This window comes from Ptiloglossa arizonensis, unplaced genomic scaffold, assembly GCF_051014685.1.
Source record: "Ptiloglossa arizonensis isolate GNS036 unplaced genomic scaffold, iyPtiAriz1_principal scaffold0111, whole genome shotgun sequence".
Taxonomy (NCBI): Eukaryota; Metazoa; Arthropoda; class Insecta; order Hymenoptera; family Colletidae; genus Ptiloglossa; species Ptiloglossa arizonensis.
Window position 1 is genome coordinate 695,996 of NW_027478481.1, and position 72,089 is coordinate 768,084.

The window sequence follows — 72,089 nt, forward strand, 5'->3', positions numbered from 1 at the left end:
ATAACGTATAACGCATAACGTATAACGTATAACGTATAACGTATAACGTATAACGTATAACGTATAAAGTATAACGTATAACGTATAACGTATAACGTATAACGTATAACGTATAACGTATAACGTATAACGTAAAACATATGACGTATTACATATTACGTATAACGTATAACGTATAACGTATAACGTATAACGTATAACGTATAACGTATAACGTGTAACGAAGAACGTATAACGGATAACGTAAAACGTATAACATATATCCTATAACGCATAACGTATATCGTATAACGCATAACGTATAGCGAATAACGCATAACGTATAACGTATAACGTATAACGTATAACGTATAACGTATAACGTATAACGTATAACGTATAACGTATAACGTATAACGTATAACGTATAACGTATAACGTATAACGTATAACGTATAACGTATAACGTATAACGTATAACGTATAACGTATAACGTATAACGTATAACGTATAACGATTAACGTGTAACGTATAACGTATAACGTATAACGTATAACGTATAACGTATAACGTATAACGTATAACGTATAACGTTTAACGTATAACGTATAACGTATAACGTATAACGTATAACGTATAACGTATAACGTATAACGTATAACGTATAACGTATAACGTATAACGATTAACGTGTAACGTATAACGTATAACGTATAACGTATAACGTATAACGTATAACGTATAACGTATAACGTATAACGTTTAACGTATAACGTATAACGTATAACGTATAACGTATAACGTATAACGTATAACGTATAACGTATAACGTATAACGTATAACGTAAAACGTATAGCGTATAATGTATAACGTATAACGTAAAACGTATGACGTATTACATATTACGTATATCGTATAACGTATAACGTATAACGTATAACGTATAGCGTATAACGTATAACGTATAACGCATAACGTCTAACGTATGACATATCACGTATAAGGTATGACCTATAACGTATAACGTATAACGTATAACGTATAACGTATAACGTATAACGTATAACGTATAACGTATAACGTATAACGTATAACGTATAACGTATAACGTATAACGTATAACGTATAACGTATAACGTATAACGTATAACGTATAACGATTAACGTGTAACGTATAACGTATAACGTATAACGTATAACGTATAACGTATAACGTATAACGTATAACGTATAACGTTTAACGTATAACGTATAACGTATAACGTATAACGTATAACGTATAACGTATAACGTATAACGTATAACGTATAACGTATAACGTAAAACGTATAGCGTATAATGTATAACGTATAACGTAAAACGTATGACGTATTACATATTACGTATATCGTATAACGTATAACGTATAACGTATAACGTATAGCGTATAACGTATAACGTATAACGCATAACGTCTAACGTATGACATATCACGTATAAGGTATGACCTATAACGTATAACGTATAACGTATAACGTATAACGTATAACGTATAACGTATAACCTATAACGTATAACGTATAACGTATAACGTATAACGTATAACGTATAACGTATAACGTATAACGTATGACGTGTAACGTATAACGTATAACGTATAACGTATAACCTATAACGTATAACGTATAACGTATAACGTATAACGAATAACGTATAACGTATAACGTATAACGTATGACGTATAACGTATAACGTATAACGTATAACGTATAACGTATAACGTATAACGTATAACGTATAACGTATAACGTATAACGTCTAACGTATAACGTATGACGTATAACGTATAACGTATAACGTATAACGTATAACGTATAACGCATAACGTATAACGTATAACGTATAACGTATAACGTATAACGTATAACGTATAAAGTATAACGTATAACGTATAACGTATAACGTATAACGTATAACGTATAACGTATAACGTATAACGTAAAACATATGACGTATTACATATTACGTATAACGTATAACGTATAACGTATAACGTATAACGTATAACGTATAACGTATAACGTGTAACGAAGAACGTATAACGGATAACGTAAAACGTATAACATATATCCTATAACGCATAACGTATATCGTATAACGCATAACGTATAGCGAATAACGCATAACGTATAACGTATAACGTATAACGTATAACGTATAACGTATAACGTATAACGTATAACGTATAACGTATAACGTATAACGTATAACGTATAACGTATAACGTATAACGTATAACGTATAACGTATAACGTATAACGTATAACGTATAACGTATAACGTATAACGTATAACGTATAACGTATAACGATTAACGTGTAACGTATAACGTATAACGTATAACGTATAACGTATAACGTATAACGTATAACGTATAACGTATAACGTTTAACGTATAACGTATAACGTATAACGTATAACGTATAACGTATAACGTATAACGTATAACGTATAACGTATAACGTATAACGATTAACGTGTAACGTATAACGTATAACGTATAACGTATAACGTATAACGTATAACGTATAACGTATAACGTATAACGTTTAACGTATAACGTATAACGTATAACGTATAACGTATAACGTATAACGTATAACGTATAACGTATAACGTATAACGTATAACGTAAAACGTATAGCGTATAATGTATAACGTATAACGTAAAACGTATGACGTATTACATATTACGTATATCGTATAACGTATAACGTATAACGTATAACGTATAGCGTATAACGTATAACGTATAACGCATAACGTCTAACGTATGACATATCACGTATAAGGTATGACCTATAACGTATAACGTATAACGTATAACGTATAACGTATAACGTATAACGTATAACCTATAACGTATAACGTATAACGTATAACGTATAACGTATAACGTATAACGTATAACGTATAACGTATGACGTGTAACGTATAACGTATAACGTATAACGTATAACCTATAACGTATAACGTATAACGTATAACGAATAACGTATAACGTATAACGTATAACGTATGACGTATAACGTATAACGTATAACGTATAACGTATAACGTATAACGTATAACGTATAACGTATAACGTATAACGTATAACGTATAACGTATAACGTATGACGTATAACGTATAACGTATAACGTATAACGTATAACGTATAACGCATAACGTATAACGTATAACGTATAACGTATAACGTATAACGTATAACGTATAAAGTATAACGTATAACGTATAACGTATAACGTATAACGTATAACGTATAACGTATAACGTATAACGTAAAACATATGACGTATTACATATTACGTATAACGTATAACGTATAACGTATAACGTATAACGTATAACGTATAACGTATAACGTGTAACGAAGAACGTATAACGGATAACGTAAAACGTATAACATATATCCTATAACGCATAACGTATATCGTATAACGCATAACGTATAGCGAATAACGCATAACGTATAACGTATAACGTATAACGTATAACGTATAACGTATAACGTATAACGTATAACGTATAACGTATAACGTATAACGTATAACGTATAACGTATAACGTATAACGTATAACGTATAACGTATAACGTATAACGTATAACGTATAACGTATAACGTATAACGTATAACGATTAACGTGTAACGTATAACGTATAACGTATAACGTATAACGTATAACGTATAACGTATAACGTATAACGTATAACGTTTAACGTATAACGTATAACGTATAACGTATAACGTATAACGTATAACGTATAACGTATAACGTATAACGTATAACGTATAACGTAAAACGTATAGCGTATAATGTATAACGTATAACGTAAAACGTATGACGTATTACATATTACGTATATCGTATAACGTATAACGTATAACGTATAACGTATAGCGTATAACGTATAACGTATAACGCATAACGTCTAACGTATGACATATCACGTATAAGGTATGACCTATAACGTATAACGTATAACGTATAACGTATAACGTATAACGTATAACGTATAACCTATAACGTATAACGTATAACGTATAACGTATAACGTATAACGTATAACGTATAACGTATAACGTATGACGTGTAACGTATAACGTATAACGTATAACGTATAACCTATAACGTATAACGTATAACGTATAACGAATAACGTATAACGTATAACGTATAACGTATGACGTATAACGTATAACGTATAACGTATAACGTATAACGTATAACGTATAACGTATAACGTATAACGTATAACGTATAACGTATAACGTATAACGTATGACGTATAACGTATAACGTATAACGTATAACGTATAACGTATAACGCATAACGTATAACGTATAACGTATAACGTATAACGTATAACGTATAACGTATAAAGTATAACGTATAACGTATAACGTATAACGTATAACGTATAACGTATATCGTATAACGTATAACGTATAACGTGTAACGTATAACGTATAACGTATAACGTATAACGTATAACGTATAAGGTAAAACGTATAACGTATAACGTATAACGTATAACGTATAACGTATAACGTATAACGTATAACGTATAACGTATAACGTATAACGTATAACGTATAACGTATGACTTATCACGTATAACGTATAACCTATAACGTATAACGTATAACGTATAACGTATAACGTATAACGTATAACGTATAACGTATAACGTATAACGTATAACGTATAACCAATAACGTATAACGTATAACGTATAACGTATAACGTATAACGTATAACGTATAACGTATAACGTATAACGTATAACGCATAAAGTATAACGTATAACGTATAACGTATAACGTATAACGTATAACGTGTAACGTATAACGTATAACGTATAACGTATAACGTATAACGTATAACGTATAACGTATAACGTATAACGTATAACGTATAACGTATAACGTATAACGTATAACGTATAACGTATAACGTATAACGTATAACGTATAACGTATAACGTATAACGTATAACGTATAACGTAAAATGTATAGCGTATAATGTATAACGTATAACGTAAAACGTATGACGTATTACATATTACGTATATCGTATAACGTATAACGTATAACGTATAACGTATAACGTATAACGTATAACGTATAACGTATAACGTATAACGTATAACGTATAACGTAGAACGTATAACGCATAGCGTCTAACGTATGACATATCACGTATAAGGTATGACCTATAACGTATAACGTATAACGTATAACGTATAACGTATAACGTATAGGGTATAACGTATAACGTATAACGTATAACGTATAACGTATAACGTATAACGTATAACGTATAACGTATAACGTATAACGTATAACGTATAACGTGTAACGAAGAACGTATAACGTATAACGTATAACGTATAAGGTATAACGTATAACGTATAACGTATAACGTATGACATATCACGTATAAGGTATGACCTATAACGTATAACGTATAACGTATAACGTATAACGTATAACGTATAAGGTATAACGTATAACGTATAACGTATAACGTATAACGTGTAACGAAGAACGTATAACGAAGAACGTAAAACGTATAACGTATATCGAATAACGCATAACGTATAGCGAATAACGCATAAAGTATAACGTATAACGTATAACGTATAACGTATAACGTATAACGTATAACGTATAACGTATAACGTATAACGTATAACGTATAACGTATAACGTATAACGTATAACGTATAACGTATAACGTATAACGTATAACGTATATCGTATAACGCATAACGTATAACGCATAACGTATAACGTATAACGTATAACGTATAACGTATAACGTATAACGTATAACGTATAACGTATAACGTATAACGTATAACGTATAACGTATAACGTGTAACGTATAACGTGTAACGTATAACGTGTAACGTATAACGTATAACGTATAACGCATAACGTATAACGTATAAGGTAAAACGTATAACGTATAACGTATAACGTACAACGTATAACGTAGAACGTATAACGTATAACGTATAACGTATAACGTATAACGTATAACGTATAACGTATAACGTATAACGTATAAAGTATAACGTATAACCAATAACGTATAACGTATAACGTATAACGTATAACGTATAACGTATAACGTATAACGTATAACGCATAAAGTATAACGCATAAAGTATAACGCATAACGTATAACGTATAACGTATAACGTATAACGTATAACGTATAACGTATAACGTATAACGTATAACGTATAACGTATAACGTATAAGGTATAAGGTATAACGTATAACGTATAACGTATAACGTATAACGTATAACGTATAACGTATAACGTATAACGTATAACGTATAACGTATAACGTATAACGTATAACGTATAACGTATAACGTATAACGTATAACGTATAACGTATAACGTATAACGTATAACGTATAACGTATAACGTATAACGTATAACGTATAACGTATAACGTATAACGTATAACGTATAACGTATAACGTATAACGTATAACGTAAAACGTATAGCGTATAATGTATAACGTATAACGTAAAACGTATGACGTATTACATATTACGTATATCGTATAACGTATAACGTATAACGTATAACGTATAGCGTATAACGTATAACGTATAACGCATAACGTCTAACGTATGATATATCACGTATAAGGTATGACCTATAACGTATAACGTATAACGTATAACGTATAACGTATAACGTATAACCTATAACGTATAACGTATAACGTATAACGTATAACGTATAACGTATAACGCATAAAGTATAACGCATAAAGTATAACGCATAACGTATAACGTATAACGTATAACGTATAACGTATAACGTATAACGTATAACGTATAACGTATAACGTATAACGTATAACGTATAAGGTATAACGTATAACGTATAACGTATAACGTATAACGTATAACGTATAACGTATAACGTATAACGTATAACGTATAACGTATAACGTATAACGTATAACGTATAACGTATAACGTATAACGTATAACGTATAACGTATAACGTATAACGTATAACGTATAACGTATAACGTATAACGTATAACGTATAACGTATAACGTATAACGTATAACGTATAACGTATAACGTATAACGTAAAACGTATAGCGTATAATGTATAACGTATAACGTAAAACGTATGACGTATTACATATTACGTATATCGTATAACGTATAACGTATAACGTATAACGTATAGCGTATAACGTATAACGTATAACGCATAACGTCTAACGTATGATATATCACGTATAAGGTATGACCTATAACGTATAACGTATAACGTATAACGTATAACGTATAACGTATAACGTATAACCTATAACGTATAACGTATAACGTATAACGTATAACGTATAACGTATAACGTATAACGTATAACGTATAACGTATGACGTGTAACGTATAACGTATAACGTATAACGTATAACCTATAACGTATAACGTATAACGTATAACGAATAACGTATAACGTATAACGTATAACGTATGACGTATAACGTATAACGTATAACGTATAACGTATAACGTATAACGTATAACGCATAACGTCTAACGTATGATATATCACGTATAAGGTATGACCTATAACGTATAACGTATAACGTATAACGTATAACGTATAACGTATAACGTATATCGTATAACGTATAACGTATAACGTGTAACGTATAACGTATAACGTATAACGTATAACGTATAACGTATAAGGTAAAACGTATAACGTATAACGTATAACGTATAACGTATAACGTATAACGTATAACGTATAACGTATAACGTATAACGTATAACGTATAACGTATAACGTATAACGTATAACGTATAACGTATAACGTATAACGTATAACGTATAACGTATAACGTATAACGTATAACGTATAACGTATAACGTATAACGTATAACGTATAACGTATAACGTATAACGTATAACGTATAACGTATAACGTATAACGTAAAACGTATAGCGTATAATGTATAACGTATAACGTAAAACGTATGACGTATTACATATTACGTATATCGTATAACGTATAACGTATAACGTATAACGTATAGCGTATAACGTATAACGTATAACGCATAACGTCTAACGTATGATATATCACGTATAAGGTATGACCTATAACGTATAACGTATAACGTATAACGTATAACGTATAACGTATAACGTATAACCTATAACGTATAACGTATAACGTATAACGTATAACGTATAACGTATAACGTATAACGTATAACGTATAACGTATGACGTGTAACGTATAACGTATAACGTATAACGTATAACCTATAACGTATAACGTATAACGTATAACGAATAACGTATAACGTATAACGTATAACGTATGACGTATAACGTATAACGTATAACGTATAACGTATAACGTATAACGTATAACGCATAACGTCTAACGTATGATATATCACGTATAAGGTATGACCTATAACGTATAACGTATAACGTATAACGTATAACGTATAACGTATAACGTATATCGTATAACGTATAACGTATAACGTGTAACGTATAACGTATAACGTATAACGTATAACGTATAACGTATAAGGTAAAACGTATAACGTATAACGTATAACGTATAACGTATAACGTATAACGTATAACGTATAACGTATAACGTATAACGTATAACGTATAACGTATAACGTATAACGTATGACTTATCACGTATAACGTATAACCTATAACGTATAACGTATAACGTATAACGTATAACGTATAACGTATAACGTATAACGTATAACGTATAACGTATAACGTATAACGTATAACCAATAACGTATAACGTATAACGTATAACGTATAACGTATAACGTATAACGTATAACGTATAACGTATAACGTATAACGCATAAAGTATAACGTATAACGTATAACGTATAACGTATAACGTATAACGTATAACGTATAACGTATAACGTATAACGTATAACGTATAACGTATAACGTATAACGTATAACGTATAACGTATAACGTATAACGTATAACGTATAACGTATAACGTATAACGTATAACGTATAACGTATAACGTATAACGTATAACGTATAACGTATAACGTAAAATGTATAGCGTATAATGTATAACGTATAACGTAAAACGTATGACGTATTACATATTACGTATATCGTATAACGTATAACGTATAACGTATAACGTATAACGTATAACGTATAACGTATAAAGTATAACGTATAACCAATAACGTATAACGTATAACGTATAACGTATAACGTATAACGTATAACGTATAACGTATAACGCATAAAGTATAACGCATAAAGTATAACGCATAACGTATAACGTATAACGTATAACGTATAACGTATAACGTATAACGTATAACGTATAACGTATAACGTATAACGTATAACGTATAAGGTATAACGTATAACGTATAACGTATAACGTATAACGTATAACGTATAACGTATAACGTATAACGTATAACGTATAACGTATAACGTATAACGTATAACGTATAACGTATAACGTATAACGTATAACGTATAACGTATAACGTATAACGTATAACGTATAACGTATAACGTATAACGTATAACGTATAACGTATAACGTATAACGTATAACGTATAACGTATAACGTATAACGTATAACGTAAAACGTATAGCGTATAATGTATAACGTATAACGTAAAACGTATGACGTATAACGTATAACGTATAACGTATAACGTATAACGTATAACGTATAACGTATAACGTATAACGTAAAACGTATAGCGTATAATGTATAACGTATAACGTAAAACGTATGACGTATTACATATTACGTATATCGTATAACGTATAACGTATAACGTATAACGTATAGCGTATAACGTATAACGTATAACGCATAACGTCTAACGTATGATATATCACGTATAAGGTATGACCTATAACGTATAACGTATAACGTATAACGTATAAGGTATAACGTATAACGTATAACGTATAACGTATAACGTGTAACGAAGAACGTATAACGAATAACGTAAAACGTATAACGTATATCGTATAACGCATAACGTATAGCGAATAACGCATAAAGTATAACGTATAACGTATAACGTATAACGTATAACGTATAACGTATAACGTATAACGTATAACGTATAACGTATAACGTATAACGTATAACGTATAACGTATAACGTATAACGTATAACGTATAACGTATAACGTATAACGTATAACGTATATCGTATAACGCATAACGTATAACGTATAACGTATAACGTATAACGTATAACGTATAACGTATAACGTGTAACGTATAACGTATAACGTATAACGTATAACGTGTAACGTATAACGTGTAACGTATAACGTGTAACGTATAACGTATAACGTATAACGCATAACGTATAACGTATAAGGTAAAACGTATAACGTATAACGTATAACGTACAACGTATAACGTAGAACGTATAACGTATAACGTATAACGTATAACGTATAACGTATAACGTATAACGTATAACGTATAACGTATAAAGTATAACGTATAACCAATAACGTATAACGTATAACGTATAACGTATAACGAATAACGTATAACGTATAACGTATAACGTATAACGCATAAAGTATAACGCATAAAGTATAACGCATAACGTATAACGTATAACGTATAACGTATAACGTATAACGTATAACGTATAACGTATAACGTATAACGTATAACGTATAACGTATAAGGTATAACGTATAGCGTATAACGTATAACGTATAACCTATAACGTATAACGTATAACGTATAACGTATAACGTATAACGTATAACGTATAACGTATAACGTATAACGTATGACGTGTAACGTATAACGTATAACGTATAACGTATAACCTATAACGTATAACGTATAACGTATAACGAATAACGTATAACGTATAACGTATAACGTATGACGTATAACGTATAACGTATAACGTATAACGTATAACGTATAACGTATAACGTATAACGTATAACGTATAACGTATAACGTATAACGTATAACGTATGACGTATAACGTATAACGTATAACGTATAACGTATAACGTATAACGCATAACGTATAACGTATAACGTATAACGTATAACGTATAACGTATAACGTATAAAGTATAACGTATAACGTATAACGTATAACGTATAACGTATAACGTATATCGTATAACGTATAACGTATAACGTGTAACGTATAACGTATAACGTATAACGTATAACGTATAACGTATAAGGTAAAACGTATAACGTATAACGTATAACGTATAACGTATAACGTATAACGTATAACGTATAACGTATAACGTATAACGTATAACGTATAACGTATAACGTATAACGTATGACTTATCACGTATAACGTATAACCTATAACGTATAACGTATAACGTATAACGTATAACGTATAACGTATAACGTATAACGTATAACGTATAACGTATAACGTATAACGTATAACCAATAACGTATAACGTATAACGTATAACGTATAACGTATAACGTATAACGTATAACGTATAACGTATAACGTATAACGTATAACGCATAAAGTATAACGTATAACGTATAACGTATAACGTATAACGTATAACGTATAACGTATAACGTATAACGTATAACGTATAACGTATAACGTATAACGTATAACGTATAACGTATAACGTATAACGTATAACGTATAACGTATAACGTATAACGTATAACGTATAACGTATAACGTATAACGTATAACGTATAACGTATAACGTATAACGTATAACGTATAACGTAAAATGTATAGCGTATAATGTATAACGTATAACGTAAAACGTATGACGTATTACATATTACGTATATCGTATAACGTATAACGTATAACGTATAACGTATAACGTATAACGTATAACGTATAACGTATAACGTATAACGTATAACGTATAACGCATAGCGTCTAACGTATGACATATCACGTATAAGGTATGACCTATAACGTATAACGTATAACGTATAACGTATAACGTATAACGTATAGGGTATAACGTATAACGTATAACGTATAACCTATAACGTATAACGTATAACGTATAACGTATAACGTATAACGTATAACGTATGACGTGTAACGTATAACGTATAACGTATTACGTATAACCTATAACGTATAACGTATAACGAATAACGTATAACGTATAACGTATAACGTATAACGTATAACGTATAACGTATAACGTATAACGTATAACGTATAACGTATAACGTATAACGTATAACGTATAACGTATAACGTATAACGTATAACGTATAACGTATAACGTATAACGTATAACGTATAACGTATAACGTATAACGTATAACGTATAACGTATAACGTATAACGTATAACGTATAACGTATAACGTATAACGTATAACGTATAACGTGTAACGAAGAACGTATAACGTATAACGTATAACGTATAAGGTATAACGTATAACGTATAACGTATAACGTATAACGTGTAACGAAGAACGTATAACGAAGAACGTAAAACGTATAACGTATATCGTATAACGCATAACGTATAGCGAATAACGCATAAAGTATAACGTATAACGTATAACGTATAACGTATAACGTATAACGTATAACGTATAACGTATAACGTATAACGTATAACGTATAACGTATAACGTATAACTTATAACGTATAACGTATAACGTATAACGTATATCGTATAACGCATAACGTATAACGTATAACGTATAACGTATAACGTATAACGTATAACGTATAACGTGTAACGTATAACGTATAACGTATAACGTATAACGTGTAACGTATAACGTGTAACGTATAACGTGTAACGTATAACGTATAACGTATAACGCATAACGTATAACGTATAAGGTAAAACGTATAACGTATAACGTATAACGTACAACGTATAACGTACAACGTATAACGTAGAACGTATAACGTATAACGTATAACGTATAACGTATAACGTATAACGTATAACGTATAAAGTATAACGTATAACCAATAACGTATAACGTATAACGTATAACGTATAACGTATAACGTATAACGTATAACGTATAACGTATAACGCATAAAGTATAACGCATAAAGTATAACGCATAACGTATAACGTATAACGTATAACGTATAACGTATAACGTATAACGTATAACGTATAACGTATAACGTATAACGTATAACGTATAACGTATAACGTATAACGTATAAGGTATAACGTATAGCGTATAACGTATAACGTATAACGTATAACGTATAACGTATAACGTATAACGTATAACGTATAACGTATAACGTATAACGTATAACGTATAACGTATAACGTATAACGTATAACGTATAACGTATAACGTATAACGTATAACGTATAACGTATAACGTATGACGTATCACGTATAACGTATAACGTATAACGTATAAAGTATAACGTATAACCAATAACGTATAACGTATAACGTATAACGTATAACGTATAACGTATAACGTATAACGTATAACGCATAAAGTATAACGCATAAAGTATAACGCATAACGTATAACGTATAACGTATAACGTATAACGTATAACGTATAACGTATAACGTATGACATATCACGTATAAGGTATGACCTATAACGTATAACGTATAACGTATAACGTATAACGTATAACGTATAGGGTATAACGTATAACGTATAACGTATAACCTATAACGTATAACGTATAACGTATAACGTATAACGTATAACGTATGACGTGTAACGTATAACGTATAACGTATTACGTATAACCTATAACGTATAACGTATAACGAATAACGTATAACGTATAACGTATAACGTATGACGTATAACGTATAACGTATAGCGTATAACGTATAACGTATAACGCATAACGTCTAACGTATGACATATCACGTATAAGGTATGACCTATAACGTATAACGTATAACGTATAACGTATAACGTATAACGTATAACGCATAAAGTATAACGTATAACGTATAACGTATAACGTATAACGTATAACGTATAACGTATAACGTATAACGTATAACGTATAACGTATAACGTATAACGTATAACGTATAACGTATAACGTATAACGTATAACGTATAACGTATAACGTATAACGTATAACGTATAACGTATAACGTATAACGTATAACGTATAACGTATAACGTATAACGTATAACGTATAACGTATAACGTATAACGTAAAATGTATAACGTATAACGTATAACGTATAACGTATAACGTATGACGTATCACGTATAACGTATAACGTATAACGTATAAAGTATAACGTATAACCAATAACGTATAACGTATAACGTATAACGTATAACGTATAACGTATAACGTATAACGTATAACGCATAAAGTATAACGCATAAAGTATAACGCATAACCTATAACGTATAACGTATAACGTATAACGTATAACGTATAACGTATAACGTATGACATATCACGTATAAGGTATGACCTATAACGTATAACGTATAACGTATAACGTATAACGTATAACGTATAAGGTATAACGTATAACGTATAACGTATAACGTATAACGTGTAACGAAGAACGTATAACGAAGAACGTAAAACGTATAACGTATATCGAATAACGCATAACGTATAGCGAATAACGCATAAAGTATAACGTATAACGTATAACGTATAACGTATAACGTATAACGTATAACGTATAACGTATAACGTATAACGTATAACGTATAACGTATAACGTATAACGTATAACGTATAACGTATAACGTATATCGTATAACGCATAACGTATAACGTATAACGTATAACGTATAACGTACAACGTATAACGTAGAACGTATAACGTATAACGTATAACGTATAACGTATAACGTATAACGTATAACGTATAACGTATAACGTATAAAGTATAACGTATAACCAATAACGTATAACGTATAACGTATAACGTATAACGTATAACGTATAACGTATAACGTATAACGCATAAAGTATAACGCATAAAGTATAACGCATAACGTATAACGTATAACGTATAACGTATAACGTATAACGTATAACGTATAACGTATAACGTATAACGTATAACGTATAACGTATAAGGTATAACGTATAACGTATAACGTATAACGTATAACGTATAACGTATAACGTATAACGTATAACGTATAACGTATAACGTATAACGTATAACGTATAACGTATAACGTATAACGTATAACGTATAACGTATAACGTATAACGTATAACGTATAACGTATAACGTATAACGTATAACGTATAACGTATAACGTATAACGTATAACGTATAACGTATAACGTATAACGTAAAACGTATAGCGTATAATGTATAACGTATAACGTAAAACGTATGACGTATTACATATTACGTATATCGTATAACGTATAACGTATAACGTATAACGTATAGCGTATAACGTATAACGTATAACGCATAACGTCTAACGTATGATATATCACGTATAAGGTATGACCTATAACGTATAACGTATAACGTATAACGTATAACGTATAACGTATAACGTATAACCTATAACGTATAACGTATAACGTATAACGTATAACGTATAACGTATAACGTATAACGTATAACGTATAGGGTATAACGTATAACGTATAACGTATAACCTATAACGTATAACGTATAACGTATAACGTATAACGTATAACGTATGACGTGTAACGTATAACGTATAACGTATTACGTATAACCTATAACGTATAACGTATAACGAATAACGTATAACGTATAACGTATAACGTATGACGTATAACGTATAACGTATAACGTATAACGTATAACGTATAACGTATAACGTATAACGTATAACCTATAACGTATAACGTATAACGTATAACGTATAACCTATAACGTATAACGTATAACGTATAACGTATAACGTATAACGTATAACGTATAACGTATAACGTATAACGTATAACGTGTAACGAAGAACGTATAACGTATAACGTATAACGTATAAGGTATAACGTATAACGTATAACGTATAACGTATAACGTGTAACGAAGAACGTATAACGAAGAACGTAAAACGTATAACGTATATCGTATAACGCATAACGTATAGCGAATAACGCATAACGTATAACGTATAACGTATAACGTATAACGTATAACCTATAACGTATAACGTATAACGTATAACGTATAACGTATAACGTATAACGTATAACGTATAACGTATAACGTATAACGTATAACGTATAACGTATAACGTGTAACGTATAACGTATAACGTATAACGTATAACGTATAACGTATAACGTGTAACGAAGAACGTATAACGGATAACGTAAAACGTATAACATATATCCTATAACGCATAACGTATATCGTATAACGCATAACGTATAACGCATAACGTATAACGTATAACGTATAACGTATAACGTATAACGTATAACGTATAACGTATAACGTATAACCTATAACGTATAACGTATAACGTATAACGTATAACCTATAACGTATAACGTATAACGTATAACGTATAACGTATAACGTATAACGTATAACGTATAACGTATAACGTATAACGTATAACGTATAACGTGTAACGTATAACGTATAACGTATTACGTATAACCTATAACGTATAACGTATAACGAATAACGTATAACGTATAACGTATAACGTATGACGTATAACGTATAACGTGTAACGTATAACGTATAACGTATAACGTATAACGTATAACGTATAACGTATAACGTATAACGTATAACGTATAACGTATGACGTATAACGTAAAACGTATAGCGTATAATGTATAACGTATAACGTAAAACGTATGACGCATTACATATTACGTATATCGTATGACGTATAACGTATAACGTATAACGTATAGCGTATAACGTATAACGTATAACGTATAACGTATAACGTATAACGTATAACGTATAACGTAAAACGTATAGCGTATAATGTATAACGTATAACGTAAAACGTATGACGTATTACATATTACGTATATCGTATCACGTATAACGTATAACGTATAACGTATAGCGTATAACGTATAACGTATAACGCATAACTTCTAACGTATGACATATCACGTATAAGGTATGACCTATAACGTATAACGTATAACGTATAACGTATAACGTATAACGTATAGGGTATAACGTATAACGTATAACGTATAACCTATAACGTATAACGTATAACGTATAACGTATAACGTATAACGTATAACGTATGACGTGTAACGTATAACGTATAACGTATTACGTATAACCTATAACGTATAACGTATAACGAATAACGTATAACGTATAACGTATAACGTATGACGTATAACATATAACGTATAACGTATAACGTATAACGTATAACGTATAACGTATAACGTATAACGTATAACGTATAACGTATAACGTATAACGTATAACGTATAACGTATAACGTATAACGTATAACGTATAACGTATAACGTATAACGTATAACGTATAACGTATAACGTATAACGTATAACGTATAACGTATAACGTGTAACGAAGAACGTATAACGTATAACGTATAACGTATAAGGTATAACGTATAACGTATAACGTATAACGTATAACGTATAACGTGTAACGAAGAACGTATAACGAAGAACGTAAAACGTATAACGTATATCGTATAACGCATATCGTATAGCGAATAACGCATATCGTATAACGTATAACGTATAACGTATAACGTATAACGTATAACGTATAACGTATAACGTATAACGTATAACGTATAACGTATAACGTATAACGTATAACGCATAACGTATAACGTATAACGTATAACGTATAACGTATAACGTATAACGTATAACGTATAACGTATAACGTATAACGTATAACGTATAACGTATAACGTATAACGTATAACGTATAACGAATAACGTATAACGTATAACGTGTAACGTATAACGTATAACGTATAACGTATAACGTATAACGTATAACGTATATGGTAAAACGTATAACGTATAACGTATAACGTATAACGTATAACGTATAACGTATAACGTATAACGTATAACGTATAACGTATAACGTATAACGTATAACGTATAACGTATGACTTATCACGTATAACGTATAACCTATAACGTATAACGTATAACGTATAACGTATAACGTATAACGTATAACGTATAACGTATAACGTATAACGTATAACGTATAACGTAAAATGTATAGCGTATAATGTATAACGTATAACGTAAAACGTATGACGTATTACATATTACGTATATCGTATAACGTATAACGTATAACGTATAACGTATAACGTATAACGTATAACGTATAACGTATAACGTATAACGTATAACGCATAGCGTCTAAAGTATGACATATCACGTATAAGGTATGACCTATAACGTATAACGTATAACGTATAACGTATAACGTATAGGGTATAACGTATAGGGTATAACGTATAACGTATAACCTGTAACGTTTAACGTATAACGTATAACGTATAACGTATAACGTATAACGTATGACGTGTAACGTATAACGTATAACGTATTACGTATAACCGATAACGTATAACGTATAACGAATAACGTATAACGTATAACGTATAACGTATAACGTATAATGTATAACGTATAACGTATAACGTATGACGTATAACGTATAACGTATATCGTATAACGTATAACGTATAACGTATAACGTATAACGTATAACGTATAACGTATAACGTATAACGTATAACGTATAACGAAGAACGTATAACGTACAACGTATAACGTATAACGTATAACGTATAACGTATAACGTATAACGTATAACGTATAACGTATAACGTATAACGTATAACGTATAACGTATAACGTATAACCTATAACGTATAACGTATAACGTATAACGTATAACGTATAACGTATGACGTGTAACGTATAACGTATAACGTATTACGTATAACCTATAACGTATAACGTATAACGAATAACGTATAACGTATAACGTATAACGTATAACGTGTAACGAAGAACGTATAACGAAGAACGTAAAACGTATAACGTATATCGTATAACGCATAACGTATAGCGAATAACGCATAACGTATAACGTATAACGTATAACGTATAACGTATAACGTATAACGTATAACGTATAACGTATAACGTATAACGTATAACGTATAACGTATAACGTATAACGTATAACGTATAACGTATAACGTATAACGTATAACGTATAACGTATAACGTATAACGTGTAACGTATAACGTATAACGTATAACGTATAACGTATAACGTATAACGTGTAACGAAGAACGTATAACGGATAACGTAAAACGTATAACATATATCCTATAACGCATAACGTATATCGTATAACGCATAACGTATAGCGAATAACGCATAACGTATAACGTATAACGTATTACGTATAACGTATAACGCATAACGTATAACGCATAACGTATAACGCATAACGTATAACGTATAACGTATAACGTATAACGTATAACGTATAACGTATAACGTATAACGTATAACGTATAACGTATAACGTATAACGTATAACGTATAACGTATAACGTATAACGTATAACGTATAACGTATAACGTATAACGTATCACGTATAACGTATAACGTATAACGTATAACGTATAACGTATAACGTATAACGTATAGGGTATAACGTATAACGTATAACGTATAACCTATAACGTATAACGTATAACGTATAACGTATAACGTATAAAGTATAACGTATAACCAATAACGTATAACGTATAACGTATAACGTATAACGTATAACGTATAACGTATAACGTATAACGTATAACGCATAAAGTATAACGCATAAAGTATAACGTATAACGTATAACGTATAACGTGTAACGAAGAACGTATAACGGATAACGTAAAACGTATAACATATATCCTATAACGCATAACGTATATCGTATAACGCATAACGTATAGCGAATAACGCATAACGTATAACGTATAACGTATTACGTATAACGTATAACGTATAACGTATAACGTATAACGTATAACGCATAACGTATAACGCATAACGTATAACGTATAACGTATAACGTATAACGTATAACGTATAACGTATAACGTATAACGTATAACGTATAACGTATAACGTATAACGTATAACGTATAACGTATAACGTATAACGTATAACGTATAACGTATAACGTATAACGTATAACGTATAACGTATAACGTATAACGTATCACGTATAACGTATAACGTATAACGTATAACGTATAACGTATAACGTATAACGTATAGGGTATAACGTATAACGTATAACGTATAACCTATAACGTATAACGTATAACGTATAACGTATAACGTATAAAGTATAACGTATAACCAATAACGTATAACGTATAACGTATAACGTATAACGTATAACGTATAACGTATAACGTATAACGTATAACGTATAACGTATAACGCATAAAGTATAACGCATAAAGTATAACGTATAACGTATAACGTATAACGTATAACGTATAACGTATAACGTATAACGTATAACGTATAACGTATAACGTATAACGTATAACGTATAACGTATAACGTATAACGTATAACGTATAACGTATAACGTATAACGTATAACGTATAACGTATAACGTATAACGTATAACGTATAACGTATAACGTATAACGTATAACGTATAACGTATAACGTATAACGCATAACGTATAACGTATAACGTATAACGTATAACGTATAACGTATAACGTATAACGTATAACGTATAGCGTATAACGTATAACGTATAACGCATAACTTCTAACGTATGACATATCACGTATAAGGTATGACCTATAACGTATAACGTATAACGTATAACGTGTAACGTATAACGTATAGGGTATAACGTATAACGTATAACGTATAACCTATAACGTATAACGTATAACGTATAACGTATAACGTATAACGTATAACGTATGACGTGTAACGTATAACGTATAACGTATTACGTATAACCTATAACGTATAACGTATAACGAATAACGTATAACGTATAACGTATAACGTATGACGTATAACATATAACGTATAACGTATAACGTATAACGTATAACGTATAACGTATAACGTATAACGTATAACGTATAACGTATAACGTATAACGTATAACGTATAACGTATAACGTATAACGTATAACGTATAACGTATAACGTATAACGTATAACGTATAACGTATAACGTATAACGTATAACGTATAACGTGTAACGAAGAACGTATAACGTATAACGTATAACGTATAAGGTATAACGTATAACGTATAACGTATAACGTATAACGTATAACGTGTAACGAAGAACGTATAACGAAGAACGTAAAACGTATAACGTATATCGTATAACGCATATCGTATAGCGAATAACGCATATCGTATAACGTATAACGTATAACGTATAACGTATAACGTATAACGTATAACGTATAACGTATAACGTATAACGTATAACGTATAACGTATAACGTATAACGCATAACGTATAACGTATAACGTATAACGTATAACGTATAACGTATAACGTATAACGTATAACGTATAACGTATAACGTATAACGTATAACGTATAACGTATAACGTATAACGTATAACGAATAACGTATAACGTATAACGTGTAACGTATAACGTATAACGTATAACGTATAACGTATAACGTATAACGTATATGGTAAAACGTATAACGTATAACGTATAACGTATAACGTATAACGTATAACGTATAACGTATAACGTATAACGTATAACGTATAACGTATAACGTATAACGTATAACGTATGACTTATCACGTATAACGTATAACCTATAACGTATAACGTATAACGTATAACGTATAACGTATAACGTATAACGTATAACGTATAACGTATAACGTATAACGTATAACGTAAAATGTATAGCGTATAATGTATAACGTATAACGTAAAACGTATGACGTATTACATATTACGTATATCGTATAACGTATAACGTATAACGTATAACGTATAACGTATAACGTATAACGTATAACGTATAACGTATAACGTATAACGCATAGCGTCTAAAGTATGACATATCACGTATAAGGTATGACCTATAACGTATAACGTATAACGTATAACGTATAACGTATAGGGTATAACGTATAGGGTATAACGTATAACGTATAACCTGTAACGTTTAACGTATAACGTATAACGTATAACGTATAACGTATAACGTATGACGTGTAACGTATAACGCATAACGTATTACGTATAACCGATAACGTATAACGTATAACGAATAACGTATAACGTATAACGTATAACGTATAACGTATAATGTATAACGTATAACGTATAACGTATGACGTATAACGTATAACGTATATCGTATAACGTATAACGTATAACGTATAACGTATAACGTATAACGTATAACGTATAACGTATAACGTATAACGTATAACGAAGAACGTATAACGTACAACGTATAACGTATAACGTATAACGTATAACGTATAACGTATAACGTATAACGTATAACGTATAACGTATAACGTATAACGTATAACGTATAACGTATAACCTATAACGTATAACGTATAACGTATAACGTATAACGTATAACGTATGACGTGTAACGTATAACGTATAACGTATTACGTATAACCTATAACGTATAACGTATAACGAATAACGTATAACGTATAACGTATAACGTATAACGTGTAACGAAGAACGTATAACGAAGAACGTAAAACGTATAACGTATATCGTATAACGCATAACGTATAGCGAATAACGCATAACGTATAACGTATAACGTATAACGTATAACGTATAACGTATAACGTATAACGTATAACGTATAACGTATAACGTATAACGTATAACGTATAACGTATAACGTATAACGTATAACGTATAACGTATAACGTATAACGTATAACGTATAACGTATAACGTGTAACGTATAACGTATAACGTATAACGTATAACGTATAACGTATAACGTGTAACGAAGAACGTATAACGGATAACGTAAAACGTATAACATATATCCTATAACGCATAACGTATATCGTATAACGCATAACGTATAGCGAATAACGCATAACGTATAACGTATAACGTATTACGTATAACGTATAACGCATAACGTATAACGCATAACGTATAACGCATAACGTATAACGTATAACGTATAACGTATAACGTATAACGTATAACGTATAACGTATAACGTATAACGTATAACGTATAACGTATAACGTATAACGTATAACGTATAACGTATAACGTATAACGTATAACGTATAACGTGTAACGAAGAACGTATAACGTATAACGTATAACGTATAAGGTATAACGTATAACGTATAACGTATAACGTATAACGTATAACGTGTAACGAAGAACGTATAACGAAGAACGTAAAACGTATAACGTATATCGTATAACGCATATCGTATAGCGAATAACGCATATCGTATAACGTATAACGTATAACGTATAACGTATAACGTATAACGTATAACGTATAACGTATAACGTATAACGTATAACGTATAACGTATAACGTATAACGCATAACGTATAACGTATAACGTATAACGTATAACGTATAACGTATAACGTATAACGTATAACGTATAACGTATAACGTATAACGTATAACGTATAACGTATAACGTATAACGTATAACGAATAACGTATAACGTATAACGTGTAACGTATAACGTATAACGTATAACGTATAACGTATAACGTATAACGTATATGGTAAAACGTATAACGTATAACGTATAACGTATAACGTATAACGTATAACGTATAACGTATAACGTATAACGTATAACGTATAACGTATAACGTATAACGTATAACGTATGACTTATCACGTATAACGTATAACCTATAACGTATAACGTATAACGTATAACGTATAACGTATAACGTATAACGTATAACGTATAACGTATAACGTATAACGTATAACGTAAAATGTATAGCGTATAATGTATAACGTATAACGTAAAACGTATGACGTATTACATATTACGTATATCGTATAACGTATAACGTATAACGTATAACGTATAACGTATAACGTATAACGTATAACGTATAACGTATAACGTATAACGCATAGCGTCTAAAGTATGACATATCACGTATAAGGTATGACCTATAACGTATAACGTATAACGTATAACGTATAACGTATAGGGTATAACGTATAGGGTATAACGTATAACGTATAACCTGTAACGTTTAACGTATAACGTATAACGTATAACGTATAACGTATAACGTATGACGTGTAACGTATAACGCATAACGTATTACGTATAACCGATAACGTATAACGTATAACGAATAACGTATAACGTATAACGTATAACGTATAACGTATAATGTATAACGTATAACGTATAACGTATGACGTATAACGTATAACGTATATCGTATAACGTATAACGTATAACGTATAACGTATAACGTATAACGTATAACGTATAACGTATAACGTATAACGTATAACGAAGAACGTATAACGTACAACGTATAACGTATAACGTATAACGTATAACGTATAACGTATAACGTATAACGTATAACGTATAACGTATAACGTATAACGTATAACGTATAACGTATAACCTATAACGTATAACGTATAACGTATAACGTATAACGTATAACGTATGACGTGTAACGTATAACGTATAACGTATTACGTATAACCTATAACGTATAACGTATAACGAATAACGTATAACGTATAACGTATAACGTATAACGTGTAACGAAGAACGTATAACGAAGAACGTAAAACGTATAACGTATATCGTATAACGCATAACGTATAGCGAATAACGCATAACGTATAACGTATAACGTATAACGTATAACGTATAACGTATAACGTATAACGTATAACGTATAACGTATAACGTATAACGTATAACGTATAACGTATAACGTATAACGTATAACGTATAACGTATAACGTATAACGTATAACGTATAACGTATAACGTGTAACGTATAACGTATAACGTATAACGTATAACGTATAACGTATAACGTGTAACGAAGAACGTATAACGGATAACGTAAAACGTATAACATATATCCTATAACGCATAACGTATATCGTATAACGCATAACGTATAGCGAATAACGCATAACGTATAACGTATAACGTATTACGTATAACGTATAACGCATAACGTATAACGCATAACGTATAACGCATAACGTATAACGTATAACGTATAACGTATAACGTATAACGTATAACGTATAACGTATAACGTATAACGTATAACGTATAACGTATAACGTATAACGTATAACGTATAACGTATAACGTATAACGTATAACGTATAACGTATAACGTATAACGTATAACGTATAACGTATCACGTATAACGTATAACGTATAACGTATAACGTATAACGTATAACGTATAACGTATAGGGTATAACGTATAACGTATAACGTATAACCTATAACGTATAACGTATAACGTATAACGTATAACGTATAAAGTATAACGTATAACCAATAACGTATAACGTATAACGTATAACGTATAACGTATAACGTATAACGTATAACGTATAACGTATAACGCATAAAGTATAACGCATAAAGTATAACGTATAACGTATAACGTATAACGTGTAACGAAGAACGTATAACGGATAACGTAAAACGTATAACATATATCCTATAACGCATAACGTATATCGTATAACGCATAACGTATAGCGAATAACGCATAACGTATAACGTATAACGTATTACGTATAACGTATAACGTATAACGTATAACGTATAACGTATAACGCATAACGTATAACGCATAACGTATAACGTATAACGTATAACGTATAACGTATAACGTATAACGTATAACGTATAACGTATAACGTATAACGTATAACGTATAACGTATAACGTATAACGTATAACGTATAACGTATAACGTATAACGTATAACGTATAACGTATAACGTATAACGTATAACGTATAACGTATCACGTATAACGTATAACGTATAACGTATAACGTATAACGTATAACGTATAACGTATAGGGTATAACGTATAACGTATAACGTATAACCTATAACGTATAACGTATAACGTATAACGTATAACGTATAAAGTATAACGTATAACCAATAACGTATAACGTATAACGTATAACGTATAACGTATAACGTATAACGTATAACGTATAACGTATAACGTATAACGTATAACGTATAACGTATAACGTATAACGTATAACGTATAACGTATAACGTATAACGTATAACGTATAACGTATAACGTATAACGTATAACGTATAACGTATAACGTATAATGTATAACGTATAACGTATAACGTATGACGTATAACGTATAACGTATATCGTATAACGTATAACGTATAACGTATAACGTATAACGTATAACGTATAACGTATAACGTATAACGTATAACGTATAACGAAGAACGTATAACGTACAACGTATAACGTATAACGTATAACGTATAACGTATAACGTATAACGTATAACGTATAACGTATAACGTATAACGTATAACGTATAACGTATAACGTATAACCTATAACGTATAACGTATAACGTATAACGTATAACGTATAACGTATGACGTGTAACGTATAACGTATAACGTATTACGTATAACCTATAACGTATAACGTATAACGAATAACGTATAACGTATAACGTATAACGTATAACGTGTAACGAAGAACGTATAACGAAGAACGTAAAACGTATAACGTATATCGTATAACGCATAACGTATAGCGAATAACGCATAACGTATAACGTATAACGTATAACGTATAACGTATAACGTATAACGTATAACGTATAACGTATAACGTATAACGTATAACGTATAACGTATAACGTATAACGTATAACGTATAACGTATAACGTATAACGTATAACGTATAACGTATAACGTATAACGTGTAACGTATAACGTATAACGTATAACGTATAACGTATAACGTATAACGTGTAACGAAGAACGTATAACGGATAACGTAAAACGTATAACATATATCCTATAACGCATAACGTATATCGTATAACGCATAACGTATAGCGAATAACGCATAACGTATAACGTATAACGTATTACGTATAACGTATAACGCATAACGTATAACGCATAACGTATAACGCATAACGTATAACGTATAACGTATAACGTATAACGTATAACGTATAACGTATAACGTATAACGTATAACGTATAACGTATAACGTATAACGTATAACGTATAACGTATAACGTATAACGTATAACGTATAACGTATAACGTATAACGTATAACGTATAACGTATAACGTATCACGTATAACGTATAACGTATAACGTATAACGTATAACGTATAACGTATAACGTATAGGGTATAACGTATAACGTATAACGTATAACCTATAACGTATAACGTATAACGTATAACGTATAACGTATAAAGTATAACGTATAACCAATAACGTATAACGTATAACGTATAACGTATAACGTATAACGTATAACGTATAACGTATAACGTATAACGCATAAAGTATAACGCATAAAGTATAACGTATAACGTATAACGTATAACGTGTAACGAAGAACGTATAACGGATAACGTAAAACGTATAACATATATCCTATAACGCATAACGTATATCGTATAACGCATAACGTATAGCGAATAACGCATAACGTATAACGTATAACGTATTACGTATAACGTATAACGTATAACGTATAACGTATAACGTATAACGCATAACGTATAACGCATAACGTATAACGTATAACGTATAACGTATAACGTATAACGTATAACGTATAACGTATAACGTATAACGTATAACGTATAACGTATAACGTATAACGTATAACGTATAACGTATAACGTATAACGTATAACGTATAACGTATAACGTATAACGTATAACGTATAACGTATAACGTATAACGTATCACGTATAACGTATAACGTATAACGTATAACGTATAACGTATAACGTATAACGTATAGGGTATAACGTATAACGTATAACGTATAACCTATAACGTATAACGTATAACGTATAACGTATAACGTATAAAGTATAACGTATAACCAATAACGTATAACGTATAACGTATAACGTATAACGTATAACGTATAACGTATAACGTATAACGTATAACGTATAACGTATAACGTATAACGCATAAAGTATAACGCATAAAGTATAACGTATAACGTATAACGTATAACGTGTAACGAAGAACGTATAACGGATAACGTAAAACGTATAACATATATCCTATAACGCATAACGTATATCGTATAACGCATAACGTATAGCGAATAACGCATAACGTATAACGTATAACGTATTACGTATAACGTATAACGTATAACGTATAACGTATAACGTATAACGCATAACGTATAACGCATAACGTATAACGTATAACGTATAACGTATAACGTATAACGTATAACGTATAACGTATAACGTATAACGTATAACGTATAACGTATAACGTATAACGTATAACGTATAACGTATAACGTATAACGTATAACGTATAACGTATAACGTATAACGCATAGCGTCTAAAGTATGACATATCACGTATAAGGTATGACCTATAACGTATAACGTATAACGTATAACGTATAACGTATAGGGTATAACGTATAGGGTATAACGTATAACGTATAACCTGTAACGTTTAACGTATAACGTATAACGTATAACGTATAACGTATAACGTATGACGTGTAACGTATAACGCATAACGTATTACGTATAACCGATAACGTATAACGTATAACGAATAACGTATAACGTATAACGTATAACGTATAACGTATAATGTATAACGTATAACGTATAACGTATGACGTATAACGTATAACGTATATCGTATAACGTATAACGTATAACGTATAACGTATAACGTATAACGTATAACGTATAACGTATAACGTATAACGTATAACGAAGAACGTATAACGTACAACGTATAACGTATAACGTATAACGTATAACGTATAACGTATAACGTATAACGTATAACGTATAACGTATAACGTATAACGTATAACGTATAACGTATAACCTATAACGTATAACGTATAACGTATAACGTATAACGTATAACGTATGACGTGTAACGTATAACGTATAACGTATTACGTATAACCTATAACGTATAACGTATAACGAATAACGTATAACGTATAACGTATAACGTATAACGTGTAACGAAGAACGTATAACGAAGAACGTAAAACGTATAACGTATATCGTATAACGCATAACGTATAGCGAATAACGCATAACGTATAACGTATAACGTATAACGTATAACGTATAACGTATAACGTATAACGTATAACGTATAACGTATAACGTATAACGTATAACGTATAACGTATAACGTATAACGTATAACGTATAACGTATAACGTATAACGTATAACGTATAACGTATAACGTGTAACGTATAACGTATAACGTATAACGTATAACGTATAACGTATAACGTGTAACGAAGAACGTATAACGGATAACGTAAAACGTATAACATATATCCTATAACGCATAACGTATATCGTATAACGCATAACGTATAGCGAATAACGCATAACGTATAACGTATAACGTATTACGTATAACGTATAACGCATAACGTATAACGCATAACGTATAACGCATAACGTATAACGTATAACGTATAACGTATAACGTATAACGTATAACGTATAACGTATAACGTATAACGTATAACGTATAACGTATAACGTATAACGTATAACGTATAACGTATAACGTATAACGTATAACGTATAACGTATAACGTATAACGTATAACGTATAACGTATCACGTATAACGTATAACGTATAACGTATAACGTATAACGTATAACGTATAACGTATAGGGTATAACGTATAACGTATAACGTATAACCTATAACGTATAACGTATAACGTATAACGTATAACGTATAAAGTATAACGTATAACCAATAACGTATAACGTATAACGTATAACGTATAACGTATAACGTATAACGTATAACGTATAACGTATAACGCATAAAGTATAACGCATAAAGTATAACGTATAACGTATAACGTATAACGTGTAACGAAGAACGTATAACGGATAACGTAAAACGTATAACATATATCCTATAACGCATAACGTATATCGTATAACGCATAACGTATAGCGAATAACGCATAACGTATAACGTATAACGTATTACGTATAACGTATAACGTATAACGTATAACGTATAACGTATAACGCATAACGTATAACGCATAACGTATAACGTATAACGTATAACGTATAACGTATAACGTATAACGTATAACGTATAACGTATAACGTATAACGTATAACGTATAACGTATAACGTATAACGTATAACGTATAACGTATAACGTATAACGTATAACGTATAACGTATAACGTATAACGTATAACGTATAACGTATAACGTATCACGTATAACGTATAACGTATAACGTATAACGTATAACGTATAACGTATAACGTATAGGGTATAACGTATAACGTATAACGTATAACCTATAACGTATAACGTATAACGTATAACGTATAACGTATAAAGTATAACGTATAACCAATAACGTATAACGTATAACGTATAACGTATAACGTATAACGTATAACGTATAACGTATAACGTATAACGTATAACGTATAACGCATAAAGTATAACGCATAAAGTATAACGTATAACGTATAACGTATAACGTATAACGTATAACGTATAACGTATAACGTATAACGTATAACGTATAACGTATAACGTATAACGTATAACGTATAACGTATAACGTATAACGTATAACGTATAACGTATAACGTATAACGTATAACGTATAACGTATAACGTATAACGTATAACGTATAACGTATAACGCATAACGTATAACGCATAACGTATAACGTATAACGTATAACGTATAACGTATAACGTATAACGTATAACGTATAACGTATAACGTATAACGTATAACGTATAACGTAGAACGTATAACGTATAACGTATAACGTATAACGTATAACGTATAACGTATAACGTATAACGTATAACGTATAACGTATAACGTATAACGTATAACCTATAACGTATAACGTATAACGTATAACGTATAACGTATAACGTATGACGTGTAACGTATAACGTATAACGTATTACGTATAACCTATAACGTATAACGTATAACGAATAACGTATAACGTATAACGTATAACGTATAACGTGTAACGAAGAACGTATAACGAAGAACGTAAAACGTATAACGTATATCGTATAACGCATAACGTATAGCGAATAACGCATAACGTATAACGTATAACGTATAACGTATAACGTATAACGTATAACGTATAACGTATAACGTATAACGTATAACGTATAACGTATAACGTATAACGTATAACGTATAACGTATAACGTATAACGTATAACGTATAACGTATAACGTATAACGTATAACGTGTAACGTATAACGTATAACGTATAACGTATAACGTATAACGTATAACGTGTAACGAAGAACGTATAACGGATAACGTAAAACGTATAACATATATCCTATAACGCATAACGTATATCGTATAACGCATAACGTATAGCGAATAACGCATAACGTATAACGTATAACGTATTACGTATAACGTATAACGTATAACGTATAACGTATAACGTATAACGCATAACGTATAACGCATAACGTATAACGTATAACGTATAACGTATAACGTATAACGTATAACGTATAACGTATAACGTATAACGTATAACGTATAACGTATAACGTATAACGTATAACGTATAACGTATAACGTATAACGTATAACGTATAACGTATAACGTATAACGTATAACGTATAACGTATAACGTATAACGTATCACGTATAACGTATAACGTATAACGTATAACGTATAACGTATAACGTATAACGTATAGGGTATAACGTATAACGTATAACGTATAACCTATAACGTATAACGTATAACGTATAACGTATAACGTATAAAGTATAACGTATAACCAATAACGTATAACGTATAACGTATAACGTATAACGTATAACGTATAACGTATAACGTATAACGTATAACGTATAACGCATAAAGTATAACGCATAAAGTATAACGTATAACGTATAACGTATAACGTGTAACGAAGAACGTATAACGGATAACGTAAAACGTATAACATATATCCTATAACGCATAACGTATATCGTATAACGCATAACGTATAGCGAATAACGCATAACGTATAACGTATAACGTATTACGTATAACGTATAACGTATAACGTATAACGTATAACGTATAACGCATAACGTATAACGCATAACGTATAACGTATAACGTATAACGTATAACGTATAACGTATAACGTATAACGTATAACGTATAACGTATAACGTATAACGTATAACGTATAACGTATAACGTATAACGTATAACGTATAACGTATAACGTATAACGTATAACGTATAACGTATAACGTATAACGTATAACGTATCACGTATAACGTATAACGTATAACGTATAACGTATAACGTATAACGTATAACGTATAGGGTATAACGTATAACGTATAACGTATAACCTATAACGTATAACGTATAACGTATAACGTATAACGTATAAAGTATAACGTATAACCAATAACGTATAACGTATAACGTATAACGTATAACGTATAACGTATAACGTATAACGTATAACGTATAACGCATAAAGTATAACGCATAAAGTATAACGTATAACGTATAACGTATAACGTATAACGTATAACGTATAACGTATAACGTATAACGTATAACGTATAACGTATAACGTATAACGTATAACGTATAACGTATAACGTATAACGTATAACGTATAACGTATAACGTATAACGTATAACGTATAACGTATAACGTATAACGTATAACGTATAACGTATAACGTATAACGTATAACGTATAACGTATAACGTATAACGTATAACGTATAACGTATAACGTATAACGTATAACGTATAACGTATAACGTATAACGTATAACGTATAACGTATAACGTATAACGTATAACGTATAACGTATAACGTATAACGTATAACGTATAACGTATAACGTATAACGTATAACGTATAACGTATAACGTATAACGTATAACGTATAACGTATAACGTATAACGTATGACGTATCACGTATAACGTATAACCTATAACGTATAACGTATAACGTATAACGTATAACGTATAACGTATAACGCATAACGTATAACGTATAACGTATAACGTATAACGTATGACGTATCACGTATAACGTATAACGTATAACGTATAAAGTATAACGTATAACCAATAACGTATAACGTATAACGTATAACGTATAACGTATAACGTATAACGTATAACGTATAACGCATAAAGTATAACGCATAAAGTAAAACGCATAACGTATAACGTATAACGTATAACGTATAACGTATAACGTATAACGTATAACGTATGACATATCACGTATAAGGTATGACCTATAACGTATAACGTATAACGTATAACGTATAACGTATAACGTATAGGGTATAACGTATAACGTATAACGTATAACCTATAACGTATAACGTATAACGTATAACGTATAACGTATAACGTATGACGTGTAACGTATAACGTATAACGTATTACGTATAACCTATAACGTATAACGTATAACGAATAACGTATAACGTATAACGTATAACGTATGACGTATAACGTATAACGTATAGCGTATAACGTATAACGTATAACGCATAACGTCTAACGTATGACATATCACGTATAAGGTATGACCTATAACGTATAACGTATAACGTATAACGTATAACGTATAACGTATAGGGTATAACGTATGACGTATAACGTATAACCTATAACGTATAACGTATAACGTATAACGTATAACGTATAACGTATGACGTGTAACGTATAACGTATAACGTATTACGTATAACCTATAACGTATAACGTATAACGAATAACGTATAACGTATAACGCATAACGTATGACGTATAACGTATAACGTATAACGTATAACGTGTAACGAAGAACGTATAACGTATAACGTATAACGTATAAGGTATAACGTATAACGTATAACGTATAACGTATAACGTGTAACGAAAAACGTATAACGTATAACGAATAACGTATAACGTATAACCTATAACGTATGACGTATAACGTATAACGTGTAACGTATAACGTATAACGTATAACGTATAACGTATAACGTATAACGTATAACGTATAACGTATAACGTATAACGTATAACGTATAACGTATAACGTATAACGTATAACGTATAACGTATAACGTATAACGTATAACGTATAACGTATAACGTATAACGTATAACGTATAACGTATAACGTATAACGTGTAACGAAGAACGTATAACGTATAACGTATAACGTATAAGGTATAACGTATAACGTATAACGTATAACGTATAACGTGTAACGAAGAACGTATAACGAAGAACGTAAAACGTATAACGTATATCGTATAACGCATAACGTATAGCGAATAACGCATAACGTATAACGTATAACGTATAACGTATAACGTATAACCTATAACGTATAACGTATAACGTATAACGTATAACCTATAACGTATAACGTATAACGTATAACGTATAACGTGTAACGAAAAACGTATAACGTATAACGAATAACGTATAACGTATAACCTATAACGTATGACGTATAACGTATAACGTGTAACGTATAACGTATAACGTATAACGTATAACGTATAACGTATAACGTATAACGTATAACGTATAACGTATAACGTATAACGTATAACGTATAACGTATAACGTATAACGTATAACGTATAACGTATAACGTGTAACGAAGAACGTATAACGTATAACGTATAACGTATAAGGTATAACGTATAACGTATAACGTATAACGTATAACGTGTAACGAAGAACGTATAACGAAGAACGTAAAACGTATAACGTATATCGTATAACGCATAACGTATAGCGAATAACGCATAACGTATAACGTATAACGTATAACGTATAACGTATAACGTATAACGTATAACGTATAACGTATAACGTATAACGTATAACGTATAACGTATAACGTATAACGTGTAACGTATAACGTATAACGTATAACGTATAACGTATAACGTATAACGTGTAACGAAGAACGTATAACGGATAACGTAAAACGTATAACATATATCCTATAACGCATAACGTATATCGTATAACGCATAACGTATAGCGAATAACGCATAACGTATAACGTATAACGTATAACGTATAACGTATAACGTATAACGTATAACGTATAACGTATAACCTATAACGTATAACGTATAACGTATAACGTATAACCTATAACGTATAACGTATAACGTATAACGTATAACGTATAACGTATAACGTATAACGTATAACGTATAACGTATAACGTATAACGTATAACGTGTAACGTATAACGTATAACGTATTACGTATAACCTATAACGTATAACGTATAACGAATAACGTATAACGTATAACCTATAACGTATGACGTATAACGTATAACGTGTAACGTATAACGTATAACGTATAACGTATAACGTATAACGTATAACGTATAACGTATAACGTATAACGTATAACGTATAACGTATAACGTATAACGTATCACGTATAACGTATAACGTATAACGTATAACGTATAACGTATAACGTATAACGTATAACGTAAAACGTATAGCGTATAATGTATAACGTATAACGTAAAACGTATGACGTATTACATATTACGTATATCGTATCACGTATAACGTATAACGTATAACGTATAGCGTATAACGTATAACGTATAACGCATAACTTCTAACGTATGACATATCACGTATAAGGTATGACCTATAACGTATAACGTATAACGCATAACGTATAACGTATAACGTATAACGTATAACGTATAACGTATAACGTATAACGTATAACGTATAACCTATAACGTATAACGTATAACGTATAACGTATAACGTATAACGTATGACGTGTAACGTATAACGTATAACGTATTACGTATAACCTATAACGTATAACGTATAACGAATAACGTATAACGTATAACGTATAACGTATGACGTATAACATATAACGTATAACGTATAACGTATAACGTATAACGTATAACGTATAACGTATAACGTATAACGTATAACGTATAACGTATAACGTATAACGTATAACGTATAATGTATAACGTATAACGTATAACGTATAACGTATAACGTATAACGTATAACGTATAACGTATAACGTATAACGTATAACGTGTAACGAAGAACGTATAACGTATAACGTATAACGTATAAGGTATAACGTATAACGTATAACGTATAACGTATAACGTATAACGTGTAACGAAGAACGTATAACGAAGAACGTAAAACGTATAACGTATATCGTATAACGCATATCGTATAGCGAATAACGCATAACGTATAACGTATAACGTATAACGTATAACGTATAACGTATAACGTATAACGTATAACGTATAACGTATAACGTATAACGTATAACGTATAACGTATAACGTATAACGTATAACGTATAACGCATAACGTATAACGCATAACGTATAACGTATAACGTATAACGTATAACGTATAACGTATAACGTATAACGTATAACGTATAACGTATAACGTATAACGTATAACGTATAACGAATAACGTATAACGTATAACGTGTAACATATAACGTATAACGTATAACGTATAACGTATAACGTATAACGTATATGGTAAAACGTATAACGTATAACGTATAACGTATAACGTATAACGTATAACGTATAACGTATAACGTATAACGTATAACGTATAACGTATAACGTATAACGTATAACGTATGACTTATCACGTATAACGTATAACCTATAACGTATAACGTATAACGTATAACGTATAACGTATAACGTATAACGTATAACGTATAACGTATAACGTATAACGTATAACGTATAACGTAAAATGTATAGCGTATAATGTATAACGTATAACGTAAAACGTATGACGTATTACATATTACGTATATCGTATAACGTATAACGTATAACGTATAACGTATAACGTATAACGTATAACGTATAACGTATAACGTATAACGTATAACGCATAGCGTCTAACGTATAACATATCACGTATAAGGTGTGACCTATAACGTATAACGTATAACGTATAACGTATAACGTATAACGTATAGGGTATAACGTATAACGTATAACGTATAACCTATAACGTATAACGTATAACGTATAACGTATAACGTATAACGTATAACGTATGACGTGTAACGTATAACGTATAACGTATTACGTATAACCTATAACGTATAACGTATAACGAATAACGTATAACGTATAACGTATAACGTATAACGTATAACGTATAACGTATAACGTATAACGTATGACGTATAACGTATAACGTATAACGTATAACGTATAACGTATAACGTATAACGTATAACGTATAACGTATAACGTATAACGTATAACGTATAACGTATAACGTATAACGTATAACGTATAACGTATAACGTATAACGTATAACGTATAACGTATAACGTATAACGTATAACGTATAACGTGTAACGAAGAACGTATAACGTATAACGTATAACGTATAAGGTATAACGTATAACGTATAACGTATAACGTATAACGTGTAACGAAGAACGTATAACGAAGAACGTAAAACGTATAACGTATATCGTATAACGCATAACGTATAGCAAATAACGCATAACGTATAACGTATAACGTATAACGTATAACGTATAACGTATAACGTATAACGTATAACGTATAACGTATAACGTATAACGTATAACGTATAACGTATAACGTATAACGTATAACGTATAACGTATAACGCATAACGTATAACGTATAACGTATAACGTATAACGTATAACGTATAACGTATAACGTATAACGTATAACGTATAACGTATAACGTATATGGTAAAACGTATAACGTATAACGTATAACGTATAACGTATAACGTATAACGTATAACGTATAACGTATAACGTATAACGTATAACGTATAACGTATAACGTATAACGTATGACTTATCACGTATAACGTATAACCTATAACGTATAACGTATAACGTATAACGTATAACGTATAACGTATAACGTATAACGTATAACGTATAACGTATAACGTATAACGTATAACGTAAAATGTATAGCGTATAATGTATAACGTATAACGTAAAACGTATGACGTATTACATATTACGTATATCGTATAACGTATAACGTATAACGTATAACGTATAACGTATAACGTATAACGTATAACGTATAACGTATAACGTATAACGCATAGCGTCTAACGTATAACATATCACGTATAAGGTGTGACCTATAACGTATAACGTATAACGTATAACGTATAACGTATAACGTATAGGGTATAACGTATAACGTATAACGTATAACCTATAACGTATAACGTATAACGTATAACGTATAACGTATAACGTATAACGTATGACGTGTAACGTATAACGTATAACGTATTACGTATAACCTATAACGTATAACGTATAACGAATAACGTATAACGTATAACGTATAACGTATAACGTATAACGTATAACGTATAACGTATAACGTATGACGTATAACGTATAACGTATAACGTATAACGTATAACGTATAACGTATAACGTATAACGTATAACGTATAACGTATAACGTATAACGTATAACGTATAACGTATAACGTATAACGTATAACGTATAACGTATAACGTATAACGTATAACGTATAACGTATAACGTATAACGTATAACGTGTAACGAAGAACGTATAACGTATAACGTATAACGTATAAGGTATAACGTATAACGTATAACGTATAACGTATAACGTGTAACGAAGAACGTATAACGAAGAACGTAAAACGTATAACGTATATCGTATAACGCATAACGTATAGCAAATAACGCATAACGTATAACGTATAACGTATAACGTATAACGTATAACGTATAACGTATAACGTATAACGTATAACGTATAACGTATAACGTATAACGTATAACGTATAACGTATAACGTATAACGTATAACGTATAACGCATAACGTATAACGTATAACGTATAACGTATAACGTATAACGTATAACGTATAACGTATAACGTATAACGTATAACGTATAACGTATAACGTGTAACGTATAACGTGTAACGTATAACGTGTAACGTATAACGTATAACGTATAACGCATAACGTATAACGTATAAGGTAAAACGTATAACGTAAAACGTATAACGTACAACGTATAACGTAGAACGTATAACGTATAACGTATAACGTATAACGTATAACGTATAACGTATAACGTATAACGTATAACGTATAACGTATAACGTATAACGTATAACGTATAACGTATAACGTATAACGTATAACGTATAACGTATAACGAATAACGTATAACGTATAACGTGTAACGTATAACGTATAACGTATAACGTATAACGTATAACGTATAACGTATAACGTATAAGGTATAACGTATAACGTATAACGTATAACGTATAACGTATAACGTGTAACGAAGAACGTATAACGAAGAACGTAAAACGTATAACGTATATCGTATAACGCATATCGTATAGCGAATAACGCATAACGTATAACGTATAACGTATAACGTATAACGTATAACGTATAACGTATAACGTATAACGTATAACGTATAACGTATAACGTATAACGTATAACGTATAACGTATAACGTATAACGCATAACGTATAACGCATAACGTATAACGTATAACGTATAACGTATAACGTATAACGTATAACGTATAACGTATAACGTATAACGTATAACGTATAACGTATAACGTATAACGAATAACGTATAACGTATAACGTGTAACGTATAACGTATAACGTATAACGTATAACGTATAACGTATAACGTATATGGTAAAACGTATAACGTATAACGTATAACGTATAACGTATAACGTATAACGTATAACGTATAACGTATAACGTATAACGTATAACGTATAACGTATAACGTATAACGTATAACGTATAACGTATAACGTATAACGTATGACTTATCACGTATAACGTATAACCTATAACGTATAACGTATAACGTATAACGTATAACGTATAACGTATAACGTATAACGTATAACGTATAACGTATAACGTATAACGTATAACGTAAAATGTATAGCGTATAATGTATAACGTATAACGTAAAACGTATGACGTATTACATATTACGTATATCGTATAACGTATAACGTATAACGTATAACGTATAACGTATAACGTATAACGTATAACGTATAACGTATAACGTATAACGCATAGCGTCTAACGTATGACATATCACGTATAAGGTATGACCTATAACGTATAACGTATAACGTATAACGTATAACGTATAACGTATAACGTATAGGGTATAACGTATAACGTATAACGTATAACCTATAACATATAACGTATAACGTATAACGTATAACGTATAACGTATAACGTATAACGTATGACGTGTAACGTATAACGTATAACGTATTACGTATAACCTATAACGTATAACGTATAACGAATAACATATAACGTATAACGTATAACGTATAACGTATAACGTATAACGTATAACGTATAACGTATGACGTATAACGTATAACGTATAACGTATAACGTATAACGTATAACGTATAACGTATAACGTATAACGTATAACGTATAACGTATAACGTATAACGTATAACGTATAACGTATAACGTATAACGTATAACGTATAACGTATAACGTATAACGTATAACGTATAACGTATAACGTATAACGTGTAACGAAGAACGTATAACGTATAACGTATAACGTATAAGGTATAACGTATAACGTATAACGTATAACGTATAACGTGTAACGAAGAACGTATAACGAAGAACGTAAAACGTATAACGTATATCGTATAACGCATAACGTATAGCAAATAACGCATAACGTATAACGTATAACGTATAACGTATAACGTATAACGTATAACGTATAACGTATAACGTATAACGTATAACGTATAACGTATAACGTATAACGTATAACGTATAACGTATAACGTATAACGTATAACGTATAACGCATAACGTATAACGTATAACGTATAACGTAGAACGTATAACGTATAACGTATAACGTATAACGTATAACGTATAACGTATAACGTATAACGTATAACGTATAACGTATAACGTATAACGTATAAAGTATAACGTATAACCAATAACGTATAACGTATAACGTATAACGTATAACGTATAACGTATAACGTATAACGTATAACGTATAACGTATAACGCATAAAGTATAACGCATAAAGTATAACGCATAACGTATAACGTATAACGTATAACGTATAACGTATAACGTATAACGTATAACGTATAACGTATAACGTATAACGTATAACGTATAACGTATAACGTATAACGTATAACGTATAACGTATAACGTATAACGTATAACGTATAACGTATAACGTATAACGTATAACGTATAACGTATAACGTATAACGTATAACGTATAACGTATAACGTATAACGTATAACGTATAACGTATAACGTATAACGTATAACCTATAACGTATAACGTATAACGTATAACGTATAACGTATAACGTATGACGTGTAACGTATAACGTATAACGTATTACGTATAACGTATGACGTATAACGTATAACGTATAACGTATAACGTATAACGTATAACGTATAACGTATAACGTATAACGTATAACGTATAACGTATAACGTATAACGTATAACGTATAACGTATAACGTATAACGTATTACGTATAACGTATAACGTATAACGTATAACGTATAACGTATAACGCATAACGTATAACGTATAACGTATAACGTATAACGTATAACGTATAACGTATAACGTATAACGTATAACGTATAACGTATAACGTATAACGTATAACGTATAACGTGTAACGTATAACGTGTAACGTATAACGTATAACGTATAACGCATAACGTATAACGTATAAGGTAAAACGTATAACGTAAAACGTATAACGTACAACGTATAACGTAGAACGTATAACGTATAACGTATAAAATATAACGTATAACGTATAACGTATAACGTATAACGTATAACGTATAAGGTATAACGTATAACGTATAACGTATAACGTATAACGTATAACGTATAACGTATAACGTATAACGTATAACGTATAACGTATAACGTATAACGTATAACGTATAACGTATAACGCATAAAGTATAACGCATAAAGTATAACGCATAACGTATAACGTATAACGTATAACGTATAACGTATAACGTATAACGTATAACGTATAACGTATAACGTATAACGTATAACGTATAACGTATAACGTATAACGTGTAACGAAGAACGTATAACGTATAACGTATAACGTATAAGGTATAACGTATAACGTATAACGCATAAAGTATAACGCATAAAGTATAACGCATAACGTATAACGTATAACGTATAACGTATAACGTATAACGTATAACGTATAACGTATAACGTATAACGTATAACGTATAACGTATAACGTATAACGTATAACGTATAACGTATAACGTATAACGTATAACGTATAACGTATAACGTATAACGTATAACGTATAACGTATAACGTATAACGTATAACGTATAACGTATAACGTATAACGTATAACGTATAACGTATAACGTATAACGTATAACGTATAACGTATAACGTATAACGTATAACCTATAACGTATAACGTATAACGTATAACGTATAACGTATAACGTATGACGTGTAACGTATAACGTATAACGTATTACGTATAACGTATGACGTATAACGTATAACGTATAACGTATAACGTATAACGTATAACGTATAACGTATAACGTATAACGTATAACGTATAACGTATAACGTATAACGTATAACGTATAACGTATAACGTATAACGTATTACGTATAACGTATAACGTATAACGTATAACGTATAACGTATAACGCATAACGTATAACGTATAACGTATAACGTATAACGTATAACGTATAACGTATAACGTATAACGTATAACGTATAACGTATAACGTATAACGTATAACGTATAACGTGTAACGTATAACGTGTAACGTATAACGTATAACGTATAACGCATAACGTATAACGTATAAGGTAAAACGTATAACGTAAAACGTATAACGTACAACGTATAACGTAGAACGTATAACGTATAACGTATAAAATATAACGTATAACGTATAACGTATAACGTATAACGTATAACGTATAAGGTATAACGTATAACGTATAACGTATAACGTATAACGTATAACGTATAACGTATAACGTATAACGTATAACGTATAACGTATAACGTATAACGTATAACGTATAACGTATAACGCATAAAGTATAACGCATAAAGTATAACGCATAACGTATAACGTATAACGTATAACGTATAACGTATAACGTATAACGTATAACGTATAACGTATAACGTATAACGTATAACGTATAACGTATAACGTATAACGTGTAACGAAGAACGTATAACGTATAACGTATAACGTATAAGGTATAACGTATAACGTATAACGTATAACGTATAACGTGTAACGAAGAACGTATAACGAAGAACGTAAAACGTATAACGTATATCGTATAACGCATAACGTATAGCAAATAACGCATAACGTATAACGTATAACGTATAACGTATAACGTATAACCTATAACGTATAACGTATAACGTATAACGTATAACGTATAACGTATGACGTGTAACGTATAACGTATAACGTATTACGTATAACGTATGACGTATAACGTATAACGTATAACGTATAACGTATAACGTATAACGTATAACGTATAACGTATAACGTATAACGTATAACGTATAACGTATAACGTATAACGTATAACGTATAACGTATAACGTATAACGTATAACGTATAACGTATAACGTATAACGTATAACGTATAACGTGTAACGAAGAACGTATAACGTATAACGTATAACGTATAAGGTATAACGTATAACGTATAACGTATAAAGTATAACGTGTAACGAAGAACGTATAACGAAGAACGTAAAACGTATAACGTATATCGTATAACGCATAACGTATAGCAAATAACGCATAACGTATAACGTATAACGTATAACGTATAACGTATAACGTATAACGTATAACGTATAACGTATAACGTATAACGTATAACGTATAACGTATAACGTATAACGTATAACGTATAACGTATAACGTATAACGTATAACGCATAACGTATAACGTATAACGTATAACGTATAACGTATAACGTATAACGTATAACGTATAACGTATAACGTATAACGTATAACGTATAACGTCTAACGTATAACGTGTAACGTATAACGTGTAACGTATAACGTATAACGTATAACGCATAACGTATAACGCATAACGTATAACGTATAAGGTAAAACGTATAACGTAAAACGTATAACGTACAACGTATAACGTAGAACGTATAACGTATAACGTATAACGTATAACGTATAACGTATAACGTATAACGTATAACGTATAACGTATAAGGTATAACGTATAACGTATAACGTATAACGTATAACGTATAACGTATAACGTATAACGTATAACGTATAACGTATAACGTATAACGTATAACGTATAACGTATAACGTATAACGCATAAAGTATAACGCATAAAGTATAACGCATAACGTATAACGCATAACGTATAACGTATAACGTATAACGTATAACGTATAACGTATAACGTATAACGTATAACGTATAACGTATAACGTATAACGTATAACGTATAACGTATAACGTATAACGTATAACGTATAACGTATAACGTATAACGTATAACGTATAACGTATAACGTATAACGTATAACGCATAACGTATAACGCATAAAGTATAACGCATAACGTATAACGTATAACGTATAACGTATAACGTATAACGTATAACGTATAACGTATAACGTATAACGTATAACGTATAACGTATAACGTATAACGTATAACGTATAACGTATAACGTATAACGTATAACGTATAACGTATAACGTATAACGTATAACGTATAACGTATAACGTATAACGTATAACGTATAACGTATAACGTATAACGTATAACGTATAACGTATAACGTATAACGTATAACGTATAACGTATAACCTATAACGTATAACGTATAACGTATAACGTATAACGTATAACGTATGACGTGTAACGTATAACGTATAACGTATTACGTATAACGTATGACGTATAACGTATAACGTATAACGTATAACGTATAACGTATAACGTATAACGTATAACGTATAACGTATAACGTATAACGTATAACGTATAACGTATAACGTATAACGTATAACGTATAACGTATAACGTATAACGTATAACGTATAACGTATAACGTATAACGTATAACGTATAGGGTATAACGTATAACGTATAACGTATAACCTATAACATATAACGTATAACGTATAACGTATAACGTATAACGTATAACGTATGACGTGTAACGTATAACGTATAACGTATTACGTATAACCTATAACGTATAACGTATAACGAATAACATATAACGTATAACGTATAACGTATAACGTATAACGTATAACGTATAACGTATAACGTATAACGTATGACGTATAACGTATAACGTATAACGTATAACGTATAACGTATAACGTATAACGTATAACGTATAACGTATAACGTATAACGTATAACGCATAACGTATAACGTATAACGTATAACGTATAACGTATAACGTATAATGTATAACGTATAACGTATAACGTATAACGTATAACGTATAACGTGTAACGAAGAACGTATAACGTATAACGTATAACGTATAAGGTATAACGTATAACGTATAACGTATAACGTATAACGTGTAACGAAGAACGTATAACGAAGAACGTAAAACGTATAACGTATATCGTATAACGCATAACGTATAGCAAATAACGCATAACGTATAACGTATAACGTATAACGTATAACGTATAACGTATAACGTATAACGTATAACGTATAACGTATAACGTATAACGTATAACGTATAACGTATAACGTATAACGTATAACGTATAACGTATAACGTATAACGCATAACGTATAACGTATAACGTATAACGTAGAACGTATAACGTATAACGTATAACGTATAACGTATAACGTATAACGTATAACGTATAACGTATAACGTATAACGTATAACGTATAACGTATAAAGTATAACGTATAACCAATAACGTATAACGTATAACGTATAACGTATAACGTATAACGTATAACGTATAACGTATAACGTATAACGTATAACGCATAAAGTATAACGCATAAAGTATAACGCATAACGTATAACGTATAACGTATAACGTATAACGTATAACGTATAACGTATAACGTATAACGTATAACGTATAACGTATAACGTATAACGTATAACGTATAACGTATAACGTATAACGTATAACGTATAACGTATAACGTATAACGTATAACGTATAACGTATAACGTATAACGTATAACGTATAACGTATAACGTATAACGTATAACGTATAACGTATAACGTATAACGTATAACGTATAACGTATAACGTATAACGTATAACCTATAACGTATAACGTATAACGTATAACGTATAACGTATAACGTATGACGTGTAACGTATAACGTATAACGTATTACGTATAACGTATGACGTATAACGTATAACGTATAACGTATAACGTATAACGTATAACGTATAACGTATAACGTATAACGTATAACGTATAACGTATAACGTATAACGTATAACGTATAACGTATAACGTATAACGTATAACGTATAACGTATAACGTATAACGTATAACGTATAACGTATAACGTATAACGTATAACGTATAACGTATAACGTGTAACGAAGAACGTTTAACGTATAACGTATAACGTATAAGGTATAACGTATAACGTATAACGTATAACGTATAACGTGTAACGAAGAACGTATAACGAAGAACGTAAAACGTATAACGTATATCGTATAACGCATAACGTATAGCAAATAACGCATAACGTATAACGTATAACGTATAACGTATAACGTATAACGTATAACGTATAACGTATAACGTATAACGTATAACGTATAACGTATAACGTATAACGTATAACGTATAACGTATAACGTATAACGTATAACGTATAACGTATAACGCATAACGTATAACGTATAACGTATAACGTATAACGTATAACGTATAACGTATAACGTATAACGTATAACGTATAACGTATAACGTATAACGTATAACGTATAACGTATAACGTGTAACGTATAACGTGTAACGTATAACGTATAACGTATAACGCATAACGTATAACGTATAAGGTAAAACGTATAACGTAAAACGTATAACGTACAACGTATAACGTAGAACGTATAACGTATAACGTATAACGTATAACGTATAACGTATAACGTATAACGTATAACGTATAACGTATAACGTATAACGTATAACGTATAAAGTATAACGTATTATCAATAACGTATAACGTATAACGTATAACGTATAACGTATAACGTATAACGTATAACGTATAACGTATAACGTATAACGCATAAAGTATAACGCATAAAGTATAACGCATAACGTATAACGTATAACGTATAACGTATAACGTATAACGTATAACGTATAACGTATAACGTATAAAGTATAACGTATAACGTATAACGTATAACGTATAACGTATAACGTATAACGTATAACGTATAACGTATAACGTATATCGTATAACGTATAACGTATAACGTATAACGTATAACGTATAACGTATAACGTATAACGTATAACGTATAACGTATAACGTATAACGTATAACGTATAACGTATAACGTATAACCTATAACGTATAACGTATAACGTATAACGTATAACGTATAACGTATGACGTGTAACGTATAACGTATAACGTATTACGTATAACCTATAACGTATAACGTATAACGAATAACGTATAACGTATAACGTATAACGTATGACGTATAACGTATAACGTATAACGTATAACGTGTAACGAAGAACGTATAACGTATAACGTATAACGTATAAGGTATAACGTATAACGTATAACGTATAACGTATAACGTGTAACGAAGAACGTATAACGTATAACGAATAACGTATAACGTATAACCTATAACGTATGACGTATAACGTATAACGTGTAACGTATAACGTATAACGTATAACGTATAACGTATAACGTATAACGTATAACGTATAACGTATAACGTATAACGTATAACGTATAACGTATAACGTATAACGTATAACGTATAACGTATAACGTATAACGTATAACGTATAACGTATAACGTATAACGTATAACGTATAACGTATAACGTATAACGTATAACGTGTAACGAAGAACGTATAACGTATAACGTATAACGTATAAGGTATAACGTATAACGTATAACGTATAACGTATAACGTGTAACGAAGAACGTATAACGAAGAACGTAAAACGTATAACGTATATCGTATAACGCATAACGTATAGCGAATAACGCATAACGTATAACGTATAACGTATAACGTATAACGTATAACGTATAACGTATAACGTATAACGTATAACGTATAACGTATAACGTATAACGTATATCGTATAACGTATAACGTATAACGTATAACGTATAACGTATAACGTATAACGTATAACGTATAACGTATAACGTATAACGCATAGCGTCTAACGTATGACATATCACGTATAAGGTATGACCTATAACGTATAACGTATAACGTATAACGTATAACGTATAACGTATAGGGTATAACGTATAACGTATAACGTATAACCTATAACGTATAACGTATAACGTATAACGTATAACGTATAACGTATAACGTATGACGTGTAACGTATAACGTATAACGTATTACGTATAACCTATAACGTATAACGTATAACGAATAACGTATAACGTATAACGTATAACGTATGACGTATAACATATAACGTATAACGTATAACGTATAACGTATAACGTATAACGTATAACGTATAACGTATAACGTATAACGTATAACGTATAACGTATAACGTATAACGTATAATGTATAACGTATAACGTATAACGTATAACGTATAACGTATAACGTATAACGTATAACGTATAACGTATAACGTATAACGTGTAACGAAGAACGTATAACGTATAACGTATAACGTATAACGTATAACGTATAACGTATAACGTATAACGTATAACGTATAACGTATAACGTATAACGTATAACGTATAACGTATAACGTATAACGTATAACGTATAACGTATAACGTATAACGTATAACGTATAACGTATAACGTATAACGTATAACGTATAACGTATAACGTATAACGTATAACGTATAACCTATAACGTATAACGTATAACGTATAACGTATAACGTATAACGTATAACGTATGACGTGTAACGTATAACGTATAACGTATTACGTATAACCTATAACGTATAACGTATAACGAATAACGTATAACGTATAACGTATAACGTATGACGTATAACGTATAACGTATAACGTATAACGTGTAACGAAGAACGTATAACGTATAACGTATAACGTATAACGTATAACGTATTACGTATAACCTATAACGTATAACGTGTAACGTATAACGTATAACGTATAACGTATAACGTATAACGTATAACGTATAACGTATAACGTATAACGTATAACGTATAACGTATAACGTATAACGTATAACGTATAACGTATAACGTATAACGTATAACGTATAACGTATAACGTATAACGTATAACGTATAACGTATAACGTATAACGTATAACGTATAACGTATAACGTGTAACGAAGAACGTATAACGTATAACGTATAACGTATAAGGTATAACGTATAACGTATAACGTATAACGTATAACGTGTAACGAAGAACGTATAACGAAGAACGTAAAACGTATAACGTATATCGTATAACGCATAACGTATAGCGAATAACGCATAACGTATAACGTATAACGTATAACGTATAACGTATAACGTATAACGTATAACGTATAACGTATAACGTATAACGTATAACGTATAACGTATATCGTATAACGTATAACGTATAACGTATAACGTATAACGTATAACGTATAACGTATAACGTATAACGTATAACGTATAACGTATAACGCATAGCGTCTAACGTATGACATATCACGTATAAGGTATGACCTATAACGTATAACGTATAACGTATAACGTATAACGTATAACGTATAGGGTATAACGTATAACGTATAACGTATAACCTATAACGTATAACGTATAACGTATAACGTATAACGTATAACGTATAACGTATGACGTGTAACGTATAACGTATAACGTATTACGTATAACCTATAACGTATAACGTATAACGAATAACGTATAACGTATAACGTATAACGTATGACGTATAACATATAACGTATAACGTATAACGTATAACGTATAACGTATAACGTATAACGTATAACGTATAACGTATAACGTATAACGTATAACGTATAACGTATAACGTATAATGTATAACGTATAACGTATAACGTATAACGTATAACGTATAACGTATAACGTATAACGTATAACGTATAACGTATAACGTGTAACGAAGAACGTATAACGTATAACGTATAACGTATAACGTATAACGTATGACGTGTAACGTATAACGTATAACGTATTACGTATAACCTATAACGTATAACGTATAACGAATAACGTATAACGTATAACGTATAACGTATGACGTATAACATATAACGTATAACGTATAACGTATAACGTATAACGTATAACGTATAACGTATAACGTATAACGTATAACGTATAATGTATAACGTATAACGTATAACGTATAACGTATAACGTATAACGTATAACGTATAACGTATAACGTATAACGTATAACGTATAACGTGTAACGAAGAACGTATAACGTATAACGTATAACGTATAAGGTATAACGTATAACGTATAACGTATAACGTATAACGTATAACGTGTAACGAAGAACGTATAACGAAGAACGTAAAACGTATAACGTATAACGTATAACGTATAACGTATAACGTATAACCTATAACGTATAACGTATAACGTATAACGTATAACGTATAACGTATGACGTGTAACGTATAACGTATAACGTATTACGTATAACCTATAACGTATAACGTATAACGAATAACGTATAACGTATAACGTATAGCGTATGACGTATAACGTATAACGTATAACGTATAACGTGTAACGAAGAACGTATAACGTATAACGTATAACGTATAAGGTATAACGTATAACGTATAACGTATAACGTATAACGTGTAACGAAGAACGTATAACGTATAACGAATAACGTATAACGTATAACCTATAACGTATGACGTATAACGTATAACGTGTAACGTATAACGTATAACGTATAACGTATAACGTATAACGTATAACGTATAACGTATAACGTATAACGTATAACGTATAACGTATAACGTATAACGTATAACGTATAACGTATAACGTATAACGTATAACGTATAACGTATAACGTATAACGTATAACGTATAACGTATAACGTATAACGTATAACGTATAACGTGTAACGAAGAACGTATAACGTATAACGTATAACGTATAAGGTATAACGTATAACGTATAACGTATAACGTATAACGTGTAACGAAGAACGTATAACGAAGAACGTAAAACGTATAACGTATATCGTATAACGCATAACGTATAGCGAATAACGCATAACGTATAACGTATAACGTATAACGTATAACGTATAACGTATAACGTATAACGTATAACGTATAACGTATAACGTATAACGTATAACGTATATCGTATAACGTATAACGTATAACGTATAACGTATAACGTATAACGTATAACGTATAACGTATAACGTATAACGTATAACGCATAGCGTCTAACGTATGACATATCACGTATAAGGTATGACCTATAACGTATAACGTATAACGTATAACGTATAACGTATAACGTATAGGGTATAACGTATAACGTATAACGTATAACCTATAACGTATAACGTATAACGTATAACGTATAACGTATAACGTATAACGTATGACGTGTAACGTATAACGTATAACGTATTACGTATAACCTATAACGTATAACGTATAACGAATAACGTATAACGTATAACGTATAACGTATGACGTATAACATATAACGTATAACGTATAACGTATAACGTATAACGTATAACGTATAACGTATAACGTATAACGTATAACGTATAACGTATAACGTATAACGTATAACGTATAATGTATAACGTATAACGTATAACGTATAACGTATAACGTATAACGTATAACGTATAACGTATAACGTATAACGTATAACGTGTAACGAAGAACGTATAACGTATAACGTATAACGTATAACGTATAACGTATAACGTATAACGTATAACGTATAACGTATAACGTATAACGTATAACGTATAACGTATAACGTATAACGTATAACGTATAACGTATAACGTATAACGTATAACGTATAACGTATAACGTATAACGTATAACGTATAACGTATAACGTATAACGTATAACGTATAACGTATAACCTATAACGTATAACGTATAACGTATAACGTATAACGTATAACGTATAACGTATGACGTGTAACGTATAACGTATAACGTATTACGTATAACCTATAACGTATAACGTATAACGAATAACGTATAACGTATAACGTATAACGTATGACGTATAACGTATAACGTATAACGTATAACGTGTAACGAAGAACGTATAACGTATAACGTATAACGTATAACGTATAACGTATTACGTATAACCTATAACGTATAACGTGTAACGTATAACGTATAACGTATAACGTATAACGTATAACGTATAACGTATAACGTATAACGTATAACGTATAACGTATAACGTATAACGTATAACGTATAACGTATAACGTATAACGTATAACGTATAACGTATAACGTATAACGTATAACGTATAACGTATAACGTATAACGTATAACGTATAACGTATAACGTATAACGTGTAACGAAGAACGTATAACGTATAACGTATAACGTATAAGGTATAACGTATAACGTATAACGTATAACGTATAACGTGTAACGAAGAACGTATAACGAAGAACGTAAAACGTATAACGTATATCGTATAACGCATAACGTATAGCGAATAACGCATAACGTATAACGTATAACGTATAACGTATAACGTATAACGTATAACGTATAACGTATAACGTATAACGTATAACGTATAACGTATAACGTATATCGTATAACGTATAACGTATAACGTATAACGTATAACGTATAACGTATAACGTATAACGTATAACGTATAACGTATAACGTATAACGCATAGCGTCTAACGTATGACATATCACGTATAAGGTATGACCTATAACGTATAACGTATAACGTATAACGTATAACGTATAACGTATAGGGTATAACGTATAACGTATAACGTATAACCTATAACGTATAACGTATAACGTATAACGTATAACGTATAACGTATAACGTATGACGTGTAACGTATAACGTATAACGTATTACGTATAACCTATAACGTATAACGTATAACGAATAACGTATAACGTATAACGTATAACGTATGACGTATAACATATAACGTATAACGTATAACGTATAACGTATAACGTATAACGTATAACGTATAACGTATAACGTATAACGTATAACGTATAACGTATAACGTATAACGTATAATGTATAACGTATAACGTATAACGTATAACGTATAACGTATAACGTATAACGTATAACGTATAACGTATAACGTATAACGTGTAACGAAGAACGTATAACGTATAACGTATAACGTATAACGTATAACGTATGACGTGTAACGTATAACGTATAACGTATTACGTATAACCTATAACGTATAACGTATAACGAATAACGTATAACGTATAACGTATAACGTATGACGTATAACATATAACGTATAACGTATAACGTATAACGTATAACGTATAACGTATAACGTATAACGTATAACGTATAACGTATAATGTATAACGTATAACGTATAACGTATAACGTATAACGTATAACGTATAACGTATAACGTATAACGTATAACGTATAACGTATAACGTGTAACGAAGAACGTATAACGTATAACGTATAACGTATAAGGTATAACGTATAACGTATAACGTATAACGTATAACGTATAACGTGTAACGAAGAACGTATAACGAAGAACGTAAAACGTATAACGTATATCGTATAACGCATATCGTATAGCGAATAACGCATAACGTATAACGTATAACGTATAACGTATAACGCATAACGTATAACGTATAACGTATAACGTATAACGTATAACGTATAACGTATAACGTATAACGTATAACGCATAACGTATAACGCATAACGTATAACGTATAACGTATAACGTATAACGTATAACGTATAACGTATAACGTATAACGTATAACGTATAACGTATAACGTATAACGTATAACGTATAACGAATAACGTATAACGTATAACGTGTAACGTATAACGTATAACGTATAACGTATAACGTATAACGTATAACGTATAACGTATATGGTAAAACGTATAACGTATAACGTAAAACGTATGACGTATTACATATTACGTATATCGTATAACGTATAACGTATAACGTATAACGTATAACGTATAACGTATAACGTATAACGTATAACGTATAACGTATAACGTATAACGTATAACGTATAACGTATGACGTATAACGTATAACGTATAACGTATAACGTATAACGTATAACGTATAACGTATAACGTATAACGTATAACGTATAACGTATAACGTATAACGTATAACGTATAACGTATAACGTATAACGTATAACGTATAACGTATAACGTATAACGTATAACGTATAACGTATAACGTATAACGTGTAACGAAGAACGTATAACGTATAACGTATAACGTATAAGGTATAACGTATAACGTATAACGTATAACGTATAACGTGTAACGAAGAACGTATAACGAAGAACGTAAAACGTATAACGTATATCGTATAACGCATAACGTATAGCAAATAACGCATAACGTATAACGTATAACGTATAACGTATAACGTATAACGTATAACGTATAACGTATAACGTATAACGTATAACGTATAACGTATAACGTATAACGTATAACGTATAACGTATAACGTATAACGTATAACGTATAACGCATAACGTATAACGCATAACGTATAACGTATAACGTATAACGTATAACGTATAACGTATAACGTATAACGTATAACGTATAACGTATAACGTATAACGTATAACGTGTAACGTATAACGTGTAACGTATAACGTATAACGTATAACGCATAACGTATAACGTATAAGGTAAAACGTATAACGTAAAACGTATAACGTACAACGTATAACGTAGAACGTATAACGTATAACGTATAACGTATAACGTATAACGTATAACGTATAACGTATAACGTATAAAGTATAACGTATAACCAATAACGTATAACGTATAACGTATAACGTATAACGTATAACGTATAACGTATAACGTATAACGTATAACGTATAACGCATAAAGTATAACGCATAAAGTATAACGCATAACGTATAACGTATAACGTATAACGTATAACGTATAACGTATAACGTATAACGTATAACGTATAACGTATAACGTATAACGTATAACGTATAACGTATAACGTATAACGTATAACGTATAACGTATAACGTATAACGTATAACGTATAACGTATAACGTATAACGTATAACGTATAACGTATAACGTATAACGTATAACGTATAACGTATAACGTATAACCTATAACGTATAACGTATAACGTATAACATATAACGTATAACGTATGACGTGTAACGTATAACGTATAACGTATTACGTATAACCTATAACGTATAACGTATAACGAATAACGTATAACGTATAACGTATAACGTATGACGTATAACGTATAACGTATAACGTATAACGTGTAACGAAGAACGTATAACGTATAACGTATAACGTATAAGGTATAACGTATAACGTATAACGTATAACGTATAACGTGTAACGAAGAACGTATAACGTATAACGAATAACGTATAACGTATAACCTATAACGTATGACGTATAACGTATAACGTGTAACGTATAACGTATAACGTATAACGTATAACGTATAACGTATAACGTATAACGTATAACGTATAACGTATAACGTATAACGTATAACGTATAACGTGTAACGAAGAACGTATAACGTATAACGTATAACGTATAAGGTATAACGTATAACGTATAACGTATAACGTATAACGTGTAACGAAGAACGTATAACGAAGAACGTAAAACGTATAACGTATATCGTATAACGCATAACGTATAGCGAATAACGCATAACGTATAACGTATAACGTATAACGTATAACGTATAACGTATAACGTATAACGTATAACGTATAACGTATAACGTATAACGTATAACGTATAACGTATAACGTATAACGTATAACGTATAACGTATAACGTATAACGTGTAACGTATAACGTATAACGTATAACGTATAACGTATAACGTATAACGTGTAACGAAGAACGTATAACGGATAACGTAAAACGTATAACATATATCCTATAACGCATAACGTATATCGTATAACGCATAACGTATAGCGAATAACGCATAACGTATAACGTATAACGTATAACGTATAACGTATAACGTATAACGTATAACGTATAACGTATAACCTATAACGTATAACGTATAACGTATAACGTATAACCTATAACGTATAACGTATAACGTATAACGTATAACGTATAACGTATAACGTATAACGTATAACGTATAACGTATAACGTATAACGTATAACGTATAACGTGTAACGTATAACGTATAACGTATTACGTATAACCTATAACGTATAACGTATAACGAATAACGTATAACGTATAACCTATAACGTATGACGTATAACGTATAACGTGTAACGTATAACGTATAACGTATAACGTATAACGTATAACGTATAACGTATAACGTATAACGTATAACGTATAACGTATAACGTATAACGTATAACGTATAACGTATAACGTATAACGTATAACGTATAACGTATAACGTATCACGTATAACGTATAACGTATAACGTATAACGTATAACGTAAAACGTATAGCGTATAATGTATAACGTATAACGTAAAACGTATGACGTATTACATATTACGTATATCGTATCACGTATAACGTATAACGTATAACGTATAGCGTATAACGTATAACGTATAACGCATAACTTCTAACGTATGACATATCACGTATAAGGTATGACCTATAACGTATAACGTATAACGTATAACGTATAACGTATAACGTATAACGTATAACGTATAACGTATAACGTATAACGTATAACGTATAACGTATAACCTATAACGTATAACGTATAACGTATAACGTATAACGTATAACGTATGACGTGTAACGTATAACGTATAACGTATTACGTATAACCTATAACGTATAACGTATAACGAATAACGTATAACGTATAACGTATAACGTATGACGTATAACATATAACGTATAACGTATAACGTATAACGTATAACGTATAACGTATAACGTATAACGTATAACGTATAACGTATAACGTATAACGTATAACGTATAACGTATAACGTATAACGTATAACGTATAACGTATAACGTATAACGTATAACGTATAACGTATAACGTATAACGTATAACGTATAACGTATAACGTATAACGTGTAACGAAGAACGTATAACGTATAACGTATAACGTATAAGGTATAACGTATAACGTATAACGTATAACGTATAACGTATAACGTGTAACGAAGAACGTATAACGAAGAACGTAAAACGTATAACGTATATCGTATAACGCATATCGTATAGCGAATAACGCATAACGTATAACGTATAACGTATAACGTATAACGTATAACGTATAACGTATAACGTATAACGTATAACGTATAACGTATAACGTATAACGTATAACGTATAACGCATAACGTATAACGCATAACGTATAACGTATAACGTATAACGTATAACGTATAACGTATAACGTATAACGTATAACGTATAACGTATAACGTATAACGTATAACGTATAACGTATAACGTATAACGTATAACGTATAACGTATAACGTATAACGTATAACGTATAACGTGTAACGTATAAAGTGTAACGTATAACGTATAACGTATAACGCATAACGTATAACGTATAAGGTAAAACGTATAACGTATAACGTATAACGTACAACGTATAACGTAGAACGTATAACGTATAACGTATAACGTATAACGTATAACGTATAACGTATGACGTATAACGTATAACGTATAACGTATAACGTATAACGTATAACGTATAACGTATAACGTATAACGTATAACGTATAACGTATAACGTATAACGTATAACGTATAACGTATAACGTATAACGCATAAAGTATAACGTATAACGTATAACGTATAACGTATAACGTATAACGTATAACGTATAACGTATAACGTATAACGTATAACGTATAACGTATAACGTATAAAGTATAACGTAAAACGTATAGCGTATAATGTATAACGTATAACGTAAAACGTATGACGTATTACATATTACGTATATCGTATAACGTATAACGTATAACGTATAACGTATAGCGTATAACGTATAACGTATAACGCATAACGTCTAACGTATGACATATCACGTATAAGGTATGACCTATAACGTATAACGTATAACGTATAACGTATAACGTATAACGTATAGGGTATAACGTATAACGTATAACGTATAACCTATAACGTATAACGTATAACGTATAACGTATAACGTATAACGTATGACGTGTAACGTATAACGTATAACGTATTACGTATAACCTATAACGTATAACGTATAACGAATAACGTATAACGTATAACGTATAACGTATGACGTATAACGTATAACGTATAACGTATAACGTATAACGTATAACGTATAACGTATAACGTATAACGTATAACGTATAACGTATAACGTATAACGTATAACGTATAACGTATAACGTATAACGTATAACGTATAACGTATAACGTATAACGTATAACGTATAACGTATAACGTATAACGTGTAACGAAGAACGTATAACGTATAACGTATAACGTATAACGTAAAACGTATAAGGTATAACGTATAACGTATAACGTATAACGTATAACGTGTAACGAAGAACGTATAACGAAGAACGTAAAACGTATAACGTATATCGTATAACGCATAACGTATAGCGAATAACGCATAACGTATAACGTATAACGTATAACGTATAACGTATAACGTATAACGTATAACGTATAACGTATAACGTATAACGTATAACGTATAACGTATAACGTATAACGTATAACGTATAACGTATAACGTATAACGTGTAACGTATAACGTATAACGTATAACGTATAACGTATAACGTATAACGTGTAACGAAGAACGTATAACGGATAACGTAAAACGTATAACATATATCCTATAACGCATAACGTATATCGTATAACGCATAACGTATAGCGAATAACGCATAACGTATAACGTATAACGTATTACGTATAACGTATAACGTATAACGTATAACGTATAACGTATAACGCATAACGTATAACGTATAACGTATAACGTATAACGTATAACGTATAACGTATAACGTATAACGTATAACGTATAACGTGTAACGAAGAACGTATAACGAAGAACGTAAAACGTATAACGTATATCGTATAACGCATAACGTATAGCGAATAACGTATAACGTATAACGTATAACGTATAACGCATAACGTATAACGTATAACGTATAACGTATAACGTATGACGTATCACGTATAACGTATAACGTATAACGTATAAAGTATAACGTATAACCAATAACGTATAACGTATAACGTATAACGTATAACGTATAACGTATAACGTATAACGTATAACGTATAACGCATAAAGTATAACGCATAAAGTATAACGCATAACGTATAACGTATAACGTATAACGTATAACGTATAACGTATAACGTATAACGTATGACATATCACGTATAAGGTATGACCTATAACGTATAACGTATAACGTATAACGTATAACGTATAACGTATAGGGTATAACGTATAACGTATAACGTATAACCTATAACGTATAACGTATAACGTATAACGTATAACGTATAACGTATGACGTGTAACGTATAACGTATAACGTATTACGTATAACCTATAACGTATAACGTATAACGAATAACGTATAACGTATAACGTATAACGTATGACGTATAACGTATAACGTATAGCGTATAACGTATAACGTATAACGCATAACGTCTAACGTATGACATATCACGTATAAGGTATGACCTATAACGTATAACGTATAACGTATAACGTATAACGTATAACGTATAGGGTATAACGTATAACGTATAACGTATAACCTATAACGTATAACGTATAACGTATAACGTATAACGTATAACGTATGACGTGTAACGTATAACGTATAACGTATTACGTATAACCTATAACGTATAACGTATAACGAATAACGTATAACGTATAACGTATAACGTATGACGTATAACGTATAACGTATAACGTATAACGTATAACGTATAACGTATAACGTATAACGTATAACGTATAACGTATAACGTATAACGTATAACGTATAACGTATAACGTATAACGTATAACGTATAACGTATAACGTATAACGTATAACGTATAACGTATAACGTATAACGTGTAACGAAGAACGTATAACGTATAACGTATAACGTATAAGGTATAACGTATAACGTATAACGTATAACGTATAACGTGTAACGAAGAACGTATAACGAAGAACGTAAAACGTATAACGTATATCGTATAACGCATAACGTATAGCGAATAACGCATAACGAATAACGTATAACGTATAACGTATAACGTATAACGTATAACGTATAACGTATAACGTATAACGTATAACGTATAACGTATAACGTATAACGTATAACGTATAACGTATAACGTATAACGTATAACGTATAACGTGTAACGTATAACGTATAACGTATAACGTATAACGTATAACGTATAACGTGTAACGAAGAACGTATAACGGATAACGTAAAACGTATAACATATATCCTATAACGCATAACGTATATCGTATAACGCATAACGTATAGCGAATAACGCATAACGTATAACGTATAACGTATAACGTATAACGTATAACGTATAACGTATAACGTATAACGTATAACCTATAACGTATAACGTATAACGTATAACGTATAACCTATAACGTATAACGTATAACGTATAACGTATAACGTATAACGTATAACGTATAACGTATAACGTATAACGTATAACGTATAACGTATAACGTATAACGTGTAACGTATAACGTATAACGTATTACGTATAACCTACAACGTATAACGTATAACGAATAACGTATAACGTATAACGTATAACGTATGACGTATAACGTATAACGTGTAACGTATAACGTATAACGTATAACGTATAACGTATAACGTATAACGTATAACGTATAACGTATAACGTATAACGTATAACGTATAACGTATAACGTATAACGTATAACGTATAACGTGTAACGAAGAACGTATAACGTATAACGTATAACGTATAAGGTATAACGTATAACGTATAACGTATAACGTATAACGTGTAACGAAGAACGTATAACGAAGAACGTAAAACGTATAACGTATATCGTATAACGCATAACGTATAGCGAATAACGCATAACGTATAACGTATAACGTATAACGTATAACGTATAACGTATAACGTATAACGTATAACGTATAACGTATAACGTATAACGTATAACGTATAACGTATAACGTATAACGTATAACGTATAACGTGTAACGTATAACGTATAACGTATAACGTATAACGTATAACGTATAACGTGTAACGTATAACGTATAACGTATAACGTATAACGTATAACGTATAACGTATAACGTATAACGTATAACGTGTAACGTATAACGTATAACGTATTACGTATAACCTATAACGTATAACGTATAACGAATAACGTATAACGTATAACGTATAACGTATAACGTATAACGTATAACGTATAACGTATAACGTATAACGTATAACGTATAACGTATAACGTATAACGCATAACGTATAACGTATAACGTATAACGTATAACGTATGACGTATCACGTATAACGTATAACGTATAACGTATAAAGTATAACGTATAACCAATAACGTATAACGTATAACGTATAACGTATAACGTATAACGTATAACGTATAACGTATAACGTATAACGTATAACGTATAACGTATAACGTATAACGTATAACGTATGACGTATCACGTATAACGTATAACGTATAACGTATAACGTATAACGTATAACGTATAACGTATAAGGTATAACGTATAACGTATGACGTATAACGTATAACGTGTAACGTATAACGTATAACGTATAACGTATAACGTATAACGTATAACGTATAACGTATAACGTATAACGTATAACGTATAACGTATAACGTATAACGTATAACGTATAACGTATAACGTATAACGTATAACGTATAACGTATAACGTGTAACGTATAACGTATAACGTATTACGTATAACCTATAACGTATAACGTATAACGAATAACGTATAACGTATAACGTATAACGTATGACGTATAACGTATAACCTATAACGTATAACGTATAACGTATAACGTATAACGTATAACGTATAACGCATAACGTATAACGTATAACGTATAACGTATAACGTATGACGTATCACGTATAACGTATAACGTATAACGTATAAAGTATAACGTATAACCAATAACGTATAACGTATAACGTATAACGTATAACGTATAACGTATAACGTATAACGTATAACGCATAAAGTATAACGCATAAAGTATAACGCATAACGTATAACGTATAACGTATAACGTATAACGTATAACGTATAACGTATAACGTATGACATATCACGTATAAGGTATGACCTATAACGTATAACGTATAACGTATAACGTATAACGTATAACGTATAGGGTATAACGTATAACGTATAACGTATAACCTATAACGTATAACGTATAACGTATAACGTATAACGTATAACGTATGACGTGTAACGTATAACGTATAACGTATTACGTATAACCTATAACGTATAACGTATAACGAATAACGTATAACGTATAACGTATAACGTATGACGTATAACGTATAACGTATAGCGTATAACGTATAACGTATAACGCATGACGTCTAACGTATGACATATCACGTATAAGGTATGACCTATAACGTATAACGTATAACGTATAACGTATAACGTATAACGTATAGGGTATAACGTATAACGTATAACGTATAACCTATAACGTATAACGTATAACGTATAACGTATAACGTATAACGTATGACGTGTAACGTATAACGTATAACGTATTACGTATAACCTATAACGTATAACGTATAACGAATAACGTATAACGTATAACGTATAACGTATGACGTATAACGTATAACGTATAACGTATAACGTATAACGTATAACGTATAACGTATAACGTATAACGTATAACGTATAACGTATAACGTATAACGTATAACGTATAACGTATAACGTATAACGTATAACGTATAACGTATAACGTATAACGTATAACGTATAACGTATAACGTATAACGTATAACGTGTAACGAAGAACGTATAACGTATAACGTATAACGTATAAGGTATAACGTATAACGTATAACGTATAACGTATAACGTGTAACGAAGAACGTATAACGAAGAACGTAAAACGTATAACGTATATCGTATAACGCATAACGTATAGCGAATAACGCATAACGTATAACGTATAACGTATAACGTATAACGTATAACGTATAACGTATAAGGTATAACGTATAACGTATAACGTATAACGTATAACGTATAACGTATAACGAAGAACGTAAAACGTATAACGTATATCGTATAACGCATAACGTATAACGTATAACGTATAACGTGTAACGTATAACGTATAACGTATTACGTATAACCTATAACGTATAACGTATAACGAATAACGTATAACGTATAACGTATAACGTATGACGTATAACGTATAACGTGTAACGTATAACGTATAACGTATAACGTATAACGTATAACGTATAACGTATAACGTGTAACGTATAACGTATAACGTATTACGTATAACCTATAACGTATAACGTATAACGAATAACGTATAACGTATAACGTATAACGTATGACGTATAACGTATAACGTGTAACGTATAACGTATAACGTATAACGTATAACGTATAACGTATAACGTATAACGTATAACGTGTAACGTATAACGTGTAACGTATAACGTATAACGTATAACGCATAACGTATAACGTATAAGGTAAAACGTATAACGTATAACGTATAACGTACAACGTATAACGTAGAACGTATAACGTATAACGTATAACGTATAACGTATAACGTATAACGTATAACGTATAACGTATAACGTATAACGTATAAAGTATAACGTATAACGTATAACGTATAACGCATAACGTATAACGTATAACGTATAACGTATAACGTATAACGTATAACGTATAACGTATAACGTATAACGTATAACGTATAACGTATAACGTATAACGTATAACGTATAACGTATAACGTATAACGTATAACGTATAACGTATAACGTATAACGTATAACGTATAACGTATAACGTATAACGTGTAACGAAGAACGTATAACGTATAACGTATAACGTATAAGGTATAACGTATAACGTATAACGTATAACGTATAACGTGTAACGTGTAACGAAGAACGTATAACGAAGAACGTAAAACGTATAACGTATATCGTATAACGCATATCGTATAGCGAATAACGCATAACGTATAACGTATAACGTATAACGTATAACGTATAACGTATAACTTATAACGTATAACGTATAACGTATAACGTATGACTTATCACGTATAACGTATAACCTATAACGTGTAACGTATAACGTATAACGTATAACGTATAACGTATAACGTATAACGTATAACGTATAACGTATAACGTATAACGTAAAATGTATAGCGTATAATGTATAACGTATAACGTAAAACGTATGACGTATTACATATTACGTATATCGTATAACGTATAACGTATAACGTATAACGTATAACGTATAACGTATAACGTATAACGTATAACGTATAACGTATAACGTATAACGCATAGCGTCTAACGTATGACATATCACGTATAAGGTATGACCTATAACGTATAACGTATAACGTATAACGTATAACGTATAACGTATAGGGTATAACGTATAACGTATAACGTATAACGTATAACCTATAACGTATAACGTATAACGTATAACGTATGACGTATAACGTATAACGTATAACGTATAACGTATAACGTATAACGTATAACGTATAACGTATAGGGTATAACGTATAACGTATAACGTATAACGTATAACCTATAACGTATAACGTATAACGTATAACGTATGACGTATAACGTATAACGTATAACGTATAACGTATAACGTATAACGTATAACGTATAACGTATAACGTATAACGTATAACGTATAACGTATAACGTATAACGTATTACGTATAACGTATAACGTATAACGTGTGACTTGTAACGTATAACGTATAACGTATTACGTATAACCTATAACGTATAACGTATAACGAATAACGTATAACGTATAACCTATAACGTATAACGTATAACGTATAACGTATAACGTATAACGTATAACGTATGACGTATAACGTATAACGTATAACGTATAACGTATAACGTATAACGTATAACGTATAACGTATAACGTATAACGTATAACGTATAACGTATAACGTATAACGTATTACGTATAACGTATAACGTATAACGTATAACGTATAACGTATAACGTATAACGTATAACGTATAACGTATAACGTGTAATGAAGAACGTATAACATATAACGTATAACGTATAAGGTATAACGTATAACGTATAACGTATAACGTATAACGTATAACGTGTAACGAAGAACGTATAACGAAGAACGTAAAACGTATAACGTATATCGTATAACGCATAACGTATAGCAAATAACGCATAACGTATAACGTATAACGTATAACGTATAACGTATAACCTATAACGTATAACGTATAACGTATAACGTATAACGTATAACGTATAACGTATAACGTATAACGTATAACGTATAACGCATAACGTATAACGTATAACGTATAACGTATAACGTATAACGTATAACGTATAACGTATAACGTATAACGTATAACGTATAACGTATAACGCATAACGTATAACGTATAACGTATAACGTATAACGTATGACGTATCACGTATAACGTATAACGTATAACGTATAAAGTATAACGTATAACCAATAACGTATAACGTATAACGTATAACGTATAACGTATAACGTATAACGTATAACGTATAACGTATAACGTATAACGTATAACGTATAACGTATAACGTATGACGTATCACGTATAACGTATAACGTATAACGTATAACGTATAACGTATAACGTATAACGTATAAGGTATAACGTATAACGTATGACGTATAACGTATAACGTGTAACGTATAACGTATAACGTATAACGTATAACGTATAACGTATAACGTATAACGTATAACGTATAACGTATAACGTATAACGTATAACGTATAACGTATAACGTATAACGTATAACGTATAACGTATAACGTATAACGTGTAACGTATAACGTATAACGTATTACGTATAACCTATAACGTATAACGTATAACGAATAACGTATAACGTATAACGTATAACGTATGACGTATAACGTATAACCTATAACGTATAACGTATAACGTATAACGTATAACGTATAACGTATAACGCATAACGTATAACGTATAACGTATAACGTATAACGTATGACGTATCACGTATAACGTATAACGTATAACGTATAAAGTATAACGTATAACCAATAACGTATAACGTATAACGTATAACGTATAACGTATAACGTATAACGTGTAACGTATAACGCATAAAGTATAACGCATAAAGTATAACGCATAACGTATAACGTATAACGTATAACGTATAACGTATAACGTATAACGTATAACGTATGACATATCACGTATAAGGTATGACCTATAACGTATAACGTATAACGTATAACGTATAACGTATAACGTATAGGGTATAACGTATAACGTATAACGTATAACCTATAACGTATAACGTATAACGTATAACGTATAACGTATAACGTATGACGTGTAACGTATAACGTATAACGTATTACGTATAACCTATAACGTATAACGTATAACGAATAACGTATAACGTATAACGTATAACGTATGACGTATAACGTATAACGTATAGCGTATAACGTATAACGTATAACGCATAACGTCTAACGTATGACATATCACGTATAAGGTATGACCTATAACGTATAACGTATAACGTATAACGTATAACGTATAACGTATAGGGTATAACGTATAACGTATAACGTATAACCTATAACGTATAACGTATAACGTATAACGTATAACGTATAACGTATAACGTATGACGTGTAACGTATAACGTATAACGTATTACGTATAACCTATAACGTATAACGTATAACGAATAACGTATAACGTATAACGTATAACGTATGACGTATAACGTATAACGTATAACGTATAACGTATAACGTATAACGTATAACGTATAACGTATAACGTATAACGTATAACGTATAACGTATAACGTATAACGTATAACGTATAACGTATAACGTATAACGTATAACGTATAACGTATAACGTATAACGTATAACGTATAACGTATAACGTATAACGTATAACGTGTAACGAAGAACGTATAACGTATAACGTATAACGTATAAGGTATAACGTATAACGTATAACGTATAACGTATAACGTGTAACGAAGAACGTATAACGAAGAACGTAAAACGTATAACGTATATCGTATAACGCATAACGTATAGCGAATAACGCATAACGTATAACGTATAACGTATAACGTATAACGTATAACGTATAACGTATAACGTATAACGTATAACGTATAACGTATAACGTATAAGGTATAACGTATAACGTATAACGTATAACGTATAACGTATAACGTGTAACGTATAACGTATAACGTATAACGTATAACGTATAACGTATAACGTGTAACGAAGAACGTATAACGGATAACGTAAAACGTATAACATATATCCTATAACGCATAACGTATATCGTATAACGCATAACGTATAGCGAATAACGCATAACGTATAACGTATAACGTATAACGTATAACGTATAACGTATAACGTATAACGTATAACCTATAACGTATAACGTATAACGTATAACGTATAACCTATAACGTATAACGTATAACGTATAACGTATAACGTATAACGTATAACGTATAACGTATAACGTATAACGTATAACGTATAACGTGTAACGTATAACGTATAACGTATTACGTATAACCTATAACGTATAACGTATAACGAATAACGTATAACGTATAACGTATAACGTATGACGTATAACGTATAACGTGTAACGTATAACGTATAACGTATAACGTATAACGTATAACGTATAACGTATAACGTATAACGTATAACGTATAACGTATAACGTATAACGTATAACGTATAACGTATAACGTATAACGTATAACGTATAACGTATCACGTATAACGTATAACGTATAACGTATAACGTATAACGTATAACGTATAACGTATAAGGTATAACGTATAACGTATAACGTATAACGTATAACGTATAACGTATAACGTATAACGTATAACGTATAACGTATAACGTATAACGTATAACGTATAACGTATAACGTATAACGTGTAACGAAGAACGTATAACGTATAACGTATAACGTATAAGGTATAACGTATAACGTATAACGTATAACGTATAACGTATAACGTGTAACGAAGAACGTATAACGAAGAACGTAAAACGTATAACGTATATCGTATAACGCATATCGTATAGCGAATAACGCATAACGTATAACGTATAACGTATAACGTATAACGTATAACGTATAACGTATAACGTATAACGTATAACGTATAACGTATAACGCATAGCGTCTAACGTATGACATATCACGTATAAGGTATGACCTATAACGTATAACGTATAACGTATAACGTATAACGTATAACGTATAGGGTATAACGTATAACGTATAACGTATAACCTATAACGTATAACGTATAACGTATAACGCATAACGTATAACGTATAACGTATGACGTGTAACGTATAACGTATAACGTATTACGTATAACCTATAACGTATAACGTATAACGAATAACGTATAACGTATAACGTATAACGTATAACGTATAACGTATAACGTATAACGTATAACGTATAACGTATGACGTATAACGTATAACGTATAACGTATAACGTATAACGTATAACGTATAACGTATAACGTATAACGTATAACGTATAACGTATAACGTATAACGTATAACGTATTACGTATAACGTATAACGTATAACGTATAACGTATAACGTATAACGTATAACGTATAACGTATAACGTATAACGTATAACGTATAACGTATAACGTATAACCTATAACGTATAACGTATAACGTATAACATATAACGTATAACGTATGACGTGTAACGTATAACGTATAACGTATTACGTATAACCTATAACGTATAACGTATAACGAATAACGTATAACGTATAACGTATAACGTATGACGTATAACGTATAACGTATAACGTATAACGTGTAACGAAGAACGTATAACGTATAACGTATAACGTATAAGGTATAACGTATAACGTATAACGTATAACGTATAACGTGTAACGAAGAACGTATAACGTATAACGAATAACGTATAACGTATAACCTATAACGTATGACGTATAACGTATAACGTGTAACGTATAACGTATAACGTATAACGTATAACGTATAACGTATAACGTATAACGTATAACGTATAACGTATAACGTATAACGTATAACGTATAACGTGTAACGAAGAACGTATAACGTATAACGTATAACGTATAAGGTATAACGTATAACGTATAACGTATAACGTATAACGTGTAACGAAGAACGTATAACGAAGAACGTAAAACGTATAACGTATATCGTATAACGCATAACGTATAGCGAATAACGCATAACGTATAACGTATAACGTATAACGTATAACGTATAACGTATAACGTATAACGTATAACGTATAACGTATAACGTATAACGTATAACGTATAACGTATAACGTATAACGTATAACGTATAACGTATAACGTATAACGTGTAACGTATAACGTATAACGTATAACGTATAACGTATAACGTATAACGTGTAACGAAGAACGTATAACGGATAACGTAAAACGTATAACATATATCCTATAACGCATAACGTATATCGTATAACGCATAACGTATAGCGAATAACGCATAACGTATAACGTATAACGTATAACGTATAACGTATAACGTATAACGTATAACGTATAACGTATAACCTATAACGTATAACGTATAACGTATAACGTATAACCTATAACGTATAACGTATAACGTATAACGTATAACGTATAACGTATAACGTATAACGTATAACGTATAACGTATAACGTATAACGTATAACGTATAACGTGTAACGTATAACGTATAACGTATTACGTATAACCTATAACGTATAACGTATAACGAATAACGTATAACGTATAACCTATAACGTATGACGTATAACGTATAACGTGTAACGTATAACGTATAACGTATAACGTATAACGTATAACGTATAACGTATAACGTATAACGTATAACGTATAACGTATAACGTATAACGTATAACGTATAACGTATAACGTATAACGTATAACGTATAACGTATCACGTATAACGTATAACGTATAACGTATAACGTATAACGTAAAACGTATAGCGTATAATGTATAACGTATAACGTAAAACGTATGACGTATTACATATTACGTATATCGTATCACGTATAACGTATAACGTATAACGTATAGCGTATAACGTATAACGTATAACGCATAACTTCTAACGTATGACATATCACGTATAAGGTATGACCTATAACGTATAACGTATAACGTATAACGTATAACGTATAACGTATAACGTATAACGTATAACGTATAACGTATAACGTATAACGTATAACCTATAACGTATAACGTATAACGTATAACGTATAACGTATAACGTATGACGTGTAACGTATAACGTATAACGTATTACGTATAACCTATAACGTATAACGTATAACGAATAACGTATAACATATATCCTATA